Source organism: Aulonocara stuartgranti (assembly GCF_965226115.1).
Source record: "Aulonocara stuartgranti genome assembly, chromosome: 23".
Taxonomy (NCBI): Eukaryota; Metazoa; Chordata; class Actinopteri; order Cichliformes; family Cichlidae; genus Aulonocara; species Aulonocara stuartgranti.
The window spans coordinates 43,163,783-43,235,871 of record NC_138958.1 but is presented as its reverse complement, the minus strand read 5'-3'; the positions used below and the strand labels follow the sequence as shown (position 1 = coordinate 43,235,871).

Here is a 72,089-nt window from a genome sequence, read left to right as displayed (position 1 = left end):
CTCATGAAATTTTGCACACGCGTCAGGTCTGGTGAAAATTTACGTATTTTAATGTTCTCAGACATGGCCAGGGAAAATTAGCTCAGTAGCGCCACCTAGAAAAATGAAAAACGCGAGCCCCCGGTATGGGTATGACCTACATGTTTGAAAGTCGGTACACCTATATAATGTTCAGAGTCGAACAAAAAAGTCTATTATGGCAATGTCCTAAACCCAACAGGAAGTCCGCCATTTTGGATTGAAGGTGACATTTTGGCTCTGATTTTACCATTTCCATGCCTCGAACTTTGACGAACTCCTCCTTGGGGTTTCATTTCATAACCTTCAAATTTGGACAGTGTCAACTACACCCTTATGCCATGTTAAATTGCGGAGCTTTTGAGTTTTCACAATACCATGAGGCCGTGGCGCCATGGCGAATTTCGATGACTCGCCATGAAAATCTTATTGCCTCTCATTCTGTCATAGATTTTCTGACCTTGACCAAAGTGAACACATATGATAAGGCTCCATCCCTGAACATATTTCAACTGCCATATTTTACATCAGGGACAGCGCCACCTAGTGGGAACAGGAAATGTCATGTTTTACACTTTGGGGTACAGTATTGTGATGGGTGACATCTGCAGCCTCAAATTTCTCCAGGAAAGCCTTAAGGAGTTGGTCTTGGGTTACAGTGAAAACTGTGAGTTTTCGCAAAAGGGTGTGACACCAGCGGCATGGCGAACTTTGATGTCACGCCATGAAGAAACAAATTAGTATAACTCAATGAAATCCAGTCTGATCAGTACCAGACTTTACAGGCATGATGTCAGACCCGCCCTGAACAGATTGATGTGCCCATTGTCGGGAATACGGACAGCGCCACCTAGTGGCAACAGGAAATGTCATGGCTTTAATTTTGTTGTACTGATTTTCACAGGTTCATCGTGGCCACCTCAAAAGCGGAGAATATCACCATCAGTCCCTCATGATGCTTCAGTGCAAAAATTGTGACTTTAAACTGAACGGCGCACCCTGGTGGCAACGCGGTCCACCATGAAAGATGAAGTGGCTTTTGAGGGGCTTGGAAAGTTTATAGAGGCTTGAAATTTGGCACACACCTCCAATGTGATGAAGGCTTTGTTGTTATGTGATCATTTTCATTGAATAGCGCAAAATGGCTCCACAGCGCCCCCTACAATATTTCAAAATATCAGCCCCTGCTCTGTGTTCTATGTATGATTCTGAAACCTGGTAAGCTTATAGGAGATATCAAGATGTACAAAAAAGTCTCTTGGAGCAATATCCAAAATCCAACAGGAAGTCAGCCATTTTAAAATTAATGTGCAATTTTGGCAACATTTTCCCCTCTTTTCAGGCACCCTTCTTTGACGAACTCCTCCAAGGGATTTCATCAGATTGATGCGATCTCCTGTGTGTGGAATCTAAAGACCTTTGTGATGTTAAATTGCGAAGCTTTTTACATTCAGGGAAACGGGGTGGTCATGGCGGCACGTAGAGTTTCAATCACTCGCCAAAAAGCAGTAATCTGCTGTCACTCAAAGACACAATGTCCAATCTCTCCCAAAGCTCATAGGCGTGATGAGACTCGAGCTCGGAAATGTTTGTTATGCCATTTGTACATGATGGTTAGAGCGCCACCTAGTGGAACGACTAACTAATCATGAATGAATGAGTTGAAATGTTAGCTGGTGGTTAAATGCATGAATTCCATCAATGTGACATCAGATCAGAGGTGCTGGTTTTAGGTGTTGGGCGTGGCTCGACGCGCCGGGGGTGCGAGGGCCCTCATAACGCTGCTTGCAGCTTTAATTAGGGCCCGAGCACCGAGAGTGCGAAGGCCCTATTGTATCTGCTCCGTTTCTTATTATTATTATTATTATTATTATTATTATTATTAGGGCCCGAGCACTGACAGTGCGAAGGCCCTATTGTAATTGCTCTGTTTATTATTATTATTATTATTATTATTATTTCGGCAAATGAATTGGCCGTTTGAGGGCCTAAACATGCTCGAAAACTCATGAAATTTTGCACACGCGTCAGGACTGGTGAAAATTTACGTATTTTAATGTTCTCAGACATGGCCAGGGAAAATTAGCTCAGTAGCGCCACCTAGAAAAATGAAAAACGCGAGCCCCCGGTATGGGTATGGCCTACAAGTTTGAAAGTCGGTACACCTATATAACGTTCAGAGTCGAACAAAAAAGTCTATTATGGCAATGTCCTAAACCCAACAGGAAGTCCGCCATTTTGGATTGAAGGTGACATTTTGGCTCTGATTTTACCGTTTCCATGCCTTGTACTTTAACGAACTCCTCCTTGGGATTTGGTCCTATAAACTTCAAATTTGGACAGTGTCAACTACACCCTTGTGCCATGTTAAATTGCGGAGCTTTTGAGTTTTCACAATACTATGAGGCCGTGGCACCATGGCGAATTTCGATGACTCGCCATGAAAATCTTATTGCCTCTCATTCTGTCATACATGTTCCGATCTGGACCAAAGAGCACACATATGATAAGGCTCCACCCCTGAACATATTTCAACTGCCATATTTGACATCAAGGACAGCGCCACCTAGTGGGAACAGGAAATGTCATGTTTTACACTTTGGGGTACAGTATAGTGATGGGTGACATCTGCAGCCTCAAATTTCTCCAGGAAAGCCTTAAGGAGTTGGTCTTGGGTTACAGTGAAAACTGTGACTTTTCGTGAAAGGGTGTGACCCCAGCAGCATGGCGAACTTTGATGTCACGCCATGAAGAAACAAATTAGTATAACTCAATGAAATCCAGTCTGATCAGTACCAGACTTTACAGGCATGATGTCAGACCCGCCCTGAACAGATTGATGTGCCCATTGTCGGAAATACGGACAGCGCCACCTAGTGGCAACAGGAAATGTCATGGCTTTAATTTTGTTGTACTGATTTTCACAGGTTCATCTTGGCCACCTCAAAAGCGGTGAATATCACCATCAGTCCCTCGTGATGCTTCAGTGCAAAAATTGTGACTTTAAACTGAACGGCGCACCCTGGTGGCAACGCTGTTCAACATGAAAGATGAAGTGGCTTTTGAGGGTCTTGGCAAGTTTATAGAGGCTTGAAATTTGGCACACACCTCCAAATGGATGAAGGCTTTGTTGGCATGTGATCATTTTCATTGAATAGCGCGAAGTGGCTCCACAGCGCCCCCTACAAAATTTCAAAACCACAGCCCCTGCTCTGTGTTCTATGTATGATTCTGAAACCTGGTAAGCATATAGGAGATATCAAGATGTACAAAAAAGTCTCTTGGTGCAATATCCCAAATCCAACAGGAAGTCAGCCATTTTAAAATTAATGTGTAATTTTGGCAACATTTTCCCCTCTTTCCAGGCACCGTTCTTTGACGAACTCCTCCAAGGGATTTCATCATATTGAACCAATCTCCAGTGTGTGGAATCTAAAGACCTTTGTGATGTTAAATTGCGAAGCTTTTTACGTTCAGTGAAACGGGGTGGTTATGATGGCACTTAGAGTTTGAATCACTCGCCAAAAAGCAGTAATCTGCTGTCACTCAAAAACACAATGTCCAATCTCTCCCAAACGTCTCAGGTGTGATGAGACTCGAGCTTGGAAGTGTTTGTTATGCCATTTGTACATAATGGTTAGAGCGCCACCTAGTGGAACGACTAACTAATCACGAATGAATGAGTTGAAATGTTAGCTGGTGGTTAAATGCATGAATTCCATCAATGTGACATCAGATCGGACGTGCTGGTTTTAGGTGTTGGGCGTGGCTCGACACGCCGGGGGTGCGAGGGCCCTCATAACGCTGCTTGCAGCTTTAATTATTATTATTAGGGCCCGAGCACTGAGAGTGCGAAGGCCCTATTGTATCTGCTCCGTTTCTTATTATTATTATTAGGGCCCGAGCACTGAGAGTGCGAAGGCCCTATTGTATCTGCTCCGTTTCTTATTATTATTATTATTATTATTATTATTATTCACCCCAAACAAGGGCCTTTTTGAGGGCCTAAACATGCTCAAAAACTCATGAAATTTTGCACACATGCCAGGTCTGGTGAAAAATTTTGTATTTTAATGGTTTTACATATGAGCACTGGGAAATGGCTCTAGAGCGCCACCTATGCCTTGTTAAATGCAGCCCTACGACCACATGGTTTGAGCTACATGTATGAAATTTGGCACACATGTGTATCATGCCAAGACGAACAAAAAAGTCTGTGGGCCCATTGACGCAAACCCAACAGGAAGTCCGCCATTTGGAAGAGAAGGTGACATTTTGGCTCTAATTTTGCCATTTCCATGCCTCGAACTTTTGCGAACTCCTCCTTGGGGTTTCATTTCATAACCTTCAAATTTGGACAGTGTCAACTACACCCTTGTGCCATGTTAAATTGCGGAGCTTTTGAGTTTTCACAATACTATGAGGCCGTGGCGCCATGGCGAATTTCGATGACTCGCCATGAAAATCTTATTGCCTCTCATTTTGTCATACATTTTCTGACCTTGACCAAAGTGAACACATATGATAAGGCTCCACCCCTGAACATATTTCAACTGCCATATTTGACACCAGGGACAGCGCCACCTAGTGGGAACAGGAAATGTCATGTTTTACACTTTGGGGTACAGTATAGTGATGGGTGACACCTGCAGCCTCAAATTTCTCCAGGAAAGCCTTAAGGAGTTGGTCTTGGGTTACAGTGAAAACTGTGAGTTTTCGCAAAAGGGTGTGACCCCAGCAGCATGGCGAACTTTGATGTCACGCCATGAAGAAACAAATTAGTATAACTCAATGAAATCCAGTCTGATCAGTACCAGACTTTACAGGCATGATGTCAGACCCGCCCTGAACAGATTGACGTGCCCATTGTCGGAAATACGGACAGCGCCACCTAGTGGCCACAGGAAATGTCATGGCTTTAATTTTGTTGTACTGATTTTCACAGGTTCATCGTGGCCACCTCAAAAGCGGTGAATATCACCATCAGTCCCTCGTGATGCTTCAGTGCAAAAATTGTGACTTTACACTGAACGGCGCACCCTGGTGGCAACGCGGTTCAACATGAAAGATGAAGTGGCTTTTGAGGGGCTTGGAAAGTTTATAGAGGCTTTAAATTTGGCACACACCCCCAAATGGATGAAGGCTTTGTTGTCATGTGATCATTTTCATTGAATAGCGCGAAATTGCTCCACAGCGCCCCCTACAAAGTTTCAAAATATCAGCCCCTGCTCTGTGTTTTATCTATGAGTCTGAAACTTGGTAAGCTCATGGAAGATATTAAGATGTACAAAAAAGTCTCTTGGAGCAATATCCCAAATCCAACAGGAAGTCAGCCATTTTAAAATTAATGTGTAATTTTGGCGACATTTTCCCCTCTTTTCAGGCTTCATACTTTGACGAACTCCTCCAAGGGATTTCATCAGATTGGACCGATCTGCAGTTTGTGGAATCTAAAGACCTTTGTGATGTTAAATTGCGAAGCTTTTTACGTTCAGGGAAACGGGGTGGTCATGGCGGCACTTAGAGTTTGAATCACTCGCCAAAAAGCAGTAATCTGCTGTCACTCAAAAACACAATATCCAATCTCTCCCAAACGTCGCAGGTGTGATGAGACTCGAGCTCGGAAATGTTTGTTATGCCATTTGTCAGTAATAGTTAGAGCGCCACCTAGTGGGACGACTATAATCATGGTTCAATGAGATGAAATGTTAGCTGGTGGTTAAATGCATGAATTCCATCAATGTGACATCACATTGGACGTGCTGGTTTTAGGTGTTGGGCGTGGCTCGACACGCCAGGGTGCGAGGGCCCTCATAACGCTGCTTGCAGCTTTAATTATTATTATTATTATTATTATTATTATTCACCCCAAACAAGGGCCTTTTTGAGGGCCTAAACATGCTCAAAAACTCATGAAATTTTGCACACATGCCAGGTCTGGTGAAAAATTTTGTATTTTAATGGTTTTACATATGAGCACTGGGAAATGGCTCTACAGCGCCACCTATGACTTGTTAAATGCAGCCCTACGACCACATCGTTTGAGCTACATGTATGAAATTTGGCACACATGTGTATCATGCCAAGACGAACAAAAAAGTCTGTGGGCCCATTGACGCAAACCCAACAGGAAGTCCGCCATTTGGAAGAGAAGGTGACATTTTGGCTCTAATTTTGCCATTTCCATGCCTCGAACTTTTGCGAACTCCTCCTTGGGGTTTCATTTCATAACCTTCAAATTTGGACAGTGTCAACTACACCCTTGTGCCATGTTAAATTGCGGAGCTTTTGAGTTTTCACAATACTATGAGGCCGTGGCGCCATGGCGAATTTCGATGACTCGCCATCAAAATCTTATTGCCTCTCATTTTGTCATACATTTTCTGACCTTGACCAAAGTGAACACATATGATAAGGCTCCACCCCTGAACATATTTCAACTGCCATATTTGACGTCAGCGACAGCGCCACCTAGTGGGAACAGGAAATGTCATGTTTTACACTTTGGGGTACAGTATTGTGATGGGTGACATCTGCAGCCTCAAATTTCTCCAGGAAAGGCGTAAGGAGTTGGTCTTGGGGTACAGTGAAAACTGTGACTTTTCACGAAAGGGTGTGACCTCAGCAGCATGGCGAACTTTGATATCTCGCCATGAAGAAACAAATTAGTATAACTCCATGAAATCCAGTCTGATTAGTACCAGACTTTACAGGCATGATATCAGACCCGCCCTGAACAAATTGATGTGCCCATTGTCAGGAATATGAAGAGCGCCACCTAGTGGGAACAGGAAATGTCATGTCTTACACTTTGTTGTACTGATTTTCACAGGTTCATTGTGGATACCTCAAAAGCGGTGAATGTCACCGTCAGTCCTTCATGATGCTGCAGTGCGAAAATTGTGACTTTATACTGAACGGTGCACCCTGGTGGCAACGCTGTTCACCATGAAAAATGAAGTGGTTTTTGAGGGGCTTGGAAAGTTTAAAAAGTCTTGAAATTTGGCCCACACCTCCAATGTGCTTAAGGCTTTGTTGTTATGTGATCATTTTCATTGAATATCCCAAAATGGCTCCACAGCGCCCCCTACAATATTTCAAAACCACAGCCCCAGCTCTGTGTTTTATGTATGAGTCTGAAACCTGGTAAGCTTATTGGAGATATCAAGATGTACAAAAAAGTCTCTTGGAGCAATATCCCAAATACAACAGGAAGTCAGCCATTTTAAAATTAATGTGCAATTTTGGCAACATTTTCCCCTCTTTCCAGGCACCGTTCTTTGACGAACTCCTCCAAGGGATTTCATCATATTGAACCAATCTCCAGTGTGTGGAATCTAAAGACCTTTGTGATGTTAAATTGCGAAGCTTTTTACGTTCAGGGAAACGGGGTTGTCATGGCGGCACGTGGAGTTTCAATCACTCGCCAAAAAGCAGTAATCTGCTGTCACTCAAAATCAAAATGTCCAAACTCTCCCAAAGGTCGCAGGCGTGATGAGACACGAGCTAGGAAATGTTTGTTATGCCATTTGTCAGTAATGGTTAGAGCGCCACCTAGTGGGACGACTATAATGATGATTGAATGAGATGAAATGTTAGCTGGTGGTTAAATGCATGAATTCCATCAATGTGACATCAGATCGGAGGTGCTGGTTGTAGGTGTTGGGCGTGGCTCGACGCGATGGGGTGCGAGGGCCCTCATAACGCTGCTTGCAGCTTTAATTATTATTATTATTATTATTATTATTCACCCCAAACAAGGGCCTTTTTGAGGGCCTAAACATGCTCAAAAACTCATGAAATTTTGCACACATGCCAGGTTTGGTGAAAAATTTTGTATTTTAATGGTTTTACATATGAGCACTGGGAAATGGCTCTACAGCGCCACCTATGCCTTGTTAAATGCAGCCCTACGACCACATTGTTTGAGCTACATGTATGAAATTTGGCACACATGTGTATCATGCCAAGACGAACAAAAAAGTCTGGGGGCCCATTGACGCAAACCCAACAGGAAGTCCGCCATTTGGAAGAGAAGGTGACATTTTGGCTCTAATTTTGCCATTTCCATGCCTCGAACTTTAACGAACTCCTCCTTGGGATTTGGTCCTATAAGCTTCAAATTTGGACAGTGTCAACTACACCCTTGTGCCATGTTAAATTGCGGAGCTTTTGAGTTTTCACAATAGTATGAGGCCGTGGCGCCATGGCGAATTTTGATGACTCGCCATGAAAATCTTATTGCCTCTCATTCTGTCATACATGTTCCGATCTGGACCAAAGAGCACACATATGATAAGGCTCCACCCCTGAACATATTTCAACTGCCATATTTGACATCAAGGACAGCGCCACCTAGTGGGAACAGGAAATGTCATGTTTTACACTTTGGGGTACAGTATTGTGATGGGTGACATCTGCAGCCTCAAATTTCTCCAGGAAAGCCTTAAGGAGTTGGTCTTGGGTTACAGTGAAAACTGTGACTTTTCACGAAAGGGTGTGACCCCAGCAGCATGGCGAACTTTGATGTCACGCCATGAAGAAACAAATTAGTATAACTCAATGAAATCCAGTCTGATCAGTACCAGACTTTACAGGCATGATGTCAGACCCGCCCTGAACAGATTGATATGCCCATTGTCGGAAATACGGACAGCGCCACCTAGTGGCAACAGGAAATGTCATGGCTTTAACTTTGTTGTACTGATTTTCACAGGTTGATCGTGGCCACCTCAAAAGCGGTGAATATCACCATCAGTCCCTCGTGATGCTTCAGTGCAAAAATTGTGACTTTAAACTGAACGGCGCACCCTGGTGGCAACGCGGTTCATCATGAAAGATGAAGTGGCTTTTGAGGGGCTTGGAAAGTTTATAGAGGCTTGAAATTTGGCACACACCTCCAAATGGATGAAGGCATTGTTGTTATGTAACCATTTTCCTTGAATAGTGCAAAATGGCTCCACAGCGCCCCCTACAATATTTCAAAACATCAGCCCCTGCTCTGTGTTTCATCTATGAGTCTGACACTTGGTAAGCTTGTGTAAGATATCAAGATGTACAAAAAAGTCTCTTGGAGCAATATCCCAAATCCAACAGGAAGTCAGCCATTTTAAAATGAATGTGTAATTTTGATGACATTTTCCCCCCTTTTCAGGCCTCATACTTTGACGAACTCCTCCAAGGGATTTCATCATATTGAAGCATTCTTCAGTGTGTAGAATCTAAAGACCTTTGTGATGTTAAATTGCGAAGCTTTTTCCGTTCAGGGAAACGGGGTGGTCATGGCGGCACGTAGAGTTTCAATCACTCGCAAAAAGCAGTAATCTGCTGTCACTAAAAAACACAATGTCCAATCTCTCCCAAAGGTCGCAGGTGTGATGAGACTCGAGCTTGGAAATGTTTGTTATGCTATTTGTCAATAATGGTTAGAGCGCCACCTAGTGGCATGACTATAATCCTGGTTGAATAAGATGAAATGTTAGCTGGTGATTAAAAGCATGAAATCCATCAATGTGACATCACATCGGACGTGCCGGTTTGAGGTGTTGGCAGTGGCTCGACGTGCCGGGGGTGCGAGGGCCCTCATAACGCTGCTTGCAGCTTTAATTAGGGCCCGAGCACCGAGAGTGCGAAGGCCCTATTGTATCTGCTCCGTTTCTTATTATTATTATTATTATTATTATTATTATTATTATTCAGGCGAAACAAGGGCCTTTTTGAGGGCCTAAACATGCTCAAAAACTCATGAAATTTTGCACACATGCCAGGTCTGGTGAAAAATTTTGTATTTTAATGGTTTTACATATGAGCACTGGGAAATGGCTCTAGAGCGCCACCTATGCCTTGTTAAATGCAGCCCTACGACCACATCGTTTGAGCTACATGTATGAAATTTGGCACACATGTGTATCATGCCAAGACGAACAAAAAAGTCTGTGGGCCCATTGACGCAAACCCAACAGGAAGTCCGCCATTTGGAAGAGAAGGTGACATTTTGGCTCTAATTTTGCCATTTCCATGCCTCGAACTTTTGCGAACTCCTCCTTGGGGTTTCATTTCATAACCTTCAAATTTGGACAGTGTCAACTACACCCTTGTGCCATGTTAAATTGCGGAGCTTTTGAGTTTTCACAATACTATGAGGCCGTGGCGCCATGGCGAATTTCGATGACTCGCCATGAAAATCTTATTGCCTCTCATTTTGTCATACATTTTCTGACCTTGACCAAAGTGAACACATATGATAAGGCTCCACCCCTGAACATATTTCAACTGCCATATTTGACACCAGGGACAGCGCCACCTAGTGGGAACAGGAAATGTCATGTTTTACACTTTGGGGTACAGTATAGTGATGGGTGACACCTGCAGCCTCAAATTTCTCCAGGAAAGCCTTAAGGAGTTGGTCTTGGGTTACAGTGAAAACTGTGAGTTTTCGCGAAAGGGTGTGACCCCAGCAGCATGGCGAACTTTGATGTCTCGCCATGAAGAAACAAATTAGTATAACTCAATGAAATCCAGTCTGATCAGTACCAGACTTTACAGGCATGATGTCAGACCCGCCCTGAACAGATTGATGTGCCCATTGTCGGAAATACGGACAGCGCCACCTAGTGGCAACAGGAAATGTCATGGCTTTAATTTTGTTGTACTGATTTTCACAGGTTCATCGTGGCCACCTCAAAAGCGGTGAATATCACCATCAGTCCTTCATGATGCTGCAGTGCGAAAATTGTGACTTTAAACTGAACGGCGCACCCTGGTGGCAACGCTGTTCACCATGAAAAATGAAGTGGCTTTTGAGGGGCTTGGAAAGTTTAAAAAGTCTTGAAATTTGGCACACACCTCCAATGTGCTTAAGGCTTTGTTGTTATGTGATCACTTTCATTGAATAGTGCAAAATGGCTCCACAGCGCCCCCTACAAAATTTCAAAACATCAGCCCCAGCTCTGTGTTTGATCTATGAGTCTGAAACCTGGTAAGCTTATAGGAGATATCAAGATGTACAAAAAAGTCTCTTGGAGCAATATCCCAAATCCAACAGGAAGTCAGCCATTTTAAAATTAATGTGTAATTTTGGCGACATTTTCCCCTCTTTTCAGGCTTCATACTTTGACGAACTCCTCCAAGGGATTTCATCAGATTGGACCGATCTGAAGTTTGTGGAATCTAAAGACCTTTGTGATGTTAAATTGCGAAGCTTTTTACATTCAAGGAAACGGGGTGGTCATGGCGGCACTTAGAGTTTCAATCACTCGCCAAAAAGCAGTAATCTGCTGTCACTCAAAAACACAATATCCATTCTCTCCCAAACGTCGCAGGTGTGATGAGACTCGAGCTCGGAAATGTTTGTTATGCCATTTGTCGGTAATAGTTAGAGCGCCACCTAGTGGAACGACTAACTAATCATGAATGAATGAGTTGAAATGTTAGCTGATGGTTAAATGCATGAATTCCATCAATGTGACATCACATCGGACGTGCTGGTTTTAGGTGTTGGGCGTGGCTCGACGCGCCGGGGGTGCGAGGGCCCTCATAACGCTGCTTGCAGCTTTAATTAGGGCCCGAGCACTGAGAGTGCGAAGGCCCTATTGTATCTGCTCTGTTTCTTATTATTATTATTATTATTATTCACCCCAAACAAGGGCCTTTTTGAGGGCCTAAACATGCTCAAAAACTCATGAAATTTTGCACACATGCCAGGTCTGGTGAAAAATTTTGTATTTTAATGGTTTTACATATGAGCACTGGGAAATGGCTCTACAGCGCCACCTATGCCTTGTTAAATGCAGCCCTACGACCACATCGTTTGAGCTACATGTATGAAATTTGGCACAAATGTGTATCATGCCAAGACGAACAAAAAAGTCTGTGGGCCCATTGACGCAAACCCAACAGGAAGTCCGCCATTTGGAAGAGAAGGTGACATTTTGGCTCTAATTTTGCCATTTCCATGCCTCGAACTTTTGCGAACTCCTCCTTGGGGTTTCATTTCATAACCTTCAAATTTGGACAGTGTCAACTACACCCTTGTGCCATGTTAAATTGCGGAGCTTTTGAGTTTTCACAATACTATGAGGCCGTGGCGCCATGGCGAATTTCGATGACTCGCCATGAAAATCTTATTGCCTCTCATTTTGTCATACATTTTCTGACCTTGACCAAAGTGAACACATATGATAAGGCTCCACCCCTGAACATATTTCAACTGCCATATTTGACATCAAGGACAGCGCCACCTAGTGGGAACAGGAAATGTCATGTTTTACACTTTGGGGTACAGTATAGTGATGGGTGACATCTGTAGCCTCAAATTTCTCCAGAAAAGCCTTAAGGAGTTGGTCTTGGGTTACAGTGAAAACTGTGAGTTTTCGCAAAAGGGTGTGACCCCAGCAGCATGGCGAACTTTGATGTCACGCCATGAAGAAACAAATTAGTATAACTCAATGAAATCCAGTCTGATCAGTACCAGACTTTACAGGCATGATGTCAGACCCGCCCTGAACAGATTGATGTGCCCATTGTCGGAAATACGGACAGCGCCACCTAGTGGCAACAGGAAATGTCATGGCTTTAATTTAGTTGTACTGATTTTCACAGGTTCATCGTGGCCACCTCAAAAGCGGTGAATATCAACATCAGTCCCTCGTGATGCTTCAGTGCAAAAATTGTGACTTTAAACTGAACGGCGCACCCTGGTGGCAACGCGGTTCACCATGAAAGATGAAGTGGCTTTTGAGGGGCTTGGAAAGTTTATAGAGGCTTGAAATTTGGCACACACCTCCAAATGGATGTAGGCTTTGTTGTCATGTGATCATTTTCATTGAATAGCGCGAAATTGCTCCACAGCGCCCCCTACAAAATTTCAAAACCACAGCCCCAGCTCTGTGTTTCATCTATGAGTCTGAAACCTGGTAAGCTTATGGAAAATATCAAGATGTACAAAAAAGTCTCTTGGAGCAATATCCCAAATCCAACAGGAAGTCAGCCATTTTAAAATTAATGTGTAATTTTGGCGACATTTTCCCCTCTTTTCAGGCTTCATACTTTGACGAACTCCTCCAAGGGATTTCATCATATTGAAACATTCTCCAGTGTGTGGAATCTAAAGACCTTTGTGATGTTAAATTGCGAAGCTTTTTACGTTCAAGGAAACGGGGTGGTCATGGCGGCACGTGGAGTTTCAATCACTCGCCAAAAAGCAGTAATATGCTGTCACTCAAAGACACAAAGTCCAATCTCTCCCAAAGGTCGCAGGCGTGATGAGACTCGAGCTCGGAAATGTTTGTTATGCCCTTTGTCTATAATGGTTAGAGCGCCACCTAGTGGGACGACTATACTCATGGTTGAACCAAATGAAATGTTAACTGGTGGTTAAATGCATGAATTCCATCAATGTGACATCAGATCGGACGTGCTGGTTTCAGGTGTTGGGCATGGCTCGACACGCCGGGGGTGCGAGGGCCCTCATAACGCTGCTTGCAGCTTTAATTATTATTATTATTATTATTATTATTATTCAGGCAAAACAAGGGCCTTTTTGAGGGCCTAAACATGCTCAAAAACTCATGAAATTTTGCACACATGCCAGGTCTGGTGAAAAATTTTGTATTTTAATGGTTTTACATATGAGCACTGGGAAATGGCTCTACAGCGCCACCTATGCCTTGTTAAATGCAGCCCTACGACCACATCGTTTGAGCTACATGTATGAAATTTGGCACACATGTGTATCATGCCAAGACGAACAAAAAAGTCTGTGGGCCCATTGACGCAAACCCAACAGGAAGTCCGCCATTTGGAAGAGAAGGTGACATTTTGGCTCTAATTTTGCCATTTCCATGCCTCGAACTTTAACGAACTCCTCCTTGGAAATTGGTCGTATAAGCTTCATATTTGGTCAGTGCCAACTACACCCTTGTGCCATGTTAAATTGCGGAGCTTTTGAGTTTTCACAATACCATGAGGCCGTGGCGCCACGGCGAATTTCGATGACTCGCAATGAAAATCTTATTGCATCTCATTCTGTCATACATTGTCCGATCTGGACCAAAGAGCACACATATGATAAGGCTCCAGCCCTGAACATATTTCAACTGCCATATTTGACGTCAGCAACAGCACCACCTAGTGGGAACAGGAAATGTCATGTTTTACACTTTGGGGTACAGTATTGTGATGGGTGACATCTGCAGCCTCAAATTTCTCCAGGAAAGGCGTAAGGAGTTGGTCTTGGGGTACAGTGAAAACTGTGACTTTTCACGAAAGGGTTTGACCTCAGCAGCATGGCGAACTTTGATATCTCGCCATGAAGAAACAAATTAGTATAACTCCATGAAATCCAGTCTGATTAGTACCAGACTTTACAGGCATGATGTCAGACCCGCCCTGAACAAATTGATGTGCCCATTGTCAGGAATATGAAGAGCGCCACCTAGTGGCAACAGGAAATGTCATGTCTTACACTTTGTTGTACTGATTTTCACAGGTTCATTGTGGATACCTCAAAAGCGGTGAATGTCACCGTCAGTCCTTCATGATGCTGCAGTGCGAAAATTGTGACTTTATACTGAACGGTGCACCCTGGTGGCAACGCGGTCCACCATGAAAGATGAAGTGGCTTTTGAGGGGCTTGGAAAGTTTATAGAGGCTTGAAATTTGGCACACACCTCCAATGTGATGAAGGCTTTGTTGTCATGTGATCATTTTCATTGAATAGCGCGAAATGGCTCCACAGCGCCCCCTACAATATTTCAAAACATCAGCCCTTGCTCTGTGTTTTATCTATGAGTCTGAAACCTGGTAAGCTTATGGAAGATATTAAGATGTACAAAAAAGTCTCTTGGAGCAATATCCCAAATCCAACAGGAAGTCAGCCATTTTAAAATTAATGTGTAATTTTGGCGACATTTTCCCCTCTTTTCAGGCTTCATACTTTGACGAACTCCTCCAAGGGATTTCATCATATTGAACCATTCTCCAGTGTGTGGAATCTAAAGACCTTTGTGATGTTAAATTGCGAAGCTTTTTACGTTCAGGGAAACGGGATGGTCATGGCGCCACGTGGAGTTTGAATCACTCGCCAAAAAGCAGTAATCTGCTGTCACTCAAAAACACAATGTCCAATCTCTCCCAAAGGTCGCAGGCATGATGAGACTCAAGCTCGGAAATGTTTGTTATGCCATTTGTCATTAATGGTTAGAGCGCCACCTAGTGGGATGACTATAATCATGATTGAATGAGATGAAATGTTAGCTGTTGGTTAAATGCATGAATTCCATCAATGTGACATCAGATCGGACGTGCTGGTTTTAGGTGTTGGGTGTGGCTCGACACGCCAGGGTGCGAGGGCCCTCATAACGCTGCTTGCAGCTTTAATTATTATTATTATTATTCAGGCGAAACAAGGGCCTTTTTGAGGGCCTAAACATGCTCAAAAACTCATGAAATTTTGCACACATGCCAGGTCTGGTGAAAAATTTTGTATTTTAATGGTTTTACATATGAGCACTGGGAAATGGCTCTAGAGCGCCACCTATGCCTTGTTAAATGCAGCCCTACGACCACATCGTTTGAGCTACATTTATGAAATTTGGCACACATGTGTATCATGCCAAGACGAACAAAAAAGTCAGTGGGCCCATTGACGCAAACCCAACAGGAAGTCCGCCATTTGGAAGAGAAGGTGACATTTTGGCTCTAATTTTGCCATTTCCATGCCTCGAACTTTTGCGAACTCCTCCTTGGGGTTTCATTTCATAACCTTCATATTTGGTCAGTGTCAACTACACCCTTGTGCCATGTTAAATTGCGGAGCTTTTGAGTTTTCACAATACGGTGAGGCCGTGGCGCCATGGCGAATTTCGATGACTCGCCATGAAAATCTTATTGCCTCTCATTTTGTCATACATTTTCTGACCTTGACCAAAGTGAACACATATGATAAGGCTCCACCCCTGAACATATTTCAACTGCCATATTTGACACCAGGGACAGCGCCACCTAGTGGGAACAGGAAATGTCATGTTTTACACTTTGGGGTACAGTATTGTGATGGGTGACATCTGCAGCCTCAAATTTCTCCAGGAAAGCCTTAAGGAGTTGGTCTTGGGTTACAGTGAAAACTGTGACTTTTCACGAAAGGGTGTGACCCCAGCAGCATGGCGAACTTTGATGTCACGCCATGAAGAAACAAATTAGTATAACTCAATGAAATCCAGTCTGATCAGTACCAGACTTTACAGGCATGATGTCAGACCCGCCCTGAACAAATTGATATGCCCATTGTCGGAAATACGGACAGCGCCACCTAGTGGCAACAGGAAATGTCATGGCTTTAACTTTGTTGTACTGATTTTCACAGGTTGATCGTGGCCACCTCAAAAGCGGTGAATATCACCATCAGTCCCTCGTGATGCTTCAGTGCAAAAATTGTGACTTTAAACTGAACGGCGCACCCTGGTGGCAACGCAGTTCATCATGAAAGATGAAGTGGCTTTTGAGGGGCTTGGAAAGTTTATAGAGGCTTGAAATTTGGCACACACCTCCAAATGGATGAAAGCATTGTTGTTATGTAACCATTTTCCTTGAATAGCGCAAAATGGCTCCACAGCGCCCCCTACAATATTTCAAAACATCAGCCCCTGCTCTGTGTTTCATCTATGAGTCTGACACTTGGTAAGCTTGTGTAAGATATCAAGATGTACAAAAAAGTCTCTTGGAGCAATATCCCAAATCCAACAGGAAGTCAGCCATTTTAAAATGAATGTGCAATTTTGGCAACATTTTGCCCTCTTTCCAGGCACCATTCTTTGACGAACTCCTCCAAGGGATTTCATTATATTGAACCAATCTCCAGTGTGTGGAATCTAAAGACCTTTGTGATGTTAAATTGCGAACGTTTTTACGTTCAGGGAAACGGGGTGGTCATGGCAGCACGTGGAGTTTCAGTCACTCACCAAAAAGCAGTAATCTGCTGTCACTCAAAATCAAAATGTCCAATATGTCCCAAAGGTCGCAGGCGTGATGAGACTCGAGCTGGGAAATGTTTGTTATGCCATTTGTCAGTAATGGTTAGAGCGCCACCTAGTGGGACGACTATAATCATGATTGAATGAGATGAAATGTTAGCTGGTGGTTGAATGCATGAATTCCATCAATGTGACATCAGATCGGACGTGCTGGTTGTAGGTGTTGGGCGTAGCTCGACGCGATGGGGTGCGAGGGCCCTCATAACGCTGCTTGCAGCTTTAATTATTAGGGCCCGAGCACCGAGAGTGCGAAGGCCCTATTGTATCTGCTCCGTTTCTTATTATTATTATTATTATTATTCAGGCAAAACAAGGGCCTTTTTGAGGGCCTAAACATGCTCAAAAACTCATGAAATTTTGCACACATGCCAGGTCTGGTGAAAAATTTTGTATTTTAATGGTTTTACATATGAGCACTGGGAAATGGCTCTACAGCGCCACCTATGCCTTGTTAAATGCAGCCCTACGACCACATCGTTTCAGCTACATGTATGAAATTTGGCACACATGTGTATCATGCCGAGTCGAACAAAAAAGTCTGTGGGCCCATTGATGCAAACCCAACAGGAAGTCCGCCATTTGGAAGAGAAGGTGACATTTTGGCTCTAATTTTGCCATTTCCATGCCTCGAACTTTTGCGAACTCCTCCTTGGGATTTGGTTGTATAAGCTTCATCTTTGGTCAGTGTCAACTACACCCTTGTGCCATGTTAAATTGCGGAGCTTTTGAGTTTTCACAATACTATGAGGCCGTGGCGCCATGGCGAATTTCGATGACTCGCCATGAAAATCTTATTGCCTCTCATTTTGTCATACATTTTCTGACCTTGACCAAAGTGAACACATATGATAAGGCTCCACCCCTGAACATATTTCAACTGCCATATTTGACACCAGGGACAGCGCCACCTAGTGGGAACAGGAAATGTCATGTTTTACACTTTGGGGTACAGTATAGTGATGGGTGACACCTGCAGCCTCAAATTTCTCCAGGAAAGCCTTAAGGAGTTGGTCTTGGGTTACAGTGAAAACTGTGAGTTTTCGCGAAAGGGTGTGACCCCAGCAGCATGGCGAACTTTGATGTCACGCCATGAAGAAACAAATTAGTATAACTCAATGAAATCCAGTCTGATCAGTACCAGACTTTACAGGCATGATGTCAGACCCGCCCTGAACAGATTGATGTGCCCATTGTTGGGAATACGTACAGCGCCACCTAGTGGAAACAGGAAATGTCATGGCTTTAATTTTGTTGTACTGATTTTCACAGGTTCATCGTGGCCACCTCAAAAGCGGTGAATATCACCATCAGTCCCTCGTGATGCTTCAGTGCAAAAATTGTGACTTTAAACTGAACGGCGCACCCTGGTGGCAACGCGGTCCACCATGAAAGATGAAGTGGCTTTTGAGGGGCTTGGAAAGTATATAGAGGCTTTAAATTTAGCACACCTCTCCAAATGGATGAAGGCTTTGTTGTCATGTGATCATTTTTATTGAATAGCGCGAAATGGCTCCACAGCGCCCCCTACAAAATTTCAAAACCACAGCCCCAGCTCTGTGTTTTATGTATGAGTCTGAAACCTGGTAAGCTTATAGGAGATATCAAGATGTACAAAAAAGTCTCTTGGAGCAATATCCAAAATCCAACAGGAAGTCAGCCATTTTAAAATTAATGTGCAATTTTGGCAACATTTTCCCCTCTTTCCAGGCACCGTTCTTTGGCGAACTCCTCCAAGGGATTTCATCAGATTGATGCGATCTCCTGTGTGTGGAATCTAAAGACCTTTGTGATGTTAAATTGCGAAGCTTTTTACATTCAGGGAAACGGGGTGGTCATGGCGGCACGTGGAGTTTCAATCACTCGCCAAAAAGCAGTAATCTGCTGTCACTCAAAAACACAATGTCCAATCTCTCCCAAAGCTCATAGGCGTGATGAGACTCGAGCTCGGAAATGTTTGTTATGCCATTTGTGCATAAGGGTTAGAGCGCCACCTAGTGGAACGACTAACTAATCATAAATGAATGAGTTGAAATGTTAGCTGGTGGTTAAATGCATGAATTCCATCAATGTGACATCAGATCGGACGTGCTGGTTTTAGGTGTTGGGCGTGGCTCGACGCGCCGGGGGTGCGAGGGCCCTCATAACGCTGCTTGCAGCTTTAATTATTATTATTATTATTCAGGCGAAACAAGGGCCTTTTTGAGGGCCTAAACATGCTCAAAAACTCATGAAATTTTGCACACATGCCAGGTCTGGTGAAAAATTTTGTATTTTAATGGTTTTACATATGAGCACTGGGAAATGGCTCTACAGCGCCACCTATGCCTTGTTAAATGCATCCCTACGACCACATCGTTTGAGCTACATGTATGAAATTTGGCACACATGTGTATCATGCCAAGACGAACAAAAAAGTCTGTGGGCCCATTGATGCAAACCCAACAGGAAGTCCGCCATTTGGAAGAGAAGGTGACATTTTGGCTCTAATTTTGCCATTTCCATGCCTCGAACTTCTGCGAACTCCTCCTTGGGATTTGGTTGTATAAGCTTCATCTTTGGTCAGTGTCAACTACACACCTGGGCCATGTTAAATTGCGGAGCTTTTGAGTTTTCACAATACTATGAGGCCGTGGCGCCATGGCGAATTTCGATGACTCGCCATGAAAATCTTATTGCCTCTCATTTTGTCATACATTTTCTGACCTTGACCAAAGTGAACACATATGATAAGGCTCCACCCCTGAACATATTTCAACTGCCATATTTGACACCAGGGACAGCGCCACCTAGTGGGAACAGGAAATGTCATGTTTTACACTTTGGGGTACAGTATAGTGATGGGTGACACCTGCAGCCTCAAATTTCTCCAGGAAAGCCTTAAGGAGTTGGTCTTGGGTTACAGTGAAAACTGTGACTTTTCGCAAAAGGGTGTGACCCCAGCAGCATGGCGAACTTTAATGTCGCGCCATGAAGAAACAAATTAGTATAACTCAATGAAATCCAGTCTGTTCAGTACCAGACTTTACAGGCATGATGTCAGACCCGCCCTGAACAGATTGATGTGCCCATTGTCGGGAATACGTACAGCGCCACCTAGTGGCAACAGGAAATGTCATGGCTTTAATTTTGTTGTACTGATTTTCACAGGTTCATCGTGGCCACCTCAAAAGCGGTGAATATCAACATCAGTCCCTCGTGATGCTTCAGTGCAAAAATTGTGACTTTAAACTGAACGGCGCACCCTGGTGGCAACGCTGTTCACCATGAAAGATGAAGTGGCTTTTGAGGGGCTTGGAAAGTATATAGAGGCTTTAAATTTAGCACACCCCTCCAAATGGATGAAGGCTTTGTTGTCATGTGATCATTTTTATTGAATAGCGCGAAATGGCTCCACAGCGCCCCCTACAAAATTTCAAAACCACAGCCCCAGCTCTGTGTTTTATGTATGAGTCTGAAACCTGGTAAGCTTATAGGAGATATCAAGATGTACAAAAAAGTCTCTTGGAGCAATATCCAAAATCCAACAGGAAGTCAGCCATTTTAAAATTAATGTGCAATTTTGGCGACATTTTCCCCTCTTTTCAGGCTTCATACTTTGACGAACTCCTCCAAGGGATTTCATCATATTGAACCATTCTCCAGTGTGTGGAATCTAAAGACCTTTGTGATGTTAAATTGCGAAGCTTTTTACGTTCAAGGAAACGGGGTGGTCATGGCGGCACGTGGAGTTTCAATCACTCGCCAAAAAGCAGTAATATGCTGTCACTCAAAGACACAAAGTCCAATCTCTCCCAAAGGTCGCAGGCGTGATGAGACTCGAGCTCGGAAATGTTTGTTATGCCATTTGTGCATAAGGGTTAGATCGCCACCTAGTGGAACGACTAACAAATCATGAATGAATGAGTTGAAATGTTAGCTGGTGGTTAAATGCATGAATTCCATCAATGTGACATCACATCGGACGTGCTGGTTTTAGGTGTTGGGCGTGGCTCGACACGCCGGGGGTGCGAGGGCCCTCATAACGCTGCTTGCAGCTTTAATTATTATTAGGGCCCGAGCACCGAGAGTGCGAAGGCCCTATTGTATCTGCTCCGTTTCTTATTATTAGGGCCCGAGCACTGAGAGTGCGAAGGCCCTATTGTATCTGCTCCGTTTCTTATTATTATTAGGGCCCGAGCACCGAGAGTGCGAAGGCCCTATTGTATCTGCTCCGTTTCTTATTATTATTATTATTATTATTATTATTAGGGCCCGAGCACCGAGAGTGCGAAGGCCCTATTGTATCTGCTCCGTTTCTTATTATTATTATTATTATTATTATTAGGGCCCGAGCACTGACAGTGCGAAGGCCCTATTGTAATTGCTCTGTTTATTATTATTATTATTATTATTATTATTTCGGCAAATGAATTGGCCGTTTGAGGGCCTAAACATGCTCGAAAACTCATGAAATTTTGCACACGCGTCAGGACTGGTGAAAATTTACGTATTTTAATGTTCTCAGACATGGCCAGGGAAAATTAGCTCAGTAGCGCCACCTAGAAAAATGAAAAACGCGAGCCCCCGGTATGGGTATGGCCTACAAGTTTGAAAGTCGGTACACCTATATAACGTTCAGAGTCGAACAAAAAAGTCTATTATGGCAATGTCCTAAACCCAACAGGAAGTCCGCCATTTTGGATTGAAGGTGACATTTTGGCTCTGATTTTACCGTTTCCATGCCTTGTACTTTAACGAACTCCTCCTTGGGATTTGGTCCTATAAACTTCAAATTTGGACAGTGTCAACTACACCCTTGTGCCATGTTAAATTGCGGAGCTTTTGAGTTTTCACAATACTATGAGGCCGTGGCACCATGGCGAATTTCGATGACTCGCCATGAAAATCTTATTGCCTCTCATTCTGTCATACATGTTCCGATCTGGACCAAAGAGCACACATATGATAAGGCTCCACCCCTGAACATATTTCAACTGCCATATTTGACATCAAGGACAGCGCCACCTAGTGGGAACAGGAAATGTCATGTTTTACACTTTGGGGTACAGTATAGTGATGGGTGACATCTGCAGCCTCAAATTTCTCCAGGAAAGCCTTAAGGAGTTGGTCTTGGGTTACAGTGAAAACTGTGACTTTTCGTGAAAGGGTGTGACCCCAGCAGCATGGCGAACTTTGATGTCACGCCATGAAGAAACAAATTAGTATAACTCAATGAAATCCAGTCTGATCAGTACCAGACTTTACAGGCATGATGTCAGACCCGCCCTGAACAGATTGATGTGCCCATTGTCGGGAATACGTACAGCGCCACCTAGTGGCAACAGGAAATGTCATGGCTTTAATTTTGTTGTACTGATTTTCACAGGTTCATCGTGGCCACCTCAAAAGCGGTGAATATCAACATCAGTCCCTCGTGATGCTTCAGTGCAAAAATTGTGACTTTAAACTGAACGGCGCACCCTGGTGGCAACGCTGTTCAACATGAAAGATGAAGTGGCTTTTGAGGGGCTTGCAAGTTTATAGAGGCTTGAAATTTGGCCCACACCTCCAAATGGATGAATGCTTTGTTGTCATGTGATCATTTTCATTGAATAGCGCGAAATTGCTCCACAGCGCCCCCTACAATATTTCAAAACCACAGCCCCTGCTCTGTGTTCTATGTATGATTCTGAAACCTGGTAAGCTTATAGGAGATATCAAGATGTACAAAAAAGTCTCTTGGAGCAATATCCCAAATCCAACAGGAAGTCAGCCATTTTAAAATTAATGTGTAATTTTGATGACATTTTCCCCCCTTTTCAGGCCTCATACTTTGACGAACTCCTCCAAGGGATTTCATCATATTGAAGCATTCTTCAGTGTGTAGAATCTAAAGACCTTTGTGATGTTAAATTGCGAAGCTTTTTCCGTTCAGGGAAACGGGGTGGTCATGGCGGCACGTGGAGTTTCAATCACTCGCAAAAAGCAGTAATCTGCTGTCACTAAAAAACACAATGTCCAATCTCTCCCAAAGGTCGCAGGTGTGATGAGACTCGAGCTTGGAAATGTTTGTTATGCTATTTGTCAATAATGGTTAGAGCGCCACCTAGTGGCATGACTATAATCCTGGTTGAATAAGATGAAATGTTAGCTGGTGATTAAAAGCATGAAATCCATCAATGTGACATCACATCGGACGTGCCGGTTTGAGGTGTTGGCAGTGGCTCGACGTGCCGGGGGTGCGAGGGCCCTCATAACGCTGCTTGCAGCTTTAATTAGGGCCCGAGCACTGAGAGTGCGAAGGCCCTATTGTATCTGCTCCGTTTCTTATTATTATTATTATTATTCACCCCAAACAAGGGCCTTTTTGAGGGCCTAAACATGCTCAAAAACTCATGAAATTTTGCACACATGCCAGGTCTGGTGAAAAATTTTGTATTTTAATGGTTTTACATATGAGCACTGGGAAATGGCTCTACAGCGCCACCTATGCCTTGTTAAATGCAGCCCTACGACCACATCGTTTGAGCTACATGTATGAAATTTGGCACACATGTGTATCATGCCAAGACGAACAAAAAAGTCTGTGGGCCCATTGACGCAAACCCAACAGGAAGTCCGCCATTTTGGATTGAATGTGACATTTTGGCTCTGATTTTACCGTTTCGATGCCTCGAACTTTAACGAACTCCTCCTTGGCATTTGGTCCTATAAGCTTCAAATTTGGACAGTGTCAACTACACCCTTGTGCCATGTTAAATTGCGGAGCTTTTGAGTTTTCACAATACTATGAGGCCGTGGCGCCATGGCGAATTTTGATGACTCGCCATGAAAATCTTATTGCCTCTCATTTTGTCATACATTTTCTGACCTTGACCAAAGTGAACACATATGATAAGGCTCCACCCCTGAACATATTTCAACTGCCATATTTGACCTCAAGGACAGCGCCACCTAGTGGGAACAGGAAATGTCATGTTTTACACTTTGGGGTACAGTATAGTGAAGGGTGACATCTGCAGCCTCAAATTTCTCCAGGAAAGCCTTAAGGAGTTGGTCTTGGGTTACAGTGAAAACTGTGAGTTTTCGCGAAAGGGTGTGACCCCAGCAGCATGGCGAACTTTGATGTCACGCCATGAAGAAACAAATTAGTATAAATCAATGAAATCCAGTCTGATCAGTACCAGACTTTACAGGCATGATGTCAGACCCGCCCTGAACAGATTGATGTGCCCATTGTCGGAAATACGGACAGCGCCACCTAGTGGCAACAGGAAATGTCATGGCTTTAACTTTGTTGTACTGATTTTCACAGGTTGATCGTGGCCACCTCAAAAGCGGTGAATATCACCATCAGTCCCTCGTGATGCTTCAGTGCAAAAATTGTGACTTTAAACTGAACGGCGCACCCTGGTGGCAACGCGGTTCATCATGAAAGATGAAGTGGCTTTTGAGGGGCTTGGAAAGTTTATAGAGGCTTGAAATTTGGCACACACCTCCAAATGGATGAAGGCATTGTTGTTATGTAACCATTTTCCTTGAATAGCGCAAAATGGCTCCACAGCGCCCCCTACAATATTTCAAAACATCAGCCCCTGCTCTGTGTTTCATCTATGAGTCTGACACTTGGTAAGCTTGTGTAAGATATCAAGATGTACAAAAAAGTCTCTTGGAGCAATATCCCAAATCCAACAGGAAGTCAGCCATTTTAAAATTAATGTGTAATTTTGATGACATTTTCCCCCCTTTTCAGGCCTCATACTTTGACGAACTCCTCCAAGGGATTTCATCATATTGAAGCATTCTTCAGTGTGTAGAATCTAAAGACCTTTGTGATGTTAAACTGCGAAGCTTTTTCCGTTCAGGGAAACGGGGTGGTCATGGCGGCACGTAGAGTTTCAATCACTCGCAAAAAGCAGTAATCTGCTGTCACTAAAAAACACAATGTCCAATCTCTCCCAAAGGTCGCAGGTGTGATGAGACTCGAGCTTGGAAATGTTTGTTATGCTATTTGTCAATAATGGTTAGAGCGCCACCTAGTGGCATGACTATAATCCTGGTTGAATAAGATGAAATGTTAGCTGGTGATTAAAAGCATGAAATCCATCAATGTGACATCACATCGGACGTGCCGGTTTGAGGTGTTGGCAGTGGCTCGACGTGCCGGGGGTGCGAGGGCCCTCATAACGCTGCTTGCAGCTTTAATTATTAGGGCCCGAGCACTGACAGTGCGAAGGCCCTATTGTAATTGCTCTGTTTATTATTATTATTATTATTATTAGGGCCCGAGCACTGACAGTGCGAAGGCCCTATTGTAATTGCTCTGTTTATTATTATTAGGGCCCGAGCACTGAGAGTGCGAAGGCCCTATTGTATCTGCTCCGTTTCTTATTATTATTATTATTATTATTATTATTCAGGCGAAACAAGGGCCTTTTTGAGGGCCTAAACATGCTCAAAAACTCATGAAATTTTGCACACATGCCAGGTCTGGTGAAAAATTTTGTATTTTAATGGTTTTACATATGAGCACTGGGAAATGGCTCTAGAGCGCCACCTATGCCTTGTTAAATGCATCCCTACGACCACATCGTTTGAGCTACATGTATGAAATTTGGCACACATGTGTATCATGCCAAGACGAACAAAAAAGTCTGGGGGCCCATTGACGCAAACCCAACAGGAAGTCCGCCATTTGGAAGAGAAGGTGACATTTTGGCTCTAATTTTGCCATTTCCATGCCTCGAACTTTTGCGAACTCCTCCTTGGGGTTTGATTTCATAACCTTCATATTTGGTCAGTGTCAACTACACCCTTGTGCCATGTTAAATTGCGGAGCTTTTGAGTTTTCACAATACTATGAGGCCGTGGCGCCATGGCGAATTTCGATGACTCGCCATGAAAATCTTATTGCCTCTCATTTTGTCATACATTTTCTGACCTTGACCAAAGTGAACACATATGATAAGGCTCCACCCCTGAACATATTTCAACTGCCATATTTGACACCAGGGCCAGCGCCACCTAGTGGGAACAGGAAATGTCATGTTTTACACTTTGGGGTACAGTATAGTGATGGGTGACACCTGCAGCCTCAAATTTCTCCAGGAAAGCCTTAAGGAGTTGGTCTTGGGTTACAGTGAAAACTGTGACTTTTCGCAAAAGGGTGTGACCCCAGCAGCATGGCGAACTTTGATGTCACGCCATGAAGAAACAAATTAGTATAACTCAATGAAATCCAGTCTGATCAGTACCAGACTTTACAGGCATGATGTCAGACCCGCCCTGAACAGATTGACGTGCCCATTGTCGGAAATACGGACAGCGCCACCTAGTGGCCACAGGAAATGTCATGGCTTTAATTTTGTTGTACTGATTTTCACAGGTTCATCGTGGCCACCTCAAAAGCGGTGAATATCACCATCAGTCCCTCGTGATGCTTCAGTGCAAAAATTGTGACTTTACACTGAACGGCGCACCCTGGTGGCAACGCTGTTCAACATGAAAGATGAAGTGGCTTTTGAGGGGCTTGGAAAGTATATAGAGGCTTTAAATTTAGCACACCCCTCCAAATGGATGAAGGCTTTGTTGTCATGTGATCATTTTTATTGAATAGCGCGAAATGGCTCCACAGCGCCCCCTACAAAATTTCAAAACCACAGCCCCAGCTCTGTGTTTTATGTATGAGTCTGAAACCTGGTAAGCTTATAGGAGATATCAAGATGTACAAAAAAGTCTCTTGGAGCAATATCCCAAATCCAACAGGAAGTCAGCCTTTTTAAAATTAATGTGCAATTTTGGCGACATTTTCCCCTCTTTTCAGGCTTCATACTTTGACGAACTCCTCCAAGGAATTTCATCATATTGAACCATTCTCCAGTGTGTGGAATCTAAAGACCTTTGTGATGTTAAATTGCGAAGCTTTTTACGTTCAAGGAAACGGGGTGGTCATGGCGGCACGTGGAGTTTCAATCACTGGCCAAAAAGCAGTAATATGCTGTCACTCAAAGACACAAAGTCCAATCTCTCCCAAAGGTCGCAGGCGTGATGAGACTCGAGCTCGGAAATGTTTGTTATGCCCTTTGTCTATAATGTTTAGAGCGCCACCTAGTGGGACGACTATACTCATGGTTGAACCAAATGAAATGTTAGCTGGTGGTTAAATGCATGAATTCCATCAATGTGACATCAGATCGGAGGTGCTGGTTTTAGGTGTTGGGCGTGGCTCGACGCGCCGGGGGTGCGAGGGCCCTCATAACGCTGCTTGCAGCTTTAATTAGGGCCCGAGCACTGACAGTGCGAAGGCCCTATTGTAATTGCTCTGTTTATTATTATTATTATTATTATTATTATTTCGGCAAATGAATTGGCCGTTTGAGGGCCTAAACATGCTCGAAAACTCATGAAATTTTGCACACGCGTCAGGTCTGGTGAAAATTTACGTATTTTAATGTTCTCAGACTTGGCCAGGGAAAATTAGCTCAGTAGCGCCACCTAGAAAAATGAAAAACGCGAGCCCCCGGTATGGGTATGGCCTAAAGGTTTGAAAGTCGGTACACCTATATAACGTTCAGAGTCCAACAAAAAAGTCTATTATGGCAATGTCCTAAACCCAACAGGAAGTCCGCCATTTTGGATTGAATGTGACATTTTGGCTCTGATTTTACCGTTTCGATGCCTCGAACTTTAACGAACTCCTCCTTGGCATTTGGTCCTATACGCTTCAAATTTGGTCAGTGTCAACTACACCCTTGTGCCATGTTAAATTGCGGAGCTTTTGAGTTTTCACAATACTATGAGGCCGTGGCGCCATGGCGAATTTCGATGACTCGCCATGAAAATCGTATTGCCTCTCATTTTGTCATACATTTTCTGACCTTGACCAAAGTGAACACATATGATAAGGATCCACCCCTGAACATATTTCAACTGCCATATTTGACACCAGGGACAGCGCCACCTAGTGGGAACAGGAAATGTCATGTTTTACACTTTGGGGTACAGTATAGTGATGGGTGACATCTGCAGCCTCAAATTTCTCCAGGAAAGCCTTAAGGAGTTGGTCTTGGGGTACAGTGAAAACTGTGACTTTTCACGAAAGGGTGTGACCTCAGCAGCATGGCGAACTTTGATATCTCGCCATGAAGAAACAAATTAGTATAACTCAATGAAATCCAGTCTGATTACTACCAGACTTTACAGGCATGATGTCAGACCCGCCCTGACCAGATTGATGTGCCCATTGTCAGGAATACGTACAGCGCCACCTAGTGGCAACAGGAAATGTCATGGCTTTAATTTTGTTGTACTGATTTTCACAGGTTCATCGTGGCCACCTCAAAAGCGGTGAATATCACCATCAGTCCCTCATGATGCTTCAGTGCAAAAATTGTGACTTTAAACTGAATGGCGCACCCTGGTGGCAGCGCAGTCCACCATGAAAGATGAAGTGGCTTTTGAGGGGCTTGGAAAGTTTATAGAGGCTTTAAACTTGGCCCACGCCTCCAATGTGATGAACGCTTTGTTGTTATGTAACCATTTTCCTGGAATAGCGCAAAATGGCTCCACAGCGCCCCCTACAAAATTCCAAAATATCAGCCCCTGCTCTGTGTTTTATCTATGAGTCTGAAACCTGGTACGCTTATGGAAGATCTTAAGATGTACAAAAAAGTCTCTTGGAGCAATATCCCAAATCCAACAGGAAGTCAGCCATTTTAAAATTAATGTGTAATTTTGGCAACATTTTCCCATCTTTTCAGGCACCGTACTTTGACGAACTCCTCCAAGGGATTTCATCAGATTGGACCGATCTGCAGTTTGTGGAATCTAAAGACCTTTGTGTTGTTAAATTGCGAAGCTTTTTACGTCCAGGGAAACGGGGTGGTTATGGCGGCACTTAGAGTTTGAATCACTCGCCAAAAAGCAGTAATCTGCTGTCACTCAAAAACACAATGTCCAATCTCTCCCAAACCTCTCAGGTGTGATTAGACTCAAACTCGGAAGTGTTTGTTATGCCATTTGTACATAATGGTTAGAGCGCCACCTAGTGGAACGACTAACTAATCATGAATGAATGAGTTGAAATGTTAGCTGGTGGTTAAATGCATGAATTCCATCAATGTGACATCAGATCGGACGTGCTGGTTTGAGGTGTTGGGTGTGGCTCGACATGCAGGGGATGCGAGGGCCCTCATAACGCTGCTTGCAGCTTTAATTATTATTATTATTATTTCGGCAAATGAATTGGCCGTTTGAGGGCCTAAACATGCTCGAAAACTCATGAAATTTTGCACACGCGTCAGGTCTGGTGAAAATTTACGTATTTTAATGTTCTCAGACATGGCCAGGGAAAATTAGCTCAGTAGCGCCACCTAGAAAAATGAAAAATGCGAGCCCCCGATATGGGTATGACCTACATGTTTGAAAGTCGGTACACCTATATAACGTTCAGAGTCGAACAAAAAAGTCTATTATGGCAATGTCCTAAACCCAACAGGAAGTCCGCCATTTTGGATTGAAGGTGACATTTTGGCTCTGATTTTACCGTTTCCATGCCTCGAACTTTAACGAACTCCTCCTTGGGGTTTGATTTCATAACCTTCATATTTGGTCAGTGCCAACTACACCCTTGTGCCATGTTAAATTGCGGAGCTTTTGAGTTTTCACAATACCATGAGGCCGTGGCGCCACGGCGAATTTCGATGACTCGCCATCAAAATCTTATTGCCTCTCATTTTGACATACATTTTCTGACCTTGACCAAAGTGAAGACATATGATAAGGCTCCACCCCTGAACATACTTCAACTGCCATATTTGACATCAAGGACAGCGCCACCTAGTGGGAACAGGAAATGTCATGTTTTACACTTTGGGGTACAGTATAGTGATGGGTGACATCTGCAGCCTCAAATTTCTCCAGGAAAGCCTTAAGGAGTTGGTCTTGGGGTACAGTGAAAACTGTGGCTTTTCACGAAAGGGTGTGACCTCAGCAGCATGGCGAACTTTGATATCTCGCCATGAAGAAACAAATTAGTATAACTCCATGAAATCCAGTCTGATTAGTACCAGACTTTACAGGCATGATGTCACACCCGCCCTGAACAGATTGATGTGCCCATTGTCAGGAATATGAAGAGCGCCACCTAGTGGGAACAGGAAATGTCATGTCTTACACTTTGTTGTACTGATTTTCACAGGTTCATAGTGGCCACCTCAAAAGCGGTGAATATCACCATCAGTCCTTGATGATGCTTTAGTGCAAAAATTGTGACTTTAAACTGAACGGCGCACCCTGGTGGCAACGCTGTTCACCATGAAAAATGAAGTGGCTTTTGAGGGGCTTGGAAAGTTTATAGAGGCTTGAAATTTGGCGCACACCTCCATTGTGATGAAGGCTTTGTTGTTATGTGATCATTTTCATTGAATAGCGCAAAATGGCTCCACAGCGCCCCCTACAAAATTTCAAAACATCAGCCCCAGCTCTGTGTTTTATGTATGAGTCTGAAACCTGGTAAGCTTATAGGAGATATCAAGATGTACAAAAAAGTCTCTTGGAGCAATATCCCAAATCCAACAGGAAGTCAGCCATTTTAAAATTAATGTGTAATTTTTGTGACATTTTCCCCTCTTTCCAGGCACCGTTCTTTGACGAACTCCTCCAAGGGATTTCATCATATTGAACCAATCTCCAGTGTGTGGAATCTAAAGACCTTTGTGATGTTAAATTGCGAAGGTTTTTACGTTCAGGGAAACGGGGTGGTCATGGCAGCATGTGGAGTTTCAGTCACTCGCCAAAAAGCAGTAATCTGCTGTCACTCAAAGACACAATGTCCAATCTCTCCCAAACATCGCAGGCATGAGTCGAGAGTCAAGCTCAGAAATATTTGATATGCCATTTGTCAGTAATGTTAGAGCGCCACCTAGTGGGACAAAAATAATGATTGTTGAATGAGATTAAATGTTAGCTAGTGGTTTGGCCATGGTGCCACAGTGAGTTTTGATATATTGCCATAAAAATTATCTGTTTTCCTATTTTATTCATGTTTTATGGTCAATGTCATGGATCAATGCAAACATTTTTGCATGTTTTTGATTTTAAATTGTGATTCTTGCAGCATTCTGTTTCACATTTTAGGCCTTGTAATTTCCCTCATGTAACATCCTAACACATATACAAAATTGTGTTAGAAATGTGCCCTCAACCAGAATTTAGTGTTCCATTTGGAATTATTTTGGTCATTATGACACATTTTTGCAATTTCCAGGTTGTATACTTTTGTACTCATTGTAGAGGTCTGCGAGTCACATGGAATTCCTTTCCCTTTCAGCTGTGGCTTCTACAAGAATTGGGTGAAAAACATAAAAACAAATAAAAAACAAATTAATTAATAGCCTTGAAACATAATATAATCTGTGCCACAGGTTCAATGTGGTAGAGAAGACAAGGACAACCTCTCTTTGTGTGGTGTTTGCACATTAGCGAGTGAGAGTTTGCAGTTAAAGTTTACAGAGAGTGACAAAAAGAAAAGGTACTGTAGAGTTTCTCAAGAGCCCGTTTTGGGTGAAATATTAGTGTATTAGTGTTCAGCTGTATATTGTGTTCACTGCCTCCACAGGAATAAAGTTCTGCTGGTGCACGTCATCCCTCTCCATCTGTCTGCTAAGGTTCGCAATTCGATGATATGGGCGATTTATTTATTTGCCCATAAGTAAGTTTGCTAATAATGATGGAGCTAATAGAAGCAGTTAAGAGGATAGAAATTACAGCACTGTTTGAACACCACCTTTTTTGCACTCTCCTCAGAGTGTGCCGAAGTGCAGTGATTCAATTACTGAAATTCAAAACAGACACAAAGAAAGGCACGAGCCTATGTTAGAAAAAATGTTTGGATGGTGGACACATACATGCTCATGCAAGTTAGTCGTGTTTGATTCCTTTGCTTGCATTATACATCTGCACAAGTAGCACACTGTTTTGGTAGTCAAATAAAATCCTAAATTGGTGACTTTATTTTTTATGGCAATTAGTTTGGACTTCTTTGTTGTAAACGTTCAAATCAGTCTGTGCATGATTACATTGCCCGCCCATCAAAAAGTATGCACATGCATGTATATATATCTTATATTGTTGATTGTTGGACTTAAAATTGTTGGTTGGCAAATTTTTACATATCACTTAACCCTACTTTACACTTTGCTATTAGACTTTATTTGCCCAGACCAGAAAGCTAATTACAAGCTACAAACCAAACTCGAAGCACTAATCATCAATCAGAAGCACCCTCGATATAGATGTAACTGGATCGACATGGTTGTTTATTACTTTAATGTAAATGTAATGGTCAATAGCATGTATTAGTCCGTTATAGCCATAAGCAAGGACACCACAGGGAGTCGAACCCTATCCCAGTAAACCAGGAGTACCATTACCAGTGTCTTTTTGCTTTTTAAGGCTAAGTGGATAAAGCAAAACCTGCATTAACAACATGTGAGCATGACTACTCTGTTTGATAGCACAACTGTACTATGTGCTATTTAAAAGTGAATACTTACTGCTATCTTTAGCAAATTGTACATTTTATTTTTCTATGTGTGATGCATACATTGTATCTGAAAGATGAATGAAAAAACAGTTACAGTTATTTAGAAGTCTATGGACAGAATTTCCTCATGTGCACAAGAACCCAGTAAATTATTGTGAAATACCCAAAGATATCTACAAAAAACTTTAAAATATTGCGTTTATTAATTAATGGTAAAGTCACTTAATGCAGGAAAAAAAAACCACTGTAATAGCAATTGGCTGAGGTTAGTCATTAAGAATGAGTGTGCACAGAATTGGGCTGACTAACATATAAAGCATAGCTAGAAGTGAGGTGTAACCTTTCCACTTCCCTCCCTTACTCAGCCATTGTGATTCAGTTAAAGGACTAGATATTACAGTCCCTGATAATGCATTGCTTTAGGATAGGAGAGAGCAGAGAGGAGAGCTAGAAGGGGGGCTGCACCAAGACACCAGACGTTCAACCTCCCTCCTGTAGGCAGACTCGTCCCCGTCCGAGATGAGTCCAATAACGGTGGTGTCATCTGCAAACTTGATTAGCTTGACAGACTGGTGGGTGGTGGTGTCATCTGCAAACTTGATTAGCTTGACAGACTGGTGGGTGGAGGTGCAGCAGTTGGTGTACAGGGAGAAGAGCAGAGGAGAAAGAACACAGCCCTGAGGGGAGCCGGTGCTGATGGTCCGGGAGTCCGAGACATTCTTTCCCAGCCTCACATGCTGCTTCCTGTCCGTCAGGAAGTCAGTGATCCACCGGCAGATGGGATCAGGCACATTCATCTGGGAAAGCTTGTCTCGGAGATGGTCTGGAAGGATGGTGTTGAAGGCAGAGCTGAAGTCCACAAACAGGATCCTGGCGTAGGTTCCTGGGGAGTCCAGATGCTGCAGGATGAAGTGTAGGGCCATGTTGATGGCGTCGTCTACAGACCTGTTGGCTCTATATGCAAACTGCAGGGGGTCCAGGAGGGGGGCCGTGAGGGTCTTGAGATGGGAGAGAACTAGGCGCTCAAATGACTTCATGACCACAGATGTCAGAGCCACGGGTCTGTAGTCATTTAGTCCAGTGATCCTAGGTTTCTTGGGGACAGGGATTATGGTAGAGGACTTGAAGCAGGCAGGCACATGACATGCCTGCAGTGAGGAGTTGAAGATGCCATGAGTCCACAGAGGTGATGGGGGTGTCAGTCAGGATGATGGGGGGGAGTGGGGCTGTGTGCTTCCTGAAGTCCACAATAATCTCCACTGTCTTCTGGGCATTCAGCACCAGGTTGTTGTGGCTGCACCAAGACACCAGACGTTCAACCTCCCTCCTGTAGGCAGACTCGTCCCCGTCCGAGATGAGTCCAATAACGGTGGTGTCATCTGCAAACTTGATTAGCTTGACAGACTGGTGGGTGGTGGTGTCATCTGCAAACTTGATTAGCTTGACAGACTGGTGGGTGGAGGTGCAGCAGTTGGTGTACAGGGAGAAGAGCAGAGGAGAAAGAACACAGCCCTGAGGGGAGCCGGTGCTGATGGTCCGGGAGTCCGAGACATTCTTTCCCAGCCTCACATGCTGCTTCCTGTCCGTCAGGAAGTCAGTGATCCACCGGCAGATGGGATCAGGCACATTCATCTGGGAAAGCTTGTCTCGGAGATGGTCTGGAAGGATGGTGTTGAAGGCAGAGCTGAAGTCCACAAACAGGATCCTGGCGTAGGTTCCTGGGGAGTCCAGATGCTGCAGGATGAAGTGTAGGGCCATGTTGATGGCGTCGTCTACAGACCTGTTGGCTCTATATGCAAACTGCAGGGGGTCCAGGAGGGGGGCGTCCGAGATGAGTCCAATAACGGTGGTGTCATCTGCAAACTTGATTAGCTTGACAGACTGGTGGGTGGTGGTGTCATCTGCAAACTTGATTAGCTTGACAGACTGGTGGGTGGAGGTGCAGCAGTTGGTGTACAGGGAGAAGAGCAGAGGAGAAAGAACACAGCCCTGAGGGGAGCCGGTGCTGATGGTCCGGGAGTCCGAGACATTCTTTCCCAGCCTCACATGCTGCTTCCTGTCCGTCAGGAAGTCAGTGATCCACCAGCAGATGGGATCAGGCACATTCATCTGGGAAAGCTTGTCTCGGAGATGGTCTGGAAGGATGGTGTTGAAGGCAGAGCTGAAGTCCACAAACAGGATCCTGGCGTAGGTTCCTGGGGAGTCCAGATGCTGCAGGATGAAGTGTAGGGCCATGTTGATGGCGTCGTCTACAGACCTGTTGGCTCTATATGCAAACTGCAGGGGGTCCAGGAGGGGGGCCGTGAGGGTCTTGAGATGGGAGAGAACTAGGCGCTCAAATGACTTCATGACCACAGATGTCAGAGCCACGGGTCTGTAGTCATTTAGTCCAGTGATCCTAGGTTTCTTGGGGACAGGGATTATGGTAGAGGACTTGAAGCAGGCAGGCACATGACATGCCTGCAGTGAGGAGTTGAAGATGCCAGAAAACACTGGGGCCAGCTCGTTTGCACAGTGTCTGAGGGTGGCAGGAGACACACCGTCTGGGCCGGGAGCTTTCCGAGCATTCAGACTCTTAAACTGCTTCCTCACATCTGCTTCATGATTTACGGAGGATTTACGGAGGATAACTTCTTCAACGGGATAGAATAGGTGATAGAGAGAAGTAAGACAAAAGGGACAAGATAGGAGAGAGCAGAGAGGAGAGCTAGAAGGGGGGCGCCTGGTCTGGCTTCCCACACCTCCCCGCCGGTTTAGGCTGTACGCTCTACCTCCCCACTGCGTTCCAGAAAAGGGAAGAAGAGTAGAGGGGAGAAGAGCAGAATATTTCTTTTCTCTTTAGCATTTACGGAGGATAACTTCTTCAACGGGATAGAATAGGTGATAGAGAGAAGTAAGACAAAAGGGACAAGATAGGAGAGAGCAGAGAGGAGAGCTAGAAGGGGGGCGCCTGGTCTGGCTTCCCACACCTCCCCGCCGGTTTAGGCTGTACGCTCTACCTCCCCACTGCGTTCCAGAAAAGGGAAGAAGAGAAGAGAGGAGAAGAGCGGAATATTTCTTTTCTCTCATGGTTAGCTGTGCTTTTTGTACTTTTAGGTCATTATTTACATAAATTTACACACACACACACACACACTGCTGCTCACTGCCCTTTTGTCATGTAGGAGTCTTGGATTTAAACGTACAAAAAATCCCTTCATGGTCACTAAAATATGTTGGAAAGACTACAGCTTTTACATTATAATGTGTTGTTTTAACATACACATGATCAATTAATGTGCCCTTCTCTGTGGTGGGCTGTGTTACATGTTGAATGAATCCTTTGTCTGTGACAAACTTGCAAATACTTGAAGATTTTAGAACATTGTCATTAAAATCTCCCATTACTACTACTGTATTACTTTTTTTATCTAGCCAATCAAGTAACTTTCCTAGGTTTTGTTTAAACAGTGCCATGGTATAAGAAGGAGGCCGATAAATAACTGCTATTAAAATGTTCAATGTACAATAGTTGCAAAGTAAACATTCTAAATTGGCATCTGGTATAGCTATAATTTCAGATGTCAAACTGTCTGCAGTATACATGCCAACGCCACCATGCTGTTGGCTTTGTATTTCAATAAATGTTGGGTTACTTCTAGTGTAAGATGCACTTCGTGGATTATGCTGAAACCCATAACCGTCAATTTTTACAGTGTCTAATGAAGAATTGGCAGACATCCATGTCTCTGTAACAGCAATACAGTTAGGCTGCAAATGCTGTGTGCACAATACCAGATCAGCTACATGTAGAGTTAAATTCTGCACATTCATTAACACTACTGTGAAATCACGTGTCTTAGTACATGCTGTATTTTCAGACAAAAATTGGGGCATTCTTTCGATTACATCCTTTACACCACCTTTAGAGTAAATAGCTTTTTCATTGAAATCTTGAATTATTAAACCTGACAGACTCCTAACACGACTTAAGGCAACATATGCCTGTCCTGGAGCAAACACATTTTTAAGAGACACTACTGCATCATCAACAGTAACTCCTTGTACCTTATGTACTGTACAAGCCCATGCAAGTTTCAGTGGAAACTGCCGTCGCAATCCACCTTTCTCAGTTACCTTTTCTTCTTCTGCTTCAATACCTGTAGAGCCTATTTCAACTGCTGGGTAATACACACAGTTTTTCCTCCTTTGTGCACCTATATGATTGTCATCAAATTTTACATAAATGGTTTTGGGAAGCTTCTTGTCCTCAGTAACATAAACTATGTGTGTTACCGTACCACATACACCATTAACAAGACCATCCATTACATCTACATTTTTACACAACATTACGCGGGCACCTTTCCCCAAGAGAAGCTTTTCATTCAAACACGTGTTATATGTTTTGGCATGATGTCCAGTTTTTAACTCCAGTTTCCCTGTTTTCTTACTATTGACAAAATCCTGAGCAGGTATCTCAACATAATCAGGACACATCTTAAACAACTGCTGCATATTATGCTCATTTACTTGTTTGTTTGTTGGAAAAATGTGTAAAGCTGAGCTAACTTCACCAGTTTCACAATGCTTCAAGCTTTTAATGTCCTTTTCTAATAATGGAGCCCCTTTAATGTGAGTTCTTAACCTGTTTAATAATTCTGCAAACCCAACATCGCTCTGCCTTACTATTTTATTTAGTTCAACAACCCTAAATAGACTAGACCACAAGTTCATACCAACATCCTCAACATACAGGGGTTTTCCTTTTACTGGAGGCAACTGAAAAAAGTCTCCAACAGTAATAACACTAACATTTCCAAAAGGCGAAAAATCTCCAATTTGTTTAATCTGTCTTAATCTACCATGGATGTAAGCCATTAGTCTCTGATCAACCATGGAGATTTCATCAATTATCACACTGCAAATTATCTGGTGCTTGCCATGATTTAAAATCTTATTTTTAGACAGGCCAGATTATTTGCCTTGTTTTAAAAAGGATTTACTTGTTTCTAAGTCTGGATTTTAGATAATAAACTTAAATCGAGAATAACCATATAATTGTGTCTATATTAGTACAGAAATCCAGAAATGGGAAGAATAACTCTTAAAATAGCCTACATTAGGTCTCTCACCAGATGTCTCTCAAAATATCACTTGTTTCAAGATAGAGTGACAAACTCAATTTGCTTGATTTAGGAAATTCACACAAGGCATCTGTTGAAAATATTATTTATTCAAAATCATGTCTGACTTCAAAGTTGTACATATAAGGGAAAAAAATTAACCACAATTTATGATACAAATCACATTTCAAAGACAGCTGTTTGTCCCAGCATGCCAGCATTATGTGGTACAACATTGACATTGGTTTAGGGAACATTTAATGACTGTCAACTTATATCATCACAAACTACACTAAGCCAATACTTGGTGCAACCCTAATCTTAAGGGTGATTTCTATGGGAAATAATATCAGAAAGACTGTATTTGATTGGAACAAACACACTGTCCTTAAAACTAATAGAAAAGTATGAAGTGTAATCAATGAGCTCATGGGCTAATTCTGTAGCTTGAGCAACAATGGGCACAGTTACTTCATATGCCAATAAGTCTTCATTTAAATTCAAAGTTTCATAGCGTTGGTACTCAAAAGCAATAAAAGATGAGTCAATCAAAAAGATATCCTTTATCAGTCCAAACACAGGGAAAGTGCCATCCACATCTGCAATAATCATGGACTTCCCAGCAATGTATTTATTGCCATTTAGAACATACCATTTCACTGAGACAACAGACTGCATGACATCTATTCCAAAAAATTCTTTAATTTTTTTCCTAACATATTCATTATTTTTAACAGCTGATACTGGCCCGGATTCCTTTTCTTTCGCAAAAATAGGATGTTCAGTGCCTATTTCATTTTGACAACACTCAAGAAATTGATTGTGGTTTGCTAGGGATTTACAAACATTTTTAAAATTTAACTTAGAAGCCCACTGTTTAAAATAGGAGTGCTTTGCCTCAAAGCGCATGCACATACTCCTTATTAAAGGTCCAAGGGATAAGATTTGACTGGGAAGATGCAACATATAATGTTGCTTAGGTATTATATTGGCTTCGGGAAAAAGTTGCTTGAACTGATACAGGTGTTCTTCAATCATATTTCTCAGTTGCAATACAGTTTGTAAAGAAATAATGGGAGCAAGAACTATTTGAACTATCATAATTAACTTTCTAATAAATACAACATACTCACTCTCCACACCATACAAAAGAAAAAGTAATATTTTTAAAAGAATTAGCATCTGTCCACAAGACTGTTTCAATTTGTTGTCGTTAGCCACTAAAGTGCCAAAGCTAATAGGACATGGTTTATCCCGTATTTCAAGAGGTGAGTAAGGAAAATTTTGAATGTCTGAATTAAACTTGTCTAATTCCAATTGTCCTGAGAGAATTAGGTGTTTTAATACAAATTTAACTTCCATTGATGCAACACCTTCAAAAATAACATGCATTATGTCCTGTGGAGTTTGTTTGATCAGGTCAAATGCAGGAACATCAACTAGTCTGCTTCTTCTATTAATTCCATAAGTAGTTTTGAGGGACGCTTTCAATAAATCTGTGCTTGCTTTATCTATTTCAAAACACTGCCTGATATGTTTCTCCAGAGTTCTTTGAACAAACTTCTTCTCCTCAAAAACACTTTGCATATCATCAAAGTTGCATTCACAGTGTCTACATTTGCTATAAGCAAAACCAATCCCTTCTTTAAAGCCAGCAATCTCATGCTGGGCTAGCGTGTCTCCGCAAATGGCTATAACAGCACCAAACAATTCAATTTCACCATTTGACATTTCAATCCTTACACCATTGTAAAGCAGTGATAGATCTTGAAGTATTCTTTTCAGTACAACATCAATACCCCACTGAGAAATGTCACTTGCTTTAGCAATAGCAAGAAGTCGTATTGCAGCTAACTTTGACCTAAATTTTGGATCAATATTTCCTAAAGTATAATAAAACATGACCAATTTGTTTGCAGAAGCATGGGACCCTAAGGGGTTACATATTTCAATTTCATCTGTGTACAGTATTAATTGCAATGCATTTGGCCTCTGAGAAAACAAGGGGTGAGATGTAAAGAGGGACCCGTCTCTAAAATCATAGAAGAATCCCTCTCTGCTTCTTTGTGGTGCAGTGTTCAACATGGTAAAGATTCTCTCATTAGTCATTAACTGCTTTAGACTTTCAATTAATGGTACATAGTAAAAACTTTTGTTCCTTAAGGACATGACCCTTGAAAGACCTTGCTTTACCCAACATATCTTCTGGGATACTACTACTTCCTCGGCGTTGACTGGACAGAACATTTCCCCTATGGCTCTACACTGTCCATATGCAATGGTGGAGAAAGGATCCATGAATTTATCAAATGTAGCCAAAGCCTCATCTTGAAGCTGAGTGGTTCCCTCGGCATTATCTTCAAACACTGTCTTCATTCTTTCCTTGAGCGTATCCAAAAGAACAGCCTGATACTGTTGCACTCCTGAGATGATATGTTTGACCGTTCTCTGTGAAAACATTTGAAACAAAAGTAACTTATTCTGCATTTATATTAAAAAAAAAATTCTGAATTCCATTATGAACAAGTAAGACATTGATTGCCTTATGTAATGTATTGATCCATTAAGACTATAACATACCTGTGATAAGTGGCACTGTTCTTGAACACTGATAGCAAAAGCTGCAGCAGATCTGGTAATATCATGTCTGGTAAAGGATGTTTTAGCAACAGCTTCTTCCTTTAGAGCAGAAAAACAAAGTTAGTCCAAACTCCTGGCCAATTATAGAAATTCTTACATAACAGGTATAATCAGTTACACCTAATGATTGGTCCATTAAAAAACAAAGTGCATGACAGTGATTAGTGTTACAGTTGTGAATATTCAATATAATATAAGATAATATAATATTCATTCTTTGGAATAAAGAAAAAAAATGGAAAAGAAATCAAAGACAAAGAAACAATAAAAAAGGGGTTGTCCATTGTTTTGATGAGGCTAGGGATTGGATTCATGAGAATGAGATTTTATCTTTTTAAATAATGAATTTTTGTTCGCACTTAGATATTAGTTTCTTTACATGTTTGTTGTATTTATTAAATTATTTATGTATTTTTAAATCACGTAATTTAGATTTGCACTTAGAATTTATGTTAGTATTAGTATATGGATATATTTTATTGTATGCATTTATTAATTTATTTAATTTTCAAAAAAAAATCATTCTTATCCATGTTTTGGCAGTATTTCTAGCCAACAGATTTTTTTACAGTGCTTCCAAATACTCTGTGTCTTACCTGAAACTGTAATTCCTACGAGATACCCAAATTGCTGTCACATTGAACGATTTAAACGCGCTGAGAGTGTCTTTGATGCAAACTTCACCAGGAGACATGCCAGCCGCAGAGTGTGTGCCTTCTCCGGCTGCAGCATAGCCTGTACTATCTACACTGAACTGCTATTCTGTTTATTTGTTTTTCATTTCATCCTGCAGGATGAAATTGTGATTTAAAATCCAACCATGGTGGAAATCGCTTGTAACAGTTTGAAGAACAATATCTAGCGGTATAATATCGCGAGATCTCGTTAAATTTCTCTTGATTAAAAATGGAGAAAATGATTAAAAGTAATATAGGACCAAATACGAGGAGTTAGACATAGCTAAATTTGTCATCAGAAGCCACACTACATTTTATTTAGTTTAACACTTACCGTGATCGGGCTGTCAACAACCTGAGGCTCCTGCACTTCAGCCAAAGATCCACCAGTTGATATTTCCACGGTGCTGGTTGTTGTTGCAGTACTACAGTTGGCAAAGACTGAAACACCAAAATTTTCCGATCCTAAAGAGTGGAATGTTGGGGGGATCCTCCATCCTCTTGGTGGGCTTCCATTCGTCAAATACAGAGGGTGCGTCCGTTTAATGTGGCGAAAGAATGAGTTAAAAACTCTGAAATCTTGTTCACAGCCATCTATTCCACAGTAAACCCAAAAATCCTGCCTTCGACCATGAGCTGCATTTATGTGGCTAAGGAGCACCTTCAGAGTTAAAGAAACAAAGATAAAACAGATCATACATCTCCAGAGCGCCATGGTGAACTGTTTTCGCGCAGTAGCAATGCAGCTTTACTTTACCGCTCTCCACTGAAGGCCACAGATGAGAGTGTGGGACCATGGGAAAGGTAGGCAATTTTAAAAATATATGCATCCTTAATTATCCAATTTTTCAGGTTTAAATTACATCAGTTATATTTATTTTTAGGCAATAAGTGTTTAAGACTGAATTTATATTTTTATTTTCTTTTTTTTTACTTAAAAAAAATTAAATATAAATAATTTTCTGCATGCGCATTCTCAGTTCCTGTCGTGACGTTACTTTCACGCGGGACAAACTCTTTTCCCCTGCTTTGTTAACCATCAGGATGTTAGGAAGATCAAAATTATATATCTAAACAAAGTGAACAGTAATTTAAGGTTGGTAACATTAAGTTGATTTGAAAAATACTATGGTACAACGGTGTTATTAAGATAAAGTCGTGTTTTGTGAGGGCTGCTAGTTAGCAATCTAGCTAATGTGTTAACTTTAGCTAAATGTTCTTATTTAAGCCGTAGGATATTTCCAGGTACTGTGAGTGGAGGCTTTGGAACCGAACTAGAGAACTGCTGTCACGGCATGGACAACTTTGACGATGCCATACTGTCTGTGTTGCAGGGTAAGTCTTATTTTTCAGTTATTTTGGTACGTTAGCTAAGCAGCCTTAGCATCTGTTAGCATCATTTCTGAAACTTGGAGCTAGGATTGCACTCTACTCTGAACTTTATCCACATTATAGCCTTGAGCTGTCTTTGCCAAAATAGACTTGGAACATCATTCTTGAAGACAGCCAAAAATAGTTTTATTGCATTCCCAAATATTTGATAAACTGTTTTAAGTTTGACATTTTATCCTGTTAATATTACTTATTGCTAAAATACATTTATTGACAAAAAAAATGACCTCAATATGTAATAAGCCACGCCCAGGAAAAGAGAAATAAATATCACTTTTGAAGTTGTTTTTCTCTTTTACAGCTGCGAATATTGATGAGGAAACTTTGAGGAGCTTTACCCGGGATGACCTAAAGGATCTTTTTCCGGGCCATGAAAATTTCTTCCGTAGAAAGAAGATTTGGGATTTTATCAGCCAAAAGGTAAATACACATTATACCACTAAGAAGATGATTACTGTCCATATTGTCTAGCATTAATTTGCCTAATTGTGTATTTTTGTTTATATCCCACAACTGTTATAGTTTAAGAGTACTGACCAAGATGCCAACACTTTCCATCGAAGCGAGAGTAACCCCTTAGGCTTTGATGTGTCACAATGTCAGCCTCAAACTTCCACTCCCATTTCCTACACTGCTGACAAAAAAATGAAAATGCCAGACCCACCAGAGTATGTGGTGTATACAGATTCAGAGTTGGACATGGTGCGCAGTCAGTACTTTGCATTGCTCCACAGTGGAAAGGAAAAGGACTGTAGGATGTCGAAGGAGCTATGTTGCAGACTTGTAAGGAACACCGTCACCAGCATGGTTGCAATCCTCCGTGCTAGTCCCATGGGGAAAGAAGTAACATACCCCTCCAAACTCGAAATGAGAGCAATGTCGCAGAAGATTGTCGACTATTACCCCATGTTACGTGATGCTGACACACACATGCCATACGTAAGTCATTCTTTACTCACTACAATATCTAAAATTGAGCGAGATAAAAAAAAGAATGTACAAATATATATTATTTTACCACAGCTGACCATCTACACCAAACTGTACAAACGACTCCAAAATATGAAGTCTCCAAGGAAGAGGCAGGGCTCCATGCCACAACGAGGCAGGCCCAGGAAGACTCTTTTCAGCTCAGATGACACAGACAACGGGACTGAAGGTGACCTAAGTGGTGAAGCAAGTGGTTCAAGTGACTATACCATACTTCTTGAGAGCAATGATGACCTCAGTGAGGATAACTCAAATGCAGGTGTGTACTTTGGTCTGCTGTACTAATGACTTTTGGACATCTAAAACTTCAAAGAGACCACCTGCCCTCAGTTTTCTGTTCAGAGTGCATCACAAGATTTATACAGTGTTGAGTATTTTCCTTAACTTTCTAGCTATTCCCTGTTATTACATTCTGTTCATCTTCTGTTTTTTCCTCAGAGAAAGAATCCCAATTGCCGCTACCCTCCACTGTACCAACTACGTCAAACAATACTACCCTGGCTTTACCACTATTATCCAAGTCAGCCTCATGCTCTGCACCCAGGGCTGATATAGGTCCTTCAACTGCACCTCCAGATGATGTTGTTGGTAAGTCCACCATCACCCTTATCTACCTCTGTCTGACTGTGGTTCCTCTTACAGCTCTTTCCAAAATATGGTTGCAGCAATGAACCCCGTTCTAAGTGTTTATTCCATAAATCATAGTGGTTTGGCATTAACTCGAGTTGGTGTGTAAAATCAACATATGATAGATCCCTCATTCCAGTTTGCCAGTTAGCCATAGTAAGTATTTTAACACTTTGTGTTGTAATGGGTGTTACTCAGTGCTGATTATTTACACATGTAAATCCTCATGCTGGTCACATCTATCATGCCTTATCACAGTGTTTCTGTCATAGATCAAATTACCTAAAATATTTTTATCCATCAGCTCATAATCACTGTTCACACTGATGTGAACGATATACACAGTAAACAACCTTTACCTTATTTTCACCACAGTTTTATTCACGGGCATCTTAAACTGTCGTTTTAATATTTGATTCTGTTCAAACTAACAATTAACATAAATCCATGATCATTATAAGAAAAGGACACAAAGGGAAATGATCAGGACATATAGGGTCAGTTCATTACTCAAACATATTTAACCTAAACATTAATTCTCAGAAATATTATACTTAAAAACAACCATGCAACTAGAAATGACTGATTAGAAAAATCTGAATTTTGTGAAGTCTAGTTACACCATGTCTTACAATTGCTCTTTGCTTTCCCTAGCAGACCATGACAGCCTGAAGATGCAGGCAAGACATTACAAAACCTTGAGCAACATGTACAGGAAACCCAATGCAAAACCCAACCAAAGTGACGTTGCTCAAATTTTGGACCTGGAGTTTGAGGCCAGACGAACTTTTATTGACGCAGATATTACAAGGGAAGAAGACAGGCCCAGAAAAATATTTGAAGCATACCCGTGCTTCAAAGACATACAAAATGTAAGTTCAACTACCTTCAGTTAAATTCCTTGCTTTCTCTGGATAGGTTTAGTTAGTTCTTGACTAACTGAGCACAACTTTGTCATAGGCGATGGATGAACTGCGTCGCATCATTGGTGGCTCCAACTGCAAATACATAGATCAAATGAAGGGTCGATGGGCAGAGTTTTGTTCGAAAGTGCAGTTCTATGGCATTTGGAAGAAGGTCCTGAAACCTCCTCTCCCCTTGGATGTACGTGGAGGTAAGTGGCCTTTTCATACATTAAATCCACACATCAGATATGTTCGGATTGCTTTGTTGAGATACTTTTCTCTGTTCACAGTGGATTTTACTGTCACTCTCTTCAATGCACTTCCATCTCTTTTTCCTTCAAAAACTACACCACCAAAGCGGCTGGGAAGTGCCAGTGAGGCTCTCCTTCATATCCTCAAGGTGAGAACAGCTGCAATACCAGCCACTGTAACTTGTACTCCATTTACTTGTATTGTTATTATTAATATTATTATTTTGCTTTTCCTGCTTAATAAGAGTAGGTCGAAGTTCAATTCAGCAGGGATTAAATTACTCCTTATTCAGGATTTCTTAATTGTTATTCAAAACCTACTCCAGAGAGGCAGCACAGAGCAAAAGCACATTGCAGTTAGGATACAAGTAGAAGCAGTAAAATGATATATTTAAAAAGGCCTTCAAAAACTAGAATATGTAACAAAGTTAAAAGAAATTGTTTTAAAAAACAAATGAGAAAAAAAGCACAAATAGACATGATAAAAATGCTGCAAATTAGAGAAAATTCATGCTCAGAATTAATACATTTCCAAAATTTCATATTTATGTAAGTCAGATATTTTATATTTATTTCTTCTATTCCAACAGTAAATCAGTTGGAGCATTCTAAACTCTTGATATTGCTATTTGTGTCTTAAGCTGTTTGGATGCACAGCAACCCTTTCATTTAAAATCTTGAAGAATTTGTCCTTTTTTTGTGCTTCTTCTAGCCAGGTGAAGATGCAATGCTATACCTGGAGAAGCGGCCTCTCTCCTCCCCAGTGCTGCTTTTTGATGGAACAACCAGCATTGTTGCTGTAGGAAACATACCAGTGACCACTCTCTCCTTGGAGGATTTCTGGGAAGGAATGTTGGTGTTGATGGCATATTACTACACCTTGCACTTAACATACCCAAAATGTGTTGCAACGGTCCTCTCTGTCATACAAACTGAGGTAATCACTGATGCCATCCATGATCAAGATGCCACTAGTGCATATAAGAAAGCAATAGCTGAGTGGAAGTCGTTCTTTGAAAAATAGGTGAATACCAAGCAGGATTTTATCAGGTCATTTGCAGTTTGTTTAGTTTTGTAGTACGTTTGTACAACTTTGTTCCTAATTTGCCTAGCAATGTCCTGAGAAACGGCTTTACTTAAGATGCTTTACAAATGAAAGTTGTTGTTTTTTTTTCTTAGTGACACTTTACCTGAGGCATGTAAAGTTTTAAGTCAGTAATGCCATTATTTATAACATTGTGAGACTATGTGACTGTCACAAAAGTTTAAGGCCAAAACTGTAATTTTTTTTCTGTGTTTAGGCCTTTTAAAGGGTTGATTTAGACTTTTAGGGATTGTGCAGCAGCCCTATTTTGTTTTAAAAAAAGGATTTTGTTCTCATGAGAGAAATAAATGTTGGCATATCACTCTTGTCCTGGTTGTGATTTCAGTAGAAGCCAAGGAGTAGGAAAAAGGTCTGTTTTAAGGTTTTTTTGCCTGGATTTAATATTGATTCGGCTCTATTTTAAGATAAGCCAACCTGAATCAAGAAACAAATTAATCATATTTCACTAATATTGAGTAGTTTTTCATAGTATTAGAACTATTTTTCTCGTTGCAGTGCATTCATTTGCTGCAAGTAAGAATTCAAAACATAAAAAAAGACTGTAATTTAGCATATTTAACTAATATTTGGGACTTGATATCAAGTAATTTTATCTTAAATTGAGCTCTTTAAAGCTTATTTTAACCCTCTTCAATTCTCAAATGTGTTCTTTTATTTCTGGATTAAAAAATCTTATTTCAAGATTTCTTATTAAGTAAAATAAACTTGCTGCATGGACAGATAATTTCACTTGTTTTCAGTGCTTTTTGTATCAAATGTAGTATTTTTTTCCTAAATATAGACTAGCCATTTTTGCAGTGCAGGATCTGCAGATCACAATATTTAGCACGTAGGCAATTTAACTTTTCTTCACCCAGAGGGGTGTAAGGTAAGCGGACATCTTTACCAATGCTAAATGTGTTGTGGATTGTTGTTGCATGTAAGTTATATGCAGCAATCCCAGTAGGCGCAGTTAATAAAACACAAACATTTTCAGGATGACGACACATTGGTGACAATAACCTTGCTGCTTCATAGTGAATTGCTTTAATCAAATGGCTTTTCCCTGTTCCTGCACCTCCAGTAATAAATACATGCAATGGATCTGGGTTTTTGCCTACTGTCTTATCCAAGCACCACTGCCTAATCTGATAAAAGACTGAAAGCTGTGTCTCATTTAGAGATCTAATTAAAGCCAAACCGTCTCTTCTGGGCATAATGTCATTTCTCTTTTCTAAATGTGAAACCTGTTGGCTGCACACAGCTAAATCTGGAATATTCTCATTGTCTTCTTCCCCTATTTGCTCTTTATCTTTCCATTCCTGCTCACACTCTAAACGCTCCAACTCCTGTTCTGGACAAAGCTCACACCAGGCATCTTCTGTTACACCATCCAAATCAATTGTATTTTGAATGTTATCCAGTTTATCTGCGTTTATTTCAAACTTACGTCTATTTGCATCAACAACTGATTTCACTGAATGCAGAAATCCATCGCTAAACTTCACAACGCCATTCTTGTAAAACTGTTCAAATGTTGTATAGTTTGAAGGCTTTAGTTCCTGATCTACACGATATGGCAAAAACAACTGCATGATACTATGATAAAACAATTCAGCATTTTTAGTCTCTGAAAATCGCGCATAACGAACAACTGCAGGTTGTGACCGTGTTCTCTTAGTAACAAAACCACATCTATTGTTCAACTGTATTGGCTTAGTGGATTTTTCACTTTTACTCAAAACACGATATTCGGAGGCAAATGTGGCCAAGCACATATCATTAAAATCAATGTTTTTTGGTCTATTCTTATACCGGTCTACAATACTAGTCATCCACATGTCCTCTGCTGTTAAATCCTGTGATGTTGCTTTTTGTCTTAACACTTTTAAGGGCAAACTCATTTTAACTACACTGTCCCCTGTTGGCACAAACACAACTTTCCTAGAACATTCTTTTAGATGCATATTTGTTAATCTATACACAGCCTCCTGAGCACTAACATCTCTGTTATGAAGGTATACACTGCCTAATGACTTCAAAGCCTCCCTTGCACTAACATTTCCATCTTTATATGCTTCCTTCTGAGTATTACTTAACAACAAACCCATCTCTTTTTCAGATTTTGACATGTAAGAAATTATATAAACACAGCAGGCATAAGCATCAATTACAAATTGAATATCCAAATTAGCATTGTAACATTTCAACAGTGGCTTATTATATTGATTTATCCAAACCTCGTTTAACTTCCTTTTCAACACAACATGTGTATTTCGACTAAAGCATTTGTATGCCTCCTCAAAAGTTGCCTGATTCATACCTAAACTCTGAAACAAATGCTCCACACTTTCAAAACTCCTACTCTCATCTGAAAGAGCCTTCTTGATTGTTGTTAAGATATCACTTGCCTGCTTTCTTCTCATCTTAATAGAGTCTTGCTGACGCTGACTTTCACAGGCACATTGTTGTAAATCATCTTTTCTCTTATCGACTTGACACTTGCATTTTTGCTCGGAAACATCACTTTTCCTACGACATATAAATGTTCGACTAGATGGTGGCCTGGGAAAATTAAACCGGCAAACTGTGTTCTTTTTTTTGCAAGTTTTAGAATGCCGATTTGAATGCTGTTGTACAGATGAGACAATGTCCAATAAAGTCTCATCTTGTGAAGGCAATTCACATGTTACATATTCATCTATAAACTGAATCACCTCTTCATCTGTATTTTTATCAATCTGCGGAGCATTCTCTATCCAAAACAGACAGTGCACATGTGGTGAACCTCGCTGTTGAAATTCCACTCTGTAAAAGTAATCCTTAATCTTACCAATCGGATGCAATGGAGACTTGAGTACCTCCTTCAGAAAACAATGCCACCGAAAGTCAAACATCCTTGCTGCAGTCACAGGATTTCGACGCAGCAAATCACACCTGTCTGCCCACTCTAACTGTTCAACTGTTTCTGTTCTACCTTGCTGATTCAAAATACTATAAAGAAGATTTGTCCATCGCATGTCAGCTGACGAAAATGAACAAAACCATGTGGGGATACCAAGCTGACGAACACAAGCTAAGAGGTCACGCTGTGCTGCCTGCCAAAAAGCTGGAGTACCTCTAATAGGTTTAAGAAAACGGTACCCATCATCAAACTCCAACAACTTCTTCAAAGACTCTTCATCTTTCAACAACTCATGGCTAACATTCTGATATGTACAATCACCTTTTCCTTTTCGCAATGCTATTGAAACATTTGAGATAACCTGTTCAATCTCAGACATATACTGAGCAAAAAAGATATATTCGACATTTTGTGCAAACCTACCATCAGCATGTAAAATCCGGTTATTAAAATAACGGGACAATGTCAAACGCTTCTCTCTGTTTTCATGATACGCATTCAACCCATTTGGAAACAACACTGGGAAACATTTGGCTTCATTTGCATGATCTGAAAGTAATTTTACAGGATTATTCCCTTCTGCTGGAGCTAGATTTAATATGTTAGTAAAATATTGATCTAGTGCTTCCTGTCCAATATCAACAGGCATGAGACATGTGTCCTGAAACATACAGTGCTGCTGTCTGTCATGCAAAAGCTCATCATCAACATTTGAAGATGCAACACCGCTTACTGCATTTTTATCACTCTCCTCTTCCACAGCTTCCTCTTGCTGCATACAAAACTGATTTTGCCAACTTTCATTGAACTCTACATCTTTATAATGCACATTTGACCCTTTTAAATATTGCAAAGCCTGTCTTATGTGGATAGTGTCAACAAACTGGTATTGATAATGGCCTTTATAAGTTAACTTGCGCTTTAGTTTTACTGGTAATAAAGAGCCTTCCATGCTAGAACGGGGTAAGACATTGGTGGTTTCTACAATGTTTGCTGGAACACATGTCACGGGTCCATGTACTCCATTTTGTCCACCCTTAGGTAAGGCTAGCATTTTCATAAATGGTATGTGTAAAGCTATTAAATGTTGTTCTAAGCTATTTAAACATGCCAATTCAGGTGGAATTGGATGCAATTCTAAATTATTTTTTACAGACTCTGGAGGCACTTCATTTTTATTAATTTTATAATGGCATGTATAACAGATCCACAGTTTAGCTTTAGCTGTGTCCAACCAGTGACGTGGATTTATACAATCTTTATTACATTTGTGTAAATAGTCTTCAGTTATACATTTTTCTGCAATCATTACTGCAGTTTTAGTTTTGTTATAATAGTTTTTTTGACAATGTAACACCTGATGTCTAAATAACAACCTATGGCAGACACAGCAAACAAAATCTGGTCCATCTTTTACTTTATCTAAAAAAAATTCCATCACAAAATCAGACTGCTCTGCCTTTTCTTTCATTTGCTGCCTTTTTAATTTGACACCAGCAATAACACGCATCTTATGTTCTGGATTTCCATGATACTTTCTAGCTGCCATTGCATTTATTTTTTTCCTGTGCAACTCATTTGATCTGTATTTACTAATGCTCATTTGTTTGACCTTTTCTTTATGCGACACATTTTGTTGATATTTACTAATGCTCATTTGTTTGACCTTTTCTTTATGCGACACATTTTGTTGATATTTACTAATGCTCATTTGCCTTACCTTTTCTTTATGCGACATGTTTTGTTGATATTTACTAATGCTCATTTGTTTGACCTTTTCTTTATGCGACACATTTTGTTGATATTTACTAATGCTCATTTGCCTTACCTTTTCTTTATGCGACATGTTTTGTTGATATTTACTAATGCTCATTTGTTTGACCTTTTCTTTATGCGACATGTTTTGTTTATATTTACTAATGCTTATTTGTTTTAATCTTGCTTTACGCATGACATGTTCATTATAGGTCATTTGACTGTGTAAACATCGTTTAGTTTTTAAATACTTTGAAAAACAATAGTTAGTATTTGAACTAAAGGTATCTGAATTATCCTTTGCTTGTTCTTTTGTTTTTATTCTACACATATTCTGTTGTGCAGATGAATTAGTCTTGTTACATAAACCAAAACAAACAGCCTTATGAACATCTTGCACACAAATTACTGGCTCAAAATGACCATTTTGACACGTTAAATATATCCCTTCATTTATGACAACAGGAGTCGTGCAGCTGTACTTTTTCCATTTGTCACCATTATATATTAATATGTCCAATCCACAAGCATTTGCTGCAGCCTGAAATTCTGTGTCAGTAGCAGAATGTCCAACATACTTTATCTTTGACTTTAAAACATACTCTGATATTGAAGCATAATCTTTTCCCACAAACTTCATGTACTTTTCACCATTATTCTCTATATACTTTACAACAGCAAGCCTTATCTTCCTATGACTCTTCTGAGAACCACTGATTATATGAGACAGAGCCCTGAAGAAACTATTTCCATCCTTTACAACCTTATCTGTTTCACAAACAACACCTAAAGGACCATACACAGAATGAACATTTTTATCCTGCTTCTCAAATTCAACATTAAATTTGCAGCATAAAGTATGTGCAACTCCATTAGAAAGAGGACTAAAGCTAATCTTTTTCTGACCTTCATCATTCAAAACCTCAACATCAGCATCTGTATCTAGTACTACTGCATCTGCACAAAATGTGTGATCCTGTGTTTTCTCAAAAGTACTTTTATCCTTACTGTGAGACCTAGTGCTGTATCTTCCGATAACAGATGGACTGGTTTTGCAGTAGCCATAACAGGTCTGCTCTTCGGGCTTAAGAACACAAACCACCGTCTCATAATGATTCCCATGACGATTTTCTAAATAGATTCCCTTTTCTGACAAAAGCTTGCCATTACAGCCATATTTTAGCCAACGCTCATCATGAAATGTAAATACATCAACTCCTAAACAATTAGCAGTTGCTTGGATTTCAACTTCTGTAGCCCAGCTGTTAACATTTCTCATTTTAGATTTCTGAATGTAGTCTGCAACTGTTGAATACTCTGATCTTAAAATATTTCTATATATTGCAGCATTCCTCTCCAACTCTTTCACAATGGCAAGTCTTATCTTGCAATGGTGCTTTTGTGTGCCAGTCACAACCTGAGAAATAGCTCTGAAGAAACAGTTCCCATCAGCCACTATACTTTCATTTTTGCATGGAACACCTAACAAACCAACACATGTAGACGCTGGTACACTAATTTTTTCAAACTCCACATTTAACTGTGTGCACAAAGCCTGACAAACCCACTCAGAAATGGGACTAAACACCAGCTTGTTGTTTGTCACTTCACTAACAAATTCAACATCTGAATTCACCTGAGACACATCATACTGTTTTAACTTCTTAGCTTCACTGTGACCCACTGAAATCTTGCGCTTTCTTGTTGCATCATTACATAATAACCCCAAATTATACTCAGAACAACTCAAGGTCTTTCCAGACATTTTGCAACTCTCTGCCTCTATTAAAGACTCCACGATGATAACATCTCTGATGTTTGGTTCATTCTGGATTGAATCACAACTTGATTCTGGTGTAAAGGTTTTGCACCTTTTTTTACAACTGTCTTTGGGTGTGGCACTATCAGACACCATAAGGTACCTAACACAAACACCAGCTACTTCAAAAGGCTTTTGCTTCTGACTCAGGCCCGTTGCCAGCTGGCAGATGTGTCTGACCACATCTTCAAGTGACCTGAAGCACAAAACAACACTTCTTCCCTGCTCACTGACCAAACCCACAGCACTGCGTGCATGAGAATCAACTAGTGCATATTGTCCATTCTCAGAAATGACTGCACATGTACTGCCACACAATGTCAGAAGACATGTATTATACATGGCACAGATCTTTTGCAGCCCAGTCTGCAGGGTAGTGTAGACACCACTCTCAATGAGTTCCCCTTCAAGCACATCAATATCCCCACTGACAAAATCTCCATACTCAAACTCAAAGTTTTGCCCATCAATACAATACTTTTTAGGCAAATCAGGGACACACAACACACTGGATGAGTTGCTTATCATGTTGCAGTCTCTCAAATTGGTGTACAAAAGGTCACCTAAAACTACAACTCTGTCAAGAACTTTTGTCTCCCATGAAAAGACGCTATCAACTTTATGTTTTGCCAGGCTAACCAGACCTATAGCCATACACTGAACTCCTCCATATTTAAATCGATCATCAGCCTGGTGAAATGATCCTCTCACACTCTTTATAATGCAACAGCTATCCTCTGCTCCAACTCCTGTGACAGCATTAACAGTTTCAAGGTTGACAGAAGTGTTATCAACTTTAGCTGTAAGATTTGTGTCAACATCCCTGTCCACAAACACTGCACTGCTCTCCACGTCAACATCAACTTGACCTGCCTGCACAGAAATGCTGCTAACAGCATACCATTGTGCATCTAAAGACGTCTGTAAATTTCTGATGTGAAGCATCAGGTCGTCAAGGCATGTGTTAAAAACAGCCACAGCTGTGCCAATCTCAGATGCCAGCCCAGCTGCATTACGTGTGCCACAATCAACAACAACAAAATAATTCTTGTGATGAATGATGACACTAACTGCAGTGTGAAGATCCAACAGACACATGCCATCCCTCAACAGATGTTCCTGCAGCTTTTCATACAACACAGCCTCCCCTTCCGACAGCCCAAAATCTATGTAAACTGGCGGGCCAATATCAACTTTCCATTTTTGGCCAAACACAGTGTGCTGTCCAATCAGCCTGCAAACGCTATGCTTGCTGCCAATGTCCTGTCTTGCCTTAGCTATATACCTAACTAATTGGCACCCCTCTACACATATATCATCAACATCCTCCGGTTTCCATGTACACACTGGAGCTATCATATGCTTGATTGCAGCCACAACACTGCAGGCAATTAAGGCATTCACATCTGAAGTGGATGGTGCACATTGAACAGCAGTCCCAGCAACAATGGATGCTTGCAACTTCTCTGCACAAATGCAAACATTTGGGTTAGCATTGGACTTACCAGAGGGGATTCTTGGTGTGCGCCGCATGCGAAAACCCTTTTTTCTTGGCATCTACAATAAAAAGAGAAAAAAAATATATTAAACAAACATCCACACTCCAGCTCACATGTTAGTTTGCTCCAAGCATTTACACAAAGGTCAGTGTTTTGTAGTAGCTAATATGTCATTCTTCATAACAGAATTGTTGATATAGGTTACAAGCAAGTCTGGCGCTGAACAGAAATTGTCGCGCTATGCGCCTGTGTTTATTGTGCATAAATACTGAATTGTCCTGACACAATATTGCGTTTCGTTTCTTTTATTACCATGGTACATTAACAAAAACATATACTTTTATTCACAGGATAAAACTTTTTTTTTGTATCACTAATTGCGCAGTACGATTACAGCATACAATATTATTGTCACTGCTACATTTCTGTAATGAACCAGAAAATATTTCCACTACTAATTAATTACCGTTGAGCTTAAAGGTCCTATTAATAAATGGTTAACGAATGTGTATTTATGAAGACGATTTGTGAGACTGGTAAACTTATGATAGGTACGATGGTCTTTCATTCTACACGGTGCATTTCAAGGTCCTGTACCCATCTGTCGGTAAACTAGACCTGGGCTTGTTAAAGTGACCTGAAGTTACTAAAAACTTCATGAGTGTATGCACTCACTCCAAGAACCGTATGATTATCAATTTGAGCGTGGTGAAAGTTGGGCTCTCGCTAACTCTTTTGTCCACTCTGTGTGCTCGTAAGGGTCTAACCCTTTCACTCTTTTGATTTTTTTCCTCGTATCTTTTCTTTGACTTTTCATCAAGTTTGTCTTTGTACGGAGTGGTATTGTTCTCCTTCGTTTTTGTACATACCTCTTTTGGGGGGCAAAGTAAAAGCAAGAAGGTATTAGAACCGGAGAATGAACGTTTTGCGGTGCTGCAAATGCTTGCATTTGATGCATTGCTTTAATTGTTTTGCCACTAGTGCCCGGCATGCAATGCATGAAAGTCATGTGGTCTGTCAATCTCTATTATGACTACGAACACTAAAGTAAGGGGGTGGAACATGACCTTCCAGTCATGTTCAAATCAAACCTGACCATTTTAAAACTTAAGACACTCATAAATATTGTCATTTACATTTGATTGCCTAAAGGCTTTATGAGATTCTCCACACTATTAACTTATACAAGTGATGTGGGGGGGGGGGGGGGGGGGGGGGGGTGAGTGCATTGAGATTAGAATCTCACCCCCCCTGCCATTGACTGAACAAACGACTGAATAGCCCACTGAACGACTACTTAACGACCCACTGAACAATACTGGAGAACATTTTTTAAACCTTCTCTTTCCACTTTTTGCTCTTAACAGGAAGCATCAAAAAACGTCAAAAAACCCTTGTTAAAACCTCAAGCATGTAAGGCTATAGTCAGCATTTTTAATAACTTACCTTGGTTCACACCAAATCCAGCTGTTCTGCTGAAAGTTCACAGCAAGCCTTCTGAAGTATCTGTACGTGATGTCCCTTAGGAAGTTTGATCTCCTAATACAAAAAAGATATTGTACAATTAAACATTATTGACATAAGATCAGAAAAAGGTCATTTTCAGACTGAAACAGAAATAAAGAAACCTTAACCCTAGCAATTAAAATTGTGACAAAGACAAAACCCCACCCATAAATGGCATGGTTTTTTTAATGACCAGTTATGCTCAGGTTAAAATCTATACCTGTGCACCTACCAAAAATAATTAAACATCAGATTCACAAGGCTAAAATAAATGTGAGACAATAACAAAATTTTCTCAATACCTGCATAATTAGCATGATGCAAATTTAACAACTCACAATGAACGCACAACAAATCACAGCTATGTGAAAAATTACAATTATCCTCTTACGCTCTATAGCCACCAGTACTGTGGCTCAAGAGTTATGCAAAAACCTCCATGCAAATATCACGTAGTATCCACAGAAGCCTTATAATTTTAGCTAAATGGTCATATAAACCATTTCTAAAACTACCAAAGACAGCAGAAACAAGCATGATTGAAATAGCAGTTACTAAACTGCTTAAAATCTGCTAAACACACATAAACCAGCCAAAAATGTTCCACACTTCATGTATTTCATTATATTCATGTTGTGCTTTACTTGTAATAAGAAATCAGTGGCTAATTACCCGGCCTAGCTTTCACAGATTTCAGTCTTTCAAAAAAGACCACAAAATGGCTTAATGGCCCAAATTCACTAAAACAGAAAACCAAACCAAAGACTTTTCACCGGTAACCCTCCCACAAACAATAAAAAAATAACTTAAATACAAAGTAAATTCTGTTACTGAAATTTAAAATGTGGTTTTACACCAAAAATAAAATTCAATTTACAACAAATAAAACTTACCAAGAATTGCACAAGGGCAGGGTTTTTCAAAAATAATCTCTTGTGATGTTTGTTATAGTGGTCTAAAATAATGTCCTCGAATCCTCAGAATGTTAAAATCCAAAGCTCTCCTCTTCTCGTTTGCTAAAAGCAAAGTGGCTTACAAACCAGTGGCACAGGTATTTATTGAAATCATGAGGGACATTCAAAAAACTTCAAATGATCCAATCACAGAAGCCAACAGGGGAGGGACTGTCACAAAGTAACCAGTGAAGTTACAATGCAATAAACAGTACTCAACACCTTTTTTCCCTTGAGTAGTTAAAACCTTTATTCAGCAGTACACTAATTTTCATAGCTGTTGTCCACACCCTTGGCTTTGCCAAAAGACACAATTCAATCTTTTGTCTCAGTCTAACCTTTTCAACAGTGTCACTTGCCCCCCCCCCCCCCCCCCCCTTGCTTGCCCTTCACACATGAAAACAAAAGACATCAGTTGATAGTCTCTGCCACTAACTGTCTCACCACACCTAATTCTGAATTAACAATTACCCAAAGTGACCTATCACTTTGGGTCCCTTTAGGTCACAGTCCCAGTGGCTGACCGAATGGAGAATGTGTGGAGGGAGGGTGAAACTACATACACTGACATTAGACACAAACTTACAAAGTAAAACGGTAAACATGGAGATTAGGCATGACATGAACTAAACATAACCACGCAGACTTGACACATGAACTAGGGACACTGAGTACAGGGGGAGATGACACAAACAACTAAGAAACAGGACTAAACAGCAATCTAGAAATTAACTTGGTGAACTAAGCTAAGGCACAAATGAATACAAAAGATACAAAAAACTCAAACACTGGGTCACTCGACCCAGGACCATGACAGCATATAAAAGTAAGAAAGCTTAGCAAGTACCTGATGCTGTCAAATCATAAGAAATTAGCAGAAATATCGTAAAACCAAAACAGTCAAATGAAAAAGCTGCATAAGCCAAAGTTCCTTCAGAAGTACAGTATCAGAGAATGGTGAAAGTAAGGGGGTGGAACATGACCTTCCAGTCATGTTCAAATCAAACCTGACCATTTTAAAACTTAAGACACTCATAAATATTGTCATTTACATTTGATTGCCTAAAGGCTTTATGAGATTCTCCACACTATTAACTTATACAAGTGATGTGGGGGGGGGGGGGGGGGGGGGGGGGGGAGTGCATTGAGATTAGAATCTCACCCCCCCTACCATTGACTGAACAAACGACTGAATAGCCCACTGAACGACTACTTAACGACCCACTGAACAATACTGGAGAACATTTTTTAAACCTTCTCTTTCCACTTTTTGCTCTTAACAGGAAGCATCAAAAAACGTCAAAAAACCCTTGTTAAAACCTCAAGCATGTAAGGCTATAGTCAGCATTTTTAACAACTTACCTTGGTTCACACCAAATCCAGCTGTTCTGCTGAAAGTTCACAGCAAGCCTTCTGAAGTATCTGTACGTGATGTCCCTTAGGAAGTTTGATCTCCTAATACAAAAAAGATATTGTACAATTAAACATTATTGACATAAGATCAGAAAAAGGTCATTTTCAGACTGAAACAGAAATAAAGAAACCTTAACCCTAGCAATTAAAATTGTGACAAAGACAAAACCCCACCCATAAATGGCATGGTTTTTTTAATGACCAGTTATGCTCAGGTTAAAATCTATACCTGTGCACCTACCAAAAATAATTAAACATCAGATTCACAAGGCTAAAATAAATGTGAGACAATAACAAAATTTTCTCAATACCTGCATAATTAGCATGATGCAAATTTAACAACTCACAATGAACGCACAACAAATCACAGCTATGTGAAAAATTACAATTATCCTCTTACGCTCTATAGCCACCAGTACTGTGGCTCAAGAGTTATGCAAAAACCTCCATGTATCACACCTTTCATGCAAATATCACGTAGTATCCACAGAAGCCTTATAATTTTAGCTAAATGGTCATATAAACCATTTCTAAAACTACCAAAGACAGCAGAAACAAGCATGATTGAAATAGCAGTTACTAAATTGCTTAAAATCTGCTAAACACACATAAACCAGCCAAAAATGTTCCACACTTCATGTATTTCATTATATTCATGTTGTGCTTTACTTGAAATAAGAAATCAGTGGCTAATTACCCGGCCTAGCTTTCACAGATTTCAGTCTTTCAAAAAAGACCACAAAATGGCTTAATGGCCCAAATTCACTAAAACAGAAAACCAAACCAAAGACTTTTCACCGGTAACCCTCCCACAAACAATAAAAAAATAACTTAAATACAAAGTAAATTCTGTTACTGAAATTTAAAATGTGGTTTTACACCAAAAATAAAATTCAATTTACAACAAATAAAACTTACCAAGAATTGCACAAGGGCAGGGTTTTTCAAAAATAATCTCTTGTGATGTTTGTTATAGTGGTCTAAAATGATGTCCTCGAATCCTCAGAATGTTAAAATCCAAAGCTCTCCTCTTCTCGTTTGCTAAAAGCAAAGTGGCTTACAAACCAGTGGCACAGGTATTTATTGAAATCATGAGGGACATTCAAAAAACTTCAAATGATCCAATCACAGAAGCCAACAGGGGAGGGACTGTCACAAAGTAACCAGTGAAGTTACAATGCAATAAACAGTACTCAACACCTTTTTTCCCTTGAGTAGTTAAAACCTTTATTCAGCAGTACACTAATTTTCATAGCTGTTGTCCACACCCTTGGCTTTGCCAAAAGACACAATTCAATCTTTTGTCTCAGTCTAACCTTTTCAACAGTGTCACTTGCCCCCCCTTGCTTGCCCTTCACACATGAAAACAAAAGACAGCCATTGATAGTCTCTGCCACCAACTGTCTCACCACACCTAATTCTGAATTAACAATTACTCAAAGTGACCTAAAACTTTTGGGTCACTTTAGGTCACAGTCCCAGTGGGTGACAGCATATAAAAGTAAGAAAGCTTAGCAAGTACCTGATGCTGTCAAATCATAAGAAATTAGCAGAAATATCGTAAAACCAAAACAGTCAAATGAAAAAGCAGCATAAGCCAAAGTTCCTTCAGAAGTACAGTATCAGAGAATGGTGAAAGACTGTTGGAATAATTGGCAGTGGATTTTATCGTGTGGTCTCTGTGTTTTTCTGTCAGTTAATCAGGCTGAATCTGCCAAACTGCTAGATCATTGAAAGGCCCACAACGAATAGACACAACGAAGGTTAAATCAATTTGGTAGCAAAAGACTGTTATTTAGCATCTTCATTGATGTCAATGACAAACAAAGAAGAATAGTTCATTCTGGTGAAAAACCAGCACGAGTTATCTACACAAATCTTCCATAGCTCTAAGGATTAACGGCAAGTCTTGTTCCTTACTGTTCATATTGAGCTTCTGTTTAATACATTGGCAGTGCAATAGCATAGTGTTTAGGTTTATATCAACAAAATACAGGAATCTTAATAGAACAACTAGAGAATGAGAAGAATACATAAATATGAAAAAATATATTTCAGCTTCTCCTCTCTGTTGTGTTGCAACATAGCCATTCACCATGGAAAAGGAAGTAGCTTTCAAGAAAGAGAAAGCTTGAAAAACTTACAAACACTGACAATCAACTAGTGTACAGCTTTCAAGTGTAATTTATACATTTTAATAGTAATGTCTTTAAAACTATCAGTGACATTGAAAGGAGTTATTAGTTATTATCAAAACATCAAATTGTTCATAAAACATAAGTTCGCTTTTTTTTATTTTAAAGCCAAAATGACACCAGTGACACCACTAGTGTTTTATAAATCTTGATTCATAAACAATTATGTTAGAAACTTATTTCCTATTCACAATACTTGTTATTATTAAACATTTAATGTGAAAAAGTTTCATCCTCCTCTTAGTCTTCATACATCTCTTTTTTTTAAACTTGTAGAGTTGTAGAATTTAAACTAATAACACATATACCATAAGGATGAATAAACAGTCAAAGAAAACCAAAATTTAAAACAGGAACATTTATTATAAAATATTTACACATCTGTCACAACTCTTTGTCTGTCTGACTGGAGTCCTCTGTCACATATGTACAAAACAAACCAAAACAATATTTTTCACAGTTGAGTATTCACAGTATTTATAAAGCAATTGTAAAAGAATTGAGTAGTTAAAATCTTTATTCAGCAGTACACTAATTTCCATAGCTGTTGTCCACACCCTTGGCCTTGCCAAAAGATGGCCTTGCCAAAAGAAACCAAGGTGAGACTCAGTCTCACCTTGGTTTCACAGCCTTACAACTTATTCATTTCAACAGTGTGACCTCAAGTTTGCCCCCCCCCCCCCCCCCCCCCCCGCTTCCCCTTCACACATGAAAACAAAAGACAGCCATTGATAGTCTTTACCACTAACTGTCTCACCACACCTATTTCTGAATTAAAAATTACCCAAAGTGACCTAAAACATGCCACTTTGGGTCAAATGTGAAAAAATATATTAATCTAAGAAAACTTAGCATTATTATAAAACATCTGTCACAAGTCTTCGTCTGTCTGAGTGGTGGCCTCTGTCACATCTGAACAAAACAAAAACAAATAATATTTTTTGACAGTTAGTATTTATAAACAACTTTAACAAATATACATGGGTAAAACAGACATTTGCATATATCTAATCCTTATAAAATCACAAATGAAGAAAACAAAACATGATACTAATCATGGATTTAATATTTTCTCCAAATGATTTATCATAAACTAAAATAAATAATTCGCATTCATGTTTATTTGTATGTAGACAGTCGTTCAATAGTAATTCATAGAGTATTTTTTCTAAGTCCCATTTCTTAAAATAAGACACTGAAGCCAACATTCACTGTTTATACCATCCAAACAATACATTAAGACTTACCATCACGTGCGAATGTAATCGAAGCTTGCAATGCATCCAGCTCCTGGGCAGTGTTATTCAGCATTTCTTTTTCAGCATCCAGCTGTTCTTTTAAAACAGAAATCTTTCTTTCGGCTGCACGCCTGAGCCGCACCTGCCGAACCAAGAGGTCCATTGCCTTGGCATGAAGTTGCAAGCACCTTGTATATAGATCCTCTCTGCTGACCCCTGGGTCCAAGCAGGCATACTGAAATTACAAAATATTTTGGATCATAACAAAATTAGAAAACAGTTATTCGCTTCAATCTATGCTGCCGCTACAATGTAATGTTTGTAGTGCCAGATCACAACAACAGCTGTATAAAAGTCTCAGCTTAACCTTGTGCCATCCTTTAAAAAACTTACGTTGATCACCCTGGGGACCCAAAAAGGCCCCAGTATGGCACAAGGGTTAACAGTGACTTATATGAAAGAGCAAACAAACAAACAAACAAACACAAGAAACACTAAACACAGCATCCTGCCCAGCTCTGTAACAGGTAATGTAGCGTAAAAACAAATTTTTCTACACTATAAATAAAATTTAAGAAATATTTGTTACTTACAGTTGATAGTTGAAATTCTTGACGCAATGATTCAACTTCAGGATCATTAATCCCAGCAAACTTCGTTGGGGAAGCATATGCCATTCTCTATTTATGATAAAGTATGAGGTTAATTAGTTACATTTTACACAACATTCAAACAATATACAAACATGAGAGCATCAAAGAGACTTTACTTACACATAAACATGTAGTTAGTTCACAATAATGATCAGTAATGCAATTACATTCATTCAAAAAACACAAAACATATATATAAATGGTAAATGGCCTGTATTTCTATATCGCTTTACTAGTCCCTAAGGACCCCAAAGCGCTTTACACATCCAGAATGAAGGTGTAAATTAGTCAATGTATGACATTAAGATAATGCTCACCAACTCTTGCTGTCTGCTGCTCAAATTTGCTTAAAGAAAAGGATTGAACGCACAACAAATCACAGCTATGTGAAAAATTACAATTATCCTCTTACGCTCTATAGCCACCAGTACTGTGGCTCAAGAGTTATGCAAAAACCTCCATGCAAATATCACGTAGTATCCACAGAAGCCTTATAATTTTAGCTAAATGGTCATATAAACCATTTCTAAAACTACCAAAGACAGCAGAAACAAGCATGATTGAAATAGCAGTTACTAAACTGCTTAAAATCTGCTAAACACACATAAACCAGCCAAAAATGTTCCACACTTCATGTATTTCATTATATTCATGTTGTGCTTTACTTGTAATAAGAAATCAGTGGCTAATTACCCGGCCTAGCTTTCACAGATTTCAGTCTTTCAAAAAAGACCACAAAATGGCTTAATGGCCCAAATTCACTAAAACAGAAAACCAAACCAAAGACTTTTCACCGGTACCCCTCCCACAAACAATAAAAAAATAACTTAAATACAAAGTAAATTCTGTTACTGAAATTTAAAATGTGGTTTTACACCAAAAATAAAATTCAATTTACAACAAATAAAACTTACCAAGAATTGCACAAGGGCAGGGTTTTTCAAAAATAATCTCTTGTGATGTTTGTTATAGTGGTCTAAAATAATGTCCTCGAATCCTCAGAATGTTAAAATCCAAAGCTCTCCTCTTCTCGTTTGCTAAAAGCAAAGTGGCTTACAAACCAGTGGCACAGGTATTTATTGAAATCATGAGGGACATTCAAAAAACTTCAAATGATCTTTTGTCTCAGTCTAACCTTTTCAACAGTGTCACTTGCCCCCCCCGTTCAGGGAAACGGGGTTGTCATGGTGGCACGTGGAGTTTCAATCACTCGCCAAAAAGCAGTAATCTGCTGTCACTCAAAATCAAAATGTCCAATATGTCCCAAAGGTCGCAGGCGTGATGAGACTCGAGCTCGGAAATGTTTGTTATGCCATTTGTCAGTAATGGTTAGAGTGCCACCTAGTGGAACGACTATAATCATGATTGAATGAGATGAAATGTTAGCTGGTGGTTGAATGCATGAATTCCATCAATGTGACATGAGATCGGAGGTGCTGGTTGTAGGTGTTGGGCGTAGCTCGACGCGATGGGGTGCGAGGGCCCTCATAACGCTGCTTGCAGCTTTAATTATTATTATTATTATTATTATTTCGGCAAATGAATTGGCCGTTTGAGGGCCTAAACATGCTCGAAAACTCATGAAATTTTGCACACGCGTCAGGTCTGGTGAAAATTTACGTATTTTAATGTTCTCAGACATGGCCAGGGAAAATTAGCTCAGTAGCGCCACCTAGAAAAATGAAAAACGCGAGCCCCCGATATGGGTATGACCTACATGTTTGAAAGTCGGTACACCTATATAACGTTCAGAGTCGAACAAAAAAGTCTATTATGGCAATGTCCTAAACCCAACAGGAAGTCCGCCATTTTGGATTGAAGGTGACATTTTGGCTCTGATTTTACCGTTTCCATGCCTCGGACTTTAACGAACTCCTCCTTGGGGTTTGATTTCATAACCTTCATATTTGGTCAGTGCCAACTACACCCTTGTGCCATGTTAAATTGCGGAGCTTTTGAGTTTTCACAATACTATGAGGCCGTGGCGCCACAGCGAATTTCGATGACTCGCCATGAAAATCTTATTGCCTCTCATTTTGTCATACATTTTCTGACCTTGACCAAAGTGAACACATATGATAAGGCTCCACCCCTGAACATATTTCAACTGCCATATTTGACATCAAGGACAGCGCCACCTAGTGGGAACAGGAAATGTCATGTTTTACACTTTGGGGTACAGTATAGTGATGGGTGACATCTGCAGCCTCAAATTTCTCCAGGAAAGCCTTAAGGAGTTGGTCTTGGGGTACAGTGAAAACTGTGGCTTTTCACGAAAGGGTGTGACCTCAGCAGCATGGCGAACTTTGATATCTCGCCATGAAGAAACAAATTAGTATAACTCCATGAAATCCAGTCTGATTAGTACCAGACTTTACAGGCATGATGTCACACCCGCCCTGAACAGATTGATGTGCCCATTGTCAGGAATATGAAGAGCGCCACCTAGTGGGAACAGGAAATGTCATGGCTTTAATTTTGTTGTACTGATTTTCACAGGTTCATCGTGGCCACCTCAAAAGCGGTGAATATCACCATCAGTCCCTCGTGATGCTTCAGTGCAAAAAATGTGACTTTAAACTGAACGGCGCACCCTGATGGCAACGCTGTTTAACATGAAAGATGAAGTTACTTTTGAGGGGCTTGGAAAGTTTATAGAGGCTTTAAACTTGGCCCACGCCTCCAATGTGATGAAGGCTTTGTTGTTATGTAACCATTTTCCTTGAATAGCGCAAAATGGCTCCACAGCGCCCCCTACAAAATTCCAAAATATCAGCCCCTGATCTGTGTTTTATCTATGAGTCTGAAACTTGGTAAGCTTATGGAAGATCTTAAGATGTACAAAAAAGTCTCTTGGAGCAATATCCCAAATCAAACAGGAAGTCAGCCATTTTAAAGTTAATGTGTAATTTTGGCGACATTTTCCCATCTTTTCAGGCACCGTACTTTGACGAACTCCTCCAAGGGATTTCATCAGATTGGACCGATCTGCAGTTTGTGGAATCTAAAGACCTTTGTGATGTTAAATTGCGAAGCTTTTTACGTCCAGGGAAACGGGGTGGTTATGGCGGCACTTAGAGTTTGAATCACTCGCCAAAAAGCAGTAATCTGCTGTCACTCAAAGACACAATGTCCAATCTCTCCCAAACATCTCAGGTGTGATGAGACTCGAGCTTGGAAGTGTTTGTTATGCCATTTGTACATAATGGTTAGAGCGCCACCTAGTGGAACGACTAACTAATCATGAATGAATGAGTTGAAATGTTAGCTGGTGGTTAAATGCATGAATTCCATCAATGTGACATCAGATCGGAGGTGCTGGTTTTAGGTGTTGAGCGTGGCTCGACGCGCCAGGGGTGCGAGGGCCCTCATAACGCTGCTTGCAGCTTTAATTATTATTATTATTCACCCCAAACAAGGGCCTTTTTGAGGGCCTAAACATGCTCAAAAACTCATGAAATTTTGCACACATGCCAGGTCTGGTGAAAAATTTTGTATTTTAATGGTTTTACATATGAGCACTGGGAAATGGCTCTAGAGCGCCACCTATGCCTTGTTAAATGCAGCCCTACGACCACATGGTTTGAGCTACATGTATGAAATTTGGCACACATGTGTATCATGCCAAGACGAACAAAAAAGTCTGTGGGCTCATTGACGCAAACCCAACAGGAAGTCCGCCATTTGGAAGAGAAGGTGACAATTTGGCTCTAATTTTGCCATTTCCATGCCTCGAACTTTTGCGAACTCCTCCTTGGGGTTTCATTTCATAACCTTCAAATTTGGACAGTGTCAACTACACCCTTGTGCCATGTTAAATTGCGGAGCTTTTGAGTTTTCACAATACTATGAGGCCGTGGCGCCATGGCGAATTTCGATGACTCGCCATGAAAATCTTATTGCCTCTCATTTTGTCATACATTTTCTGACCTTGACCAAAGTGAACACATATGATAAGGCTCCACCCCTGAACATATTTCAACTGCCATATTTGACATCAAGGACAGCGCCACCTAGTGGGAACAGGAAATGTCATGTTTTACACTTTGGGGTACAGCATAGTGATGGGTGACATCTGCAGCCTCAAATTTCTCCAGGAAAGCCTTAAGGAGTTGGTCTTGGGTTACAGTGAAAACTGTGACTTTTCGCAAAAGGGTGTGACCCCAGCGGCATGGCGAACTTTGATGTCACGCCATGAAGAAACAAATTAGTATAACTCAATGAAATCCAGTCTGTTCAGTACCAGACTTTACAGGCATGATGTCAGACCCGCCCTGAACAGATTGATGTGCCCATTGTCGGAAATACGGACAGCGCCACCTAGTGGCAACAGGAAATGTCATGTCTTACACTTTGTTGTACTGATTTTCACAGGTTCATTGTGGCCACCTCAAAAGCGGTGAATATCACCATCAGTCCTTCATGATGCTTCAGTGCAAAAATTGTGACTTTAAACTGAACGGCGCACCCTGGTGGCAACGCGGTTCATCATGAAAGTTGAAGTGGCTTTTGAGGGGCTTGGAAAGTTTATAGAGGCTTGAAATTTGGCACACACCTCCAAATGGATGAATGCATTGTGGTTATGTAACCATTTTCCTTCAATAGCGCAAACTGGCTCCACAGCGCCCCCTACAATATTTCAAAACATCAGCCCCTGCTCTGTGTTTCATCTATGAGTCTGAAACCTGGTAAGCGTATGTAAGATATCAAGATGTACAAAAAAGTCTCTTGGAGCAATATCCCAAATCCAACAGGAAGTCAGCCATTTTAAAATTAATGTGTAATTTTGACGACATTTTCCCCCCTTTTCAGGTCTCATACTTTGATGAACTCCTCCAAGGGATTTCATCATATTGAAGCATTCTTCAGTGTGTAGAATCTAAAGACCTTTGTGATGTTAAATTGCGAAGCTTTTTCCGTTCAGGGAAACGGGGTGGTCATGGCGGCACGTAGAGTTTCAATCACTCGCAAAAAGCAGTAATCTGCTGTCACTAAAAAAAACAATGTCCAATCTCTTCCAAAGCTCATAGGCGTGATGAGACTCCAGCTCGGAAGTGTTTGTTATGCCATTTGTACATAATGGTTAGAGCGCCACCTAGTGGAATGACTAACTAATCATGAATGAATGAGTTGAAATGTTAGCTGGTGGTTGAATGCATGAATTCCATCAATGTGACATCAGATCGGACGTGCTGGTTTTAGGTGTTGGGCGTGGCTCGACGCGCCGGGGTGCGAGGGCCCTCATAACGCTGCTTGCAGCTTTAATTAGGGCCCGAGCACTGAGAGTGCGAAGGCCCTATTGTATCTGCTCCGTTTCTTATTATTATTATTATTATTATTATTATTATTATTAGGGCCCGAGCACTGAGAGTGCGAAGGCCCTATTGTATCTGCTCCGTTTCTTATTAGGGCCCGAGCACCGAGAGTGCGAAGGCCCTATTGTATCTGCTCCGTTTCTTATTATTATTATTATTATTATTATTATTATTATTATTATTATTATTCAGGCGAAACAAGGGCCTTTTTGAGGGCCTAAACATGCTCAAAAACTCATGAAATTTTGCACACATGCCAGGTCTGGTGAAAAATTTTGTATTTTAATGGTTTTACATATGAGCACTGGGAAATGGCTCTAGAGCGCCACCTATGCCTTGTTAAATGCATCCCTACGACCACATCGTTTGAGCTATATGTATGAAATTTGGCACACATGTGTATCATGCCAAGACGAACAAAAAAGTCTGTGGGCCCATTGACGCAAACCCAACAGGAAGTCCGCCATTTGGAAGAGAAGGTGACATTTTGGCTGTAATTTTGCCATTTCCATGCCTCGAACTTTTGCGAACTCCTCCTTGGGGTTTGATTTCATAACCTTCATATTTGGTCAGTGTCAACTACACCCTTGTGCCATGTTAAATTGCGGAGCTTTTGAGTTTTCACAATACTATGAGGCCGTGGCGCCATGGCGAATTTCGATGACTCGCCATGAAAATCTTATTGCCTCTCATTTTGTCATACATTTTCTGACCTTGACCAAAGTGAACACATATGATAAGGCTCCACCCCTGAACATATTTCAACTGCCATATTTGACACCAGGGACAGCGCCACCTAGTGGGAACAGGAAATGTCATGTTTTACACTTTGGGGTACAGTATAGTGATGGGTGACACCTGCAGCCTCAAATTTCTCCAGGAAAGCCTTAAGGAGTTGGTCTTGGGTTACAGTGAAAACTGTGACTTTTCGCAAAAGGGTGTGACCCCAGCAGCATGGCGAACTTTGATGTCACGCCATGAAGAAACAAATTAGTATAACTCAATGAAATCCAGTCTGATCAGTACCAGACTTTACAGGCATGATGTCAGACCCGCCCTGAACAGATTGACGTGCCCATTGTCGGAAATACGGACAGCGCCACCTAGTGGCCACAGGAAATGTCATGGCTTTAATTTTGTTGTACTGATTTTCACAGGTTAATCGTGGCCACCTCAAAAGCGGTGAATATCACCATCAGTCCCTCGTGATGCTTCAGTGCAAAAATTGTGACTTTACACTGAACGGCGCACCCTGGTGGCAACGCGGTTCAACATGAAAGATGAAGTGGCTTTTGAGGGGCTTGGAAAGTTTATAGAGGCTTTAAATTTGGCACACACCCCCAAATGGATGAAGGCTTTGTTGTCATGTGATCATTTTCATTGAATAGCGCGAAATTGCTCCACAGCGCCCCCTACAAAGTTTCAAAATATCAGCCCCTGCTCTGTGTTTTATCTATGAGTCTGAAACTTGGTAAGCTCATGGAAGATATTAAGATGTACAAAAAAGTCTCTTGGAGCAATATCCCAAATCCAACAGGAAGTCAGCCATTTTAAAATTCATGTGTAATTTTGGCGACATTTTCCCCTCTTTTCAGGCTTCATACTTTGACGAACTCCTCCAAGGGATTTCATCAGATTGGACCGATCTGAAGTTTGTGGAATCTAAAGACCTTTGTGATGTTAAATTGCGAAGCTTTTTACGTTCAGGGAAACGGGGTGGTCATGGCGGCACTTAGAGTTTCAATCACTCGCCAAAAAGCAGTAATCTGCTGTCACTCAAAAACACAATATCCAATCTCTCCCAAACGTCGCAGGTGTGATGAGACTCGAGCTCGGAAATGTTTGTTATGCCATTTGTCAGTAATAGTTAGAGCGCCACCTAGTGGGACGACTATAATCATGGTTCAATGAGATGAAATGTTAGCTGGTGGTTAAATGCATGAATTCCATCAATGTGACATCACATTGGACGTGCTGGTTTTAGGTGTTGGGCGTGGCTCGACACGCCAGGGTGCGAGGGCCCTCATAACGCTGCTTGCAGCTTTAATTAGGGCCCGAGCACTGAGAGTGCGAAGGCCCTATTGTATCTGCTCCGTTTCTTATTATTATTATTATTCAGGCGAAACAAGGGCCTTTTTGAGGGCCTAAACATGCTCAAAAACTCATGAAATTTTGCACACATGCCAGGTCTGGTGAAAAATTTTGTATTTTAATGGTTTTACATATGAGCACTGGGAAATGGCTCTAGAGCGCCACCTATGCCTTGTTAAATGCAGCCCTACGACCACATCGTTTCAGCTACATGTATGAAATTTGGCACACATATGTATCATGCCAAGACGAACAAAAAAGTCTGTGGGCCCATTGACGCACACCCAACAGGAAGTCCGCCATTTGGAAGAGAAGGTGACATTTTGGCTCTAATTTTGCCATTTCCATGCCTCGAACTTTTGCGAACTCCTCCTTGGGGTTTGATTTCATAACCTTCATATTTGGTCAGTGTCAACTACACCCTTGTGCCATGTTAAATTGCGGAGCTTTTGAGTTTTCACAATACTATGAGGCCGTGGCGCCATGGCGAATTTCGATGACTCGCCATGAAAATCTTATTGCCTCTCATTTTGTCATACATTTTCTGACCTTGACCAAAGTGAACACATATGATAAGGCTCCACCCCTGAACATATTTCAACTGCCATATTTGACACCAGGTACAGCGCCACCTAGTGGGAACAGGAAATGTCATGTTTTACACTTTGGGGTACAGTATTGTGATGGGTGACATCTGCAGCCTCAAATTTCTCCAGGAAAGCCTTAAGGAGTTGGTCTTGGGTTACAGTGAAAACTGTGACTTTTCACGAAAGGGTGTGACCCCAGCAGCATGGCGAACTTTGATGTCACGCCATGAAGAAACAAATTAGTATAACTCAATGAAATCCAGTCTGTTCAGTACCAGACTTTACAGGCATGATGTCAGACCCGCCCTGAACAGATTGATGTGCCCATTGTCGGAAATACGGACAGCGCCACCTAGTGGCAACAGGAAATGTCATGGCTTTAATTTTGTTGTACTGATTTTCACAGGTTCATCGTGGCCACCTCAAAAGCGGTGAATATCAACATCAGTCCCTCGTGATGCTTCAGTGCAAAAATTGTGACTTTAAACTGAACGGCGCACCCTGGTGGTAACGCGGTTCACCATGAAAGATGAAGTGGCTTTTGAGGGGCTTGGAAAGTTTATAGAGGCTTGAAATTTGGCACACACCTCCAAATGGATGAACGCTTTGTTGGCATGTGATCATTTTCATTGAATAGCGCGAAATGGCTCCACAGCGCCCCCTACAATATTTCAAAACATCAGCCCCTGCTCTGTGTTTCATCTATGAGTCTGACACTTGGTAAGCTTGTGTAAGATATCAAGATGTACAAAAAAGTCTCTTGGAGCAATATCCCAAATCCAACAGGAAGTCAGCCATTTTAAAATTAATGTGTAATTTTGATGACATTTTCCCCCCTTTTCAGGCCTCATACTTTGACGAACTCCTCCAAGGGATTTCATCATATTGAAGCATTCTTCAGTGTGTAGAATCTAAAGACCTTTGTGATGTTAAATTGCGAAGCTTTTTCCGTTCAGGGAAACGGGGTGGTCATGGCGGCACGTAGAGTTTCAATCACTCGCAAAAAGCAGTAATCTGCTGTCACTAAAAAACACAATGTCCAATCTCTCCCAAAGGTCGCAGGTGTGATGAGACTCGAGCTTGGAAATGTTTGTTATGCTATTTGTCAATAATAGTTAGAGCGCCACCTAGTGGCATGACTATAATCCTGGTTGAATAAGATGAAATGTTAGCTGGTGATTAAAAGCATGAAATCCATCAATGTGACATCACATCGGACGTGTCGGTTTGAGGTGTTGGCAGTGGCTCGACGTGCCGGGGGTGCGAGGGCCCTCATAACGCTGCTTGCAGCTTTAATTATTATTATTATTATTATTCACCCCAAACAAGGGCCTTTTTGAGGGCCTAAACATGCTCAAAAACTCATGAAATTTTGCACACATGCCAGGTCTGGTGAAAAATTTTGTATTTTAATGGTTTTACTTATGAGCACTGAGAAATGGCTCTAGAGCGCCACCTATGCCTTGTTAAATGCAGCCCTACGACCACATGGTTTGAGCTACATGTATGAAATTTGGCACACATGTGTATCATGCCAAGACGAACAAAAAAGTCTGTGGGCCCATTGATGCAAACCCAACAGGAAGTCCGCCATTTGGAAGAGAAGGTGACATTTTGGCTCTAATTTTGCCATTTCCATGCCTCGAACTTTTGCGAACTCCTCCTTGGGGTTTCATTTCATAACCTTCAAATTTGGACAGTGTCAACTACACCCTTGTGCCATGTTAAATTGCGGAGCTTTTGAGTTTTCACAATACTATGAGGCCGTGGCGCCATGGCGAATTTCGATGACTCGCCATCAAAATCTTATTGCCTCTCATTTTGTCATACATTTTCTGACCTTGACCAAAGTGAACACATATGATAAGGCTCCACCCCTGAACATATTTCAACTGCCATATTTGACATAAAGGACAGC

The 72,089-nt window shown here is 41.1% G+C and overlaps 1 protein-coding gene and 1 long non-coding RNA gene across 5 annotated transcripts; one reads left to right on the top strand and one right to left on the bottom strand.

Annotated features, from left to right (window-relative positions):
• Positions 1 to 37,548: 37,548 nt before the first annotated feature.
• Positions 37,549 to 41,455, bottom strand: LOC309700993. The gene is made up of 3 exons (XR_014274828.1): positions 41,328 to 41,455; positions 40,257 to 40,355; positions 37,549 to 40,124 (listed from the first exon to the last, which is right to left on the bottom strand). It is a non-coding gene; the product is annotated as an uncharacterized lncRNA (long non-coding RNA).
• A 25-nt stretch (positions 41,456 to 41,480) lies between these two features.
• Positions 41,481 to 47,035, top strand: LOC309700992 (uncharacterized protein). 4 transcript variants are annotated; one of them, XM_082524936.1, is made up of 10 exons: positions 41,481 to 41,797; positions 42,239 to 42,328; positions 42,687 to 42,805; positions 42,908 to 43,324; positions 43,409 to 43,634; positions 43,814 to 43,963; positions 44,660 to 44,874; positions 44,963 to 45,116; positions 45,198 to 45,307; positions 45,871 to 47,035. In XM_082524936.1, the coding sequence occupies exons 1-10, from the start codon at positions 41,773 to 41,775 to the stop codon at positions 46,180 to 46,182; spliced, it is 1,818 nt and encodes a 605-aa protein (XP_082381062.1). In that variant the 5' UTR covers positions 41,481 to 41,772; the 3' UTR covers positions 46,183 to 47,035. The 4 variants fall into 4 exon arrangements, with proteins under 4 accessions (XP_082381062.1, XP_082381061.1, XP_082381064.1 ...); XM_082524935.1 differs by having other exon boundaries at positions 44,657 to 44,874; positions 45,871 to 47,034; XM_082524938.1 differs by having other exon boundaries at positions 42,222 to 42,328; positions 44,657 to 44,874; positions 45,871 to 47,033.
• Positions 47,036 to 72,089: the final 25,054 nt, after the last annotated feature.

Bases quoted from the DNA above. Each gene is read 5' to 3' on its own strand.
- LOC309700992 (XM_082524935.1), top strand. From the start codon at position 41,773: ATGAGAGTGTGGGACCATGGGAAAG. The intron at 43,635-43,813 runs GTGTGTACTTTG...TTTTTTCCTCAG, and splicing joins TGAGGATAACTCAAATGCAG to AGAAAGAATCCCAATTGCCG. The intron at 44,875-44,962 runs GTAAGTTCAACT...ACTTTGTCATAG, and splicing joins GCTTCAAAGACATACAAAAT to GCGATGGATGAACTGCGTCG.